At 47.7% G+C, this 71,582-nt stretch overlaps 1 protein-coding gene across 1 annotated transcript; it reads left to right on the top strand.

Moving 5' to 3' along the window:
* The first annotated feature begins 22,779 nt into the window (after window positions 1-22,779).
* On the top strand, window positions 22,780-65,940 carry VSTM2B (V-set and transmembrane domain containing 2B). Its single transcript, XM_044427962.1, has 5 exons — window positions 22,780-22,852; window positions 23,965-24,149; window positions 29,890-29,919; window positions 38,130-38,628; window positions 65,852-65,940. Exons 1-5 carry the CDS (start codon window positions 22,780-22,782, stop codon window positions 65,938-65,940), a joined length of 876 nt encoding a protein of 291 aa, XP_044283897.1.
* Window positions 65,941-71,582: the final 5,642 nt, after the last annotated feature.

Raw genomic sequence — 71,582 nt, 5'->3', positions numbered from 1 at the left:
TGATATCGTAATGTGTGAACGGACAGTCCACTCCAGGAAGGGGAGAGTGCGGGCAGTTTACTTAAGCTCACAAACTAATATTAGACTACTAAAACACTGCAAGGCTAATAAAACATGGCAGGAACCCAGTAAAATTGCATTTGCTCTCTTCTCTCCAAACATGCACATTTAGGGATAATTCCTCGGATTCCTTTCAGTTTCCCACAAGGCAAAGCTAGCCCATTAGTTTCCCAACCGAAGAACATAATGGGTATAATTAATTTGCATGTTTGGACATGCGTGCATGTACATACCAAGCAGGTCAACCTAAATCTGTAGCTCCCCATCAAGGACAGCTAGTTTGCAGTGACTGCGAACAGATGTCGGAAACACGTCCACACAGCTGAGGGTCTGGGGAGTTCGATCATACGTCCTTTCACCCTCCTTCTCCAGCCACCTCCATCACACCAGCCTGCCCTTAGGCCTACAGGGAAAGCTTCCATTAGCACAAATCGGCGTTTTGCTTTTCTAAGCCGAATTAATACACAGGGAGGACTTGGGGGGCAGTTGCAGGATGTGGGTGAGGGAACATTAATCCTTCTCCAGCCACAATTCCTCTGCAGAACTGCCCTTGCAGAAAGGGAAAACCTCCCACTGGAAAAGACCCAGAGCCTACAACTGGCAACGCCCCTCTGGGTAGGCTCCAAAATATAGAACTGGAGGAGCACATGCAATGTGAGCAAACTGCCCCGCAGATGTAGAAAATGGTTGTCCTTCCAACTTGCAGTAAAAGAAATAAGACAGTGAGGAATCTATTTGGACATCCTGCAGTCATTCTTCATTTAATCATTATAGTATAGCAGAGCCTTCTCTTTACTTCCCTCCTCTAGTGTAAAAGCACGGCACAGATGCAAAGCAGGGAGGCACAGTGCTACCAGAGCGATGGCTTGCGGACAGATGGTATCCTAGATTTGCAGGAAGGCCTTTGTATAATTAACAGTGGACTCATTACATGGAAAAACATTCACTCGCGCAATGTGCTTTTGTATATTATCAGTAATATACTAAAACCCCTCAATTACAGTCCTAAATTCACAAGGAGAAGGGTGGGGGTAAACTGACTTCATGGGAGGAAGACGTACAAGCCATTTGCTCCAGTTCTTAATTTTGATGAGTCCAATTTTATAAATAAGGATACATTTACAAGGCTATCATTGCTAATTATACATTTCCATAAATGCATCATGTTAGGCGACTGATGGAATGTTCTACTAGAGACGACTTGCTGTCTCTTTGTGGGACATTGGAGGAAAAAAACTCAGAACAAAACTTGGCACTCAGCATGTCTCGAAGCGTTGGGTATTTTAACCCAGCTACATGTTCGTGTTTTGTTTTGCTGTGGGTTTTTTTCCCTAAGCTATTCTCATTGAAGGAATCTGGCTGCTTTATATGTAAGGACTGACGTCCTCCAGCTCCAGTGAAATTAGATGAACGTCTTGGCCCATGCTTAACCTAGACCATTAGAGAAGGAGCCTGGAAAATCATCAACTCTTGTTTAAGAAAAGGTCAAGCATGAGCTGCCAAAAGTACTGAACTTCTCTCATTGCTGGGTATCAAGGCCAATGCAAGAAAATACACTCAGAAACCAGAGGGACTTTGGGCAAGAAGCGCAGCATCTAAAAGAAACAAGAAATGAAAATAGAAAATTAATTTCAAGCAAGATGTTGACTGGATCATTTAAAGGAGGGCAGTCCGGTGCAAGTTCCATAGACTTGAACAACTTGACGCTGTTTGTACTGTGCATTCAGAAATAGTGGATCGGACTCTTCAGAGGAGGTTTAGAAGGGAGCTATGGAAAGGACTGGGTTAATTCGTACGCTGCTGCAGAATTGAAGGCCAGATCGGCCGAGGCCAATTGTACTGTGGCACCCCACTGCTTCTTCAGCAGCTCTGCTTTATGGCAAGAGTGACCTTTTTCAGCGCCATTGAATTTTGCTGCACTTCGTTTGCATGATCCAACAAGCTGGCTTGCTTTAATCCCCAGCACGTGATGGGTGCAATTTCCCAAATCGCCTCTCCAAGTGTGGTTTGTTGCATTACCGGAATCCAAGCAGCATGGAAAAAGGTTTGTTTCAGGGCAAGGCAACTTGCAACGGCCCTGTGGCGGAGGTGATTGGCGGGTTGCTTCTCTTCCGAAGCGTCCATGCTGCCTGAGCTGCTAGGACAGTGTGACTAGCTATGCCTGGATAAGTAATTAGAGGACTAGCACCTGGCACAGCTTAAACAAGCCAACAAGCTTGTTTTGGTCATGTGTTCTGGGTCAATATTGTTCTTCCTGCTGCAGATTATAAGCTGGCTGCCACTTGACCTCTTCCATGTTGGAGTTCATCCTTCTGTGGAGAAGGAGGCTATAGAAATACATCAGACAAATTCACTTCTCATGCTTGCTGTTCCATCGATTGAACCAGCTTCACACATCTAGCCCCGTATCCTTCTGGAGTCTGTCAAAGTCCTTTAACAGCGCTTTCTCACTTGGCAGAGTTTCAGGAGTGTCTCAGATAAGTACCCAATTCTGACAATACGACAGAGGGCCTTTAATAGCATCTGTGCCAGGAATGTTGAGTCTCTTTTAGCTGTTGGATTCCATTTGGAGAAGATCTTGGGACCACCTTTCTAGCAGTTAGTGTGGCCAAAAGCGAAGAGCGCAGGCTTCTGCCTTTCCTGAGGTTCTCCATGCAATGGGGTTTTGTGTGTTAGCAGTAATGTGGGATACCAAAGCTCTTAAAATGGGAAGAAGCCAGGAAAGGATCAGCATCCAGGGGAAAGGAGCAGGGCCAAGGGGAGGGGTCCCAGCCCTTCTCTTGGCCCTGCTTGGCCAGATTCTGCACCCCTGCCCTGCATAAAGAAAGATTTTGCTCGGGGATATTTTGAATCCAACCAAAGATTGTCCATTGCAGTGGAAGATCTGGAAAAAGTCAGCAAGTTGCTTCCAGGAAAGTCTGCCCTCTATTACAGATTCAGCCAGTTCACATTTAACAGCAGCCCAGAGCCCAGGTTGAGTATGGGTTGAGTAGGAGTTGTCACTGCATCATGGGTTGTTGTTGCCCCATGAACAACCTAAAATTCACAACCCAGCAACAAACCGTCTGTTATTATGTATGCTCCAATAATATTTATATACCATTTAAAATAACAAAATTCCTAAGCAGAATTCTTTTTGGTTCTCTTCCTGCATTTTTTGTGATTAATGGTCTGCAGTTAAACCATAGCACAAGCTTCTCATATAACAACTCATGATTCAGTGTCAACCTTTTTTCAACACATATTCTGGATTGTCCTTACAAGTGGATCAGGTGGTAGGCTCACTGGGGAACCCATGGGAACCAGAATTATTTATCTATTAGTTTATTTTATATTTTTTAAAAGAGCATAAAATAAAATCCTCCCATTCAAGGTGCCTACTTGCATAGCAACCTTAAGCAGTATAACAGGTAACTGTATGGTAATGTTCCAATGTATTACAATAGCAATAAAATGAGATTTAGTAACAGTTAGAACCGTTAAAAGAGCATTAACAATCATGTAAATATTTGCTAATACACAGAACTGTGTAATTACACCTTTTTGACCAGTACTTGTTTTCTAAAATCTTTAAGGCCAGTGGAGGGCTGGTGTTTCCAATGTCAGCATGGTGTGTCCATTCTAGAGTCTACTCCAGACTTTATCCATGGTGCTGGAAACATAGAAAACAGAGCGAGTCAGAAGAGGCCTCCCACACCATCTAGTCTGACCAAAATCTGGAATGGGCACACAGCCCTGCTGACATTGGAGCCTCCAGCCTCTACTGTTTAAGGCACTCCTAAACACCAACAAAGGAGCCAGGTATATTTTGGGGGGAAGGACATTCCAGGGCCACCACTGAGAAGGTCCTGTCTCTGGTACTTGCAGCCTGACAGCTCTCACTGGCAGACCAGAGAACGAGACACCAGAAAATGGTATTAACACTCAGGCTGAAACAGGTTTGGCTAGTCCTTCAAGGAGCCTGGTCCCAAGCTATGCAGGGCTTTAATGTAAGTTGTCTGAAGTCCATGATCTGAAGCTGCATTTGGTTTCACTACTGCTGCTCTCTGGTTTTGCCATCTGCTCATGTAGCAGATGCTCCTGCAGGAATATTCAATACATGCTTTCAATGTTGGGCTTCTGTGTAAAGTGAAAGAAGCAAAGCATTGCTGGCAAAGAAGCAGAGATCTCCATGGCCGCAACACAAACACTCATTTTGCACAGTCAGAAACCTCTGATAACTCTCCTCTTTCGATTTCTGCATGTTGCGTTCACCTGCTGAATAATATCACAACCACTGGGTTAATTCTGGTTATCGCAGCCGCTGGTGTCTTCACCAATGACTTCCTGGTTTCCTCCTCTTGTCTTGACCCCTAAAGCCCAAACCACCATCGCTGCAGGATCTCCTGCTGAGAATCGTCAGGATAATGTCTATGCACCAAAGGCTGAGAAGAAGGAAAACTCGCCATCGGGAAATTATACAGGATTAAGATGCTGATCTCCAGAAGCAGACGAAAGAAGGCTGATTCTTTGGGGTGAGAAAAAGGTCTTCGTCACTTGACAACTGGATCATAGAGAACATAGAGAGAGTCACTCTCGGCCTTGTTGCTGCTCCAACTTGGTTAGAGATTTTTGGGTGGGGAAAAATGTCCATCTTAAATATGCTGAGGTTGATGATGCCCAGCCCAGAGGTATGAATTGGCTTTACCTGTATGTCTGGGAATGGAGGGATGGATGCATGGATGCGTGGATGGTGCTGAAGAAGAGTGCCTGTGCAGGCACTATTGTCTAAACACATGGATGGAAGAGCAGAGACACGCACCTAAGCCCTGACCCACAGTGTCCACACTCCCACATTGACCCTACCCTGGAGTTTCCCACAATCAGTGAGGACGGTTGAAGAGGAATTTTGGAAGGGTAGCTTGAGCACCCAAAGAATCCTCTGCATGAGCAGGACTTCTATCCCCTGCCAAGCAGCTGGTATAAAAAGACATACAGATTGTTGTAGTTATTGTAATATAACTATGTTATTGGTCATTATACTAAAACAAAAGTCCAGATTTCCGGAAATCTTGATAGGGCCTTCTCAGTGGTAGCATCCTGAACCTGAAATATTCAGCCCCCGGAGGTTAGACACCACCACTGGTCAGCTTTCAGCACTGGGTGACAAGAATCCTTTTTCAGGGGAGCTTTACTTAGTCTCTGTGTTACAACAAGATCCATGTGAAATTGTTCCTATCGACTGGTTGCTGTGCTTGTATTGACTTCATCGTGAAATGTCAGGTATGGTGACCCTTCCCGGGATCTGATGATGATGTGAAGAAGGCAGGGTCTCTATCCCATAAATAAGTGGGGTGAAGCTAAACGAGGGACAAAATGCTCTGAATCTGTATGAGAGTTCAGAACAAGTCTCCTTGGAACAGCAGGGTACAAAGGCAGTTAGTCATGCCTCGTTCCTGTTCTTATCCATCAGCAATTAAGAGCCATACTACAGTACATAGCTGGCATATGCTCTCCGATTGCCGCATTTCCAAAGCCGCACCTCACCTGGGCAGCATCTATGCTGGAAGGCTCCTCTTTAAAGTTTTTTTTTCCTCTCCTGCCACGACCCCCAGAGACAAGCGACGGCCGTTAATTGCAACATGCAAAGCTAATGCTCAGACACGGGCTTTTGCTGTACACTCGAATCCCAAAATAGACAGCAGTTGTTGCAGTAATCCCTGTGCATGTCATTACGTCTCTGGTCCCCATCAACACCATCCTCATTCAAGTGCACTGCTTCTGTTTAAGGGATGGCTCACCAACGCGCTCGCCCGCTCGCTCGCTCGTTCGCTTGCTTGCTTGCTTTAGTCATTTGAAAACCTGCATGCTTTTCTCCCCTCTCCACAAAAAAGAAACTCAAAGCAGCTTCAGCAATAAAATGCACATGCAATAAAGGAGTCCACCAAATAAACACCGCCTTTTCTCCAACCACTGAACATCTGGTAGTTTCCTGGCTGCTGTACAATTTTCCCTTATTCTAAAGGGTTGAAATATTGTTCCTGAAGCTTATTTCCTGGCAGTAAAGGTGTTAGGCTGCAATAGACCCTTGGCCCTTCGCACACCGGCATATTCCCAGAAGGCCCCTGAGATCTCTGAAATGAAGCCTGGCCTTCAAGAGGAAAGAGAGTCAATGGCCCTGATCAAAGGACTTTTTCGAGGCCCTTCTGTATGTCCCTCCTCCAAAGGAAGGTGAGGATGGGACTGTGCCTTCTCTGGGGCAATATCTTGCTTGTAGGACATTAACTTTACAACAGTTAGATGCACCCTTTTCTAGTTCAGTTTTAAGCAGGTTCTTAAAACATTTTGTTCACATGGTTTTTTAAAAAAAAAAAACTAAATGTATTCACTGCATGCTCTGTTTTCATGAGTCCTTCCTGCCCTCATTTCCACTTTTTGTGCTCATTTTTGTGAATTGTTTTGTCATTCACCTTGGACAGCCCTATTTGGTACCAAAAGGGTCTGATAAATACCCCCTTCTTCTAGGTTCAAATGCCTCTCTAAGGCTTAGTTACCTGCATTAAGTTATTGCCGATATGTTGCTGTCATTGGCAATGTTTTGGGCTCATCATTTGGTTTTACTCCTCCAGCCTAAAACTAGAATGTTCTCTCCAAAACTTTCTACAAAACTGAATTCAGCCCTTGGATGGAAAGGGGTTCCCCACCCCTCACATTAATCAAGACAAAAATCAACCTTCTCCCATGGTTTGCCCCCAACGTAGGTTATTGAGAAGTATGCTGCGTCTGAACAGGAATAGAGGTATCATAGATTGGATCCAAATGGATCAATTGCACTGATGGAAATTGACTTTCTCGTCCCCCTGTTTCCCAGGGCAGCCCCTTCCAGCACCTAGAAAATATCAGAGAAAGTTGGGGAGTCCCTGCTAAATGGGGGGAGGGGCCCCTCTGGTGCATTGGAAAAACACAACTCCCCAATATCAAGCAAAGGGTCCTGCACTGCACTTCCTCTCACATGAAGTTGATTCTAGATCCATTGTTCAGCCTAACCATGTTGTATCTAAATCAAGGGATGTCGCCCTCTTTTGACAATAAATTCCCTAAGTTAATTATGCATTGTTTTAGCATTTAGTTGAGTCCAAAGTGCTCAAAGGCAAGGTGGCAGAACTTGCCTCTGCCAAGTTCACTGGACCAGGGCTAGCACCATGCCAAGTATGCTGTGAGCAGGAGAATTCAGTGTCTACGAAATATCATGTGATAGAAGGTGCTTCCGTTGCCGCTGTTACACTACATGTGCCTTCCTTCCTCTGGCAAAGAACTCCAGGCAGCTTACACATTTCTCCTCCTCTCCGTTTTATTCTCACAACCACCTCCCTGTGGAAAAGGTTAAGCTGAGAGCCTGTGACTAACCCAAAGCCACCCAGTGACCTTAATGGATGAGAAGAAACTAGAAACTGGATCGCCAAGGCACCGTTCAGCCCTGTCACCACTGTGCCCCACTAACTCTCCAGTGCTATTGGCATTATGTCCACTTCATAATTTCATTTATGTCCTGCCTTTCCTCCGAGGAGTTCAAAGGAACATTCCTGTTTCTCTCTCCCTCTTGTCCCCATTTTATTGTCACCAGAAACCTATGGGCTGGGTTCGGGTGACAGGGATGAGTGGCTGAAGCAAGCTTTGGATCCGGATTTCCCAGTTGTAGGTCAGCCTATTAGAACTGTGTCCAGCTCACCAGATTCTCTCCCACACCCTGTCCAGTCTCTTAAACCCTGCCCAATGCTCAGCTCTAGAAAAAGACTCCCTTTCTCTGGCAGAGTGAAGCACTGAAAAAAGAGTCTGAGGAGGCTGTAGGGTCCTGATGCCACAACGCGTTAGGCCATGTCCTTGAAGCGGGACAGTTGTCTACCCCTCCTGATGGGGATGGTGTTGATGATACAGGAACAGCCCTGCTAGGAGAGCCAAAAAGCTTATCAGGGAAGGAAGGGAACACCAAGGCCCATTCCTTTCAGCCTCTCTCTGGCTCCTCTGGGAGACGACTGGGAAGCCGGCCATTCTACCAACCCTGCCAAAGGCCAACTTACCTTTTTCCTCTCCCCTCCCCATCATTTGTTCCATGCGTGCTGTGTCTGTCTGTAAGACTTTCCTTTAACCCATTAACTGTAAGTTCTTTTGGGAGAGATTTTTTGGGCTGAGAGGCAGGCTCTTGTAAGTTGATCAAAGAATATCTTGCATGTAAAGTACCTTGTATATGAAAGAGAGGTGAAAACCCATCTGCATAAAATTGTAACCACATCATGTTGACAATGCAACCAATTCATTCACAAGGCTTCTCTTGCCTGTCTCCTCAGTGCACTGAGACTGCGATTCCCTATTGCTTGCAAATGGGAAAGCAGGGAGCAGAGGAAACAATAACAACCGTTGATATTGAAAACCATGCTGACCCATTGAACTTCCTGCGTTTGTGACCTTTAGCAAACTTCTTATGGGGATACAAATATCCCGTCACGTTGGTTTGGGTTTGATTGGCATTGAAATCCCCTGGGTGGGGGGAAAGGGAAGAAAAGGCAATAAAACCTCCCAATTTCATGTTAAACCACTGACATTTGAAGAAGAAGTAAACTGGCAGATGCCAGTCTATTGTCGCGAGCTACGCTGGAGCAGGAACTCCTCCGTGAAGGTCACAGCACTGGAAGCATGGATGAGAACAGCACAGAAGCACCTGACGCATTGGCCACAGTCTGGTGGGAGGGGTGGGGGTGGCCATCTTCCTTTTTCGGAAGACATGCTTCTGTTTTCTTAAAGGCTCCACCAGATAATAAGCCGCCCCGAGGCTTCGGCGAATGGGGCGGCATAAAAATGTTTTAATAAATAAATGTTTTAATAAATAAATGTTTTAATAAATAAATAAATAAATAATCTTGGGGGTTTTTTGCGGGGAGAGTACTTCTGTGCCCTATTTGAATGCGTCCTCTATTTCAGGGGAGCTCTTTCAGCCAGGGGGCCAAATCCCATTTAAGAGAAGTTTGGAAGGGGGTACATGCTGGGGGCTGGCAAAGACAAAGAAAAGAGAGCTGGACCAAACTCAACTGGGGTGGGGATTAAAAGAAAGAAAACCTGGCAACAGCAGCATGTTTAGCTGAAAGCTCTTACTGCTGTTTGCAAAGTCTTAACAGGGGCATGTCGATCTTTTAGAATGTGGAACACTATACAAAAGGCCAGAAAGCCAGTAGTAATGTTGGGGCAAAGAGAACATGACTCCAGGTAGCCTGATTGGGGCCCCAGGTGGCCTGGGTTTGGTTCCCACCAGGCCTGTGGTTCTACCCCACTGCACAATCAAATTATGATGCACTTTCTTGACCCCTGTGTTGTTGAGTGACGGTGCTTAATCTGGACCTGAGTGTATGAGTCAATGCCGAGGCCCTCATGGCAAAATCACTTGCCAAATTGTCTTGTAATGTCACTGCACCTCTCCCTTCTCAGCTGAGCTTCTTGGTCTGCCAAGCACCAGGTTTGGCTGTCTGGGCACACTGGCCAACATTCGTTAATTCATCCTGCAACTTGGGGTAATTGGCCTCCCCAGCTCACATTTTGTTTGGCAATTTACACATAAGTAGGCCTGCAAACTAGCCCTTCTAGGGCATTGCCAAATTCTCCTGGTCAAAAATGTCCCCAAACTTGAGCATTTTACAATTTTCTTCCTATAACTGAAGCATGAACAGGGTAAGAAGAAGAAACCCAAATCTGAATATGAATAGTTCTATGGGGTAGTTCTGTGACCTCAAAGAATACATTTTGCGGTAAAGGTAAAGGTTTCCCCTTGACATTAAGTCCAGTCATGCCTGACTCTAGAGGGTGGTGCTCATCTCTGTTTCCTGGCCGAGGGAGCCAGCGTTTGTCCGCAGACAGTCTCCGTGGTCATGTGGCCGGCATGACTAAACACCGAAGTGCACGGAACGCTGCCACCTGCCCACTGAAGTGGCACCTTTTTATCTACTTGCATTTGCAGGCTTTCGAACTGCAAGGTTGGCAGGAGCTGGGGCAGAGCAACGGGAACACACCCTGTTGTGCAGATTCGAACCGGCGACCTTTCGATCAACCAGCCCAGCAGCACAGCGGTTTAAACCACTGCGCCACCTGCAGTCTCCCCCCCCCCTTTTTTTTTGCGGTACAAAAGGAGATTAATTATAGATTGTTTTAGTCTCTACTGAAAGCCAAGAGTCTGAGCTAAAACCCCCAACTAACAGAATTAAAATTCATTGAGGGACAGCTTTCTTATGCTAGTTTAACATTTGTAGGCCAAACTATTTCTATGTAGATTGAAGGTCAATAGGCCAAGCATTGTTTTGTAGATCATATTGCTATGCAAAGCTTTGGAAAAAATTAAAACTTAAATTACCCATACTAGCAGAAACTTGAAATTCATTCTTATACTGATTCAAATCTCCCGTGGAAACATTCAGCCAAAGTCATTTTCTATGCTGCACTTTCCTTCTTGAGACACTGTTGCTTGGGGTCAAAAATGACCCCCAGATGTGAATAATGCTAGGTTGCATTTTAATACAGGGCATAATATTTTATAAGAGGGAAGAAACCACTTTTGGGTCACAACTTTATTTGCTTGTATGCCTAACGAACAGCTTGAGAAGAAGGAGGAGGGCTTCAGACCACTGTGGGGACCTCATCTTGAACTGGTCCCGCTATTAATTCTGCACTGTGGCTTTCAGATATCCAGCTCATACCTGAACTTCCTACCCTCGCAAAGGCTTCAGTGGGGTCACAAGGGGCCACTCAGCACAAAGGATTTTTGTTGCCATTGTAATGCCTGGCTCACTAGTGTGTCGCATGACACTAGCCCCAACCCATTCTCCTTGCGCTTGTTCTGCCGTATTTGCTGGATTTCTTTGGATCTGTTTTAATGCGGCATTTTTGTTTGTTGCAGTTTCCTCCTGCTGCACTTGTGTATACATATTTAGATAACTATCTATCACCTTGTGCTAAACTGGTGGTACTATTCTAGGACCAGGAGAAAAGTTACTGTGGGTTGTTGGACTTTGAGGCAAGAGGAAGAGGCTGGCTGGGGCTTTGGTGAAACAGCAAGAGCTTGGCGATCATTCACTAGCTTTCCACCCTTCCTCACCCTCTATGGCCTCTCTCTCCCTCTGACTTGCAAATGTACCTTTCCCCCCCTCATCCTCTCCTCATCCTCTTGCCGTGTCTCTTCAAGCCTTCCCAATTGTCTTCTCTGTCTTCTTGTGCAACAAACAACCAGCTGAGGCACATGTCAACTCAGAAACAAATTAGATGATCATGAATGGCTTTGCTCACAAGTAAAGCATATCAATGTCAATGAAGCTAACTCATGAGAAAGGCCCATATGGGAGAAGGTTGCATTGCTCACTTTTGCGGGGAGAGGAATGCAGACAGTGGTTCCACTGGCTTTGCTGCATCCGTGTGGAAGAAAAGGAGCAAAGGCAGCTTCCTTTTCACTCTTTCATGCTTGGCTTGGCTTGGCTTGGCTTTTGTGAAGGACAGGAGGCACTGTCCATTTTTAAAACTATCTCCACTCTTTCGCAGCTTCAAACACACACACAAGCAAAGAAACCTAAAGGGAGCGTTTTCCTGCACACGCTCCCTTTCCAACTCCTCCTTTGTGTGTGTGATTATTGCTGTTGTCATGTGCCATCAGGTCATTTCCAACATATGGAGACCCATGAAGAAATACCGTCCAAAATGTCCGATCCAAGGCAGATCAGTCCGGTTCTTCCACAGCCATGGCTTCTTTTGTGGAGCCCATCCATCTCGTGCTTGATAAGGTGTGACACAAGTTCACATTGCATCATGACCCCAAATTCATTAGCAGCAGCCCCAGCGGTAATTTTGCGTAAATTCCGCAGCTGCGATTCCTCATAACAGAAGGAACCGTGGCGCAGATCTCCCCTGTGTTCGCCAAAGCTCTCCCCTGGTCTTCCTCCGAATCCTGCTTCCCCCAAAGCTGGGGGGGAAGCTTTTCACACTTCTTTGCTTACAGGTCTCAGTTCCTCTCCTCTCTTGCAGACCCGCCAACATTTTTACAAGTATATGCAATGACATTGTTGCTCATATGTATTTCCCTAAGGCCGTATGTGTTGAGAGTGAGAAGGATAGCGGTCTTGGGCAATCGTTCTCACGGACTGCTGGCTGCATCCCAGATGATTTGGAATTGGAATGTGAAACAAATTACAGGCGGATTGTGAAGGATGGGCTAGGTCAGGATTCTGAGATGCAGGAGGAGAAGGTGATTATCTCACGGCCGGATGCTTTGCCGAGCCAGGCGGTTTCTGGGACTGATGTGCAGCCAGGGGGAGGGTCTCTGAGGACGAGGAACTCACGGATGCAGGCCAGCCTCCCCTGGCACTCTTGACCCATGGTGAGGCATCAGCAGAAGTGGGAGGCCCTACTGAATGAGCAGCTCGCTTTTCTAGAGCCCTACTGAACAGGTCGGACCCAGGCATGTTCACTGGGAGAGATTCTGGAGGAAAACACCAGACTGGGTTCAACAAATAACTCTGCATGTTCTGGGCAATTAGAACTTGGGAGCAATAAATAACTTTTTGCAAGGAAAGTGGTCTGTGGATGGGATTACTTGGAGGAACCTCAGCTAGCGACAACATCCCAGGGAAGAAAAATAGATGCCAACTTATTAGCCAGTCTGACTACTATGAAAAAAGTGGCTCCTACATCCTGTTACAACAACCAGCTAGTGCCTGAAATATCCTTTTCTACTCAGGAAGGGTTGCTGGGCTGTGCTACTTGCCCGACTAGGCTGACACATTTTTTTCAGGCCTTGCATGGGTTTTGGATCGAAATCTCACATGGGATTTGAGCATTCCTTGTGTGCTGCGTGCTGGGCCGTGGCTGCAGTCACATAGGGGGCAGCTTCCCCCACTCAGTAATACAACCCATTGGGAGGGGGCTTTTCTATTTACATTCTCAATGTGATTTGCAGTGATAATAAGCAAAATACAAGACCCGGGAAAGGCAGCATTAGCAATTCTTACACAAGGCAAAGCACGGGTTGTTAGCTTGCACAGGATTTCTTGCAGTTCTGGGTGGGGAGTTATTCTTTAAATTATTCAAGACTTCAAAAACTGAATATAAATCAAGTTCACATGGCTTAAAATCAGTAAAATGTAAGTATCATGAAACAGGAGGCAGTGGTGAAACCAGTTTGTTTCCGATGCAGTTATACCTTCAGCACCCGATGGAAGAGAAACATTCCAGAGATTCAAGTGCTTCAGCGCATTGGCTTTAGTGAGGAAGGCCATTTCTCCTAGGCAACTATCCACCCTTATTTTGGAAGGTGGCAATGCTTAAGCAGCGGTTGTAACTCTTTGCAGAAGGTGTAGAAGCTGCTTTGCGTACAAACATTGCCAGATGTGATCCCTGGTATCTCCAGATAGGTCAAGGAGAGAACCCTGCATCTGAAACCCTGGAGTGCCTAGACACAAGATGACCATGTACCAAAGTGGCCAAGGTATACGGGTACAATATGAACCAGCCCGCTCAGTAAGAAGGCCCTTTGAAGTGTTCTTCCTCCTCCTCCAAGGGAGGGTCAGGTGATGGAAACATGGGAGATGGTCTTTGTAGTGGTGGCTCCCTGATTGTGGAACATGCTCCTAGTTGAGGTCCACCTGGGCTTCATTGTCAACCTTTTGGCATCAGATGAACACTTTCCCTACTATACATTTGATAGCACAGGTTTTAGCCAGTCCTGGAATCGCTATTGTTGAAAATTTTTAATTGATTTGGTTAGTAAAACAGTTTTGATGCTATATTTTATATTGTATTTTAAAGTTTTGATCTGCTGTAAAGCTCACAGAGATCATTGGCTATTGTATGTTATAGGAAACTAAATCATCCTCACCATCATTCCTCAGCCAGCTTGGACTTTGGCCATGTAGACCTCTAAAGATTAGCGCTGAAATCCTGAATTTGGCCAGCTGGTGGCCTGTGAAGAGCCTTATGTGTTGGTGTAAGATACTGTGTGTGGCCCCTCTCTCATGCCTTGAACAAAAGCTGAGCAGCCATGTTCTGCAACACTTAAGCCCAAACTATGAAGCTGCCTGGGCCAAGCCGCATGTCCACCAACCTCGGTTTTGTCTGCACTGACTGGCAGCAGCTCCAGGAGCAGCTCAATCACGGGCTGACACGCGCCTTCCTGCTGTGGGCGCCCAGCAACTGCGGTACTCGGCAATGAGGTAGCTGATGTGCTCGCCAAGGGAAGCAGCTCAAGCCCCCTCTTCCCTGCCCACCCCCATCCCCTTCCCATGGCCAAAGCAGCTATCTGGCAGCTCATCCACAACTCGGTCCCAGCTCGCGCTCAAACATCCGCTGCCCTATTGGCCCAACCGCACCTGGCCATTCAAAGGTGCTGAGGGAGTGCCAGCATCGTCGCAACTCTCTGTTGACCCCACCTGCTCCAGATGCCAGGAGACGGAGCACTCGTCACAGCACAGGTCCCTCTGGTGTCCAGGTGTTACTGCAGTCCAGCTCCACCTCTTCAGTGACGCTGCAGGCCTTGACTCCCTGGACAGGGAACCAGTCGACACGCTGGTACTAGCCAAGTGGACTCTCTTCTGAGAGGCTGTCTGGGCACCCTGGCTGAGGAACCAAAACAGCTACAGCAGCTTTCCAAGGCTTCCAGAGGAGGTCTTCCCTAGCCCGGAGCCTGGCCCTGGGATTTCCTGCACAGATGACCAAGTGGCCTGAGGAATTCCATAACCCATTTTTGCATCCGTGCGTCAGCTGCCATTTTCTCCCCAGCATGTCTTCCAGTGATCTTACAACAGTTGGAGGCAGATGGCCTTCAGCTGAGAAAGGAGCTCAGAGATTGGAGGAAGGGGCTGTAAACAGAAAAGAGCCAGTGTGGCATAGTGGTTAGAGCAGGGGACTGGGACTGGGACGATCTGGGTTCGAGTCCCCTCTCAGCCATGGAGCCAACTGGGTGACTTTGGGCCAGTCACAGACTCTCAGCCCAACCTACCTCACAGGGTTGTTGTTGTTGAGGGGATAAGATGGAGGAGGAGAGTGATGTAAGCTGCCTTGAGCCCTTTGTAAGAAAAAGGTAGGATATAAATCAAAAAATAGATAGATAGATAGATAGATAGATAGATAGATAGATAGATAGATAGATAGATTCTCCACTCCCACCAGCATGGGCCTCTCTTTCCCCTCCAAAACAACTCTGCAAAGTTTTGCTTGCTCCCGCTCAAAATCACCCCCTCAGTTTTGCCCCCCCCCCCGAATGCTGCCCCACTCTGCTTTCCAGGAGGAAGCCTCGAAAGCTTGCAGTACAGAAAGCCCCACTACCCAAGGCCTGTTCTCACCAGCTCATGCCATTTGCCGCTTGACCTGTGTCTGGACACAGGAACTCCTCACATTTTAAAACTGATGAAGCCAAATCATTGACCGCCAGCTTGTACTGTACTTCAGTGCATTCCTGCTTGACAGCCAGGCTCTGATATTTATGAAGATGCTTTTAAGTAGCTGTGTTGCAGTACGCTTGAAGGGTTATTTTTTGCATAGCTGCTAGTCAATATGTTTCCCTTCGGTGATACAGTAAGTATTAAGAAGCAAATAACTGCAGGCAAGTTCCTATAATAACTTGGGTAATAATGACAATATCTTTGGCCCAATAACAGCAGCAACAAAAAATGCAAACGCACAACTCCGGGCTGGAGCTGATTGCTTTGCAGGGGCTTTTAACACCCACAACAGGGGGTGGCAGATTACCAGATGCTGGGATCCAATGCACACTCCTAATTACATTTTTTTAAAAAGCAGGATGGAATGACCTCAAGGGGACATGGAACGGCAGGGTGGCATTGTGTCCTGCTTTACAGGGAACAGTCCTCTGTCTGAGGGCTGTCTCATCCCAGTCAGGTTTAAAGATGAAGAACTGCAAGAGAGGAGAGCCAGGAGCTCCGAGTTACTCATCAAAGGTTTGTACCTGGAGGGATGCCAACCGGACAGATACACCTGGCCACAGTCTTCCCACACTACGCTGAGATGTATTGTATTTCTGTGTGAAATAATAGGAATTGTTTCCAGATTTGCATGCATGCATGTATATACATTGATTAATATATTTACAATCTTCTGCAAATTTATTTATTTTGCTTCTTTGGTGATGGATTCCCTCCGTTCTTTTTTGGTGGGTGGAGGACGTTAACCATCTTGCTTGTTGAAACATTCCAGATAAATTGACAGCTGGAACAGTATCCTGCAACTTATAAAAGTACGGCAGTGATAAAGGATTTTGGAAATCTTTTTCTGGGAATTTTCCCTTCGTGCCTAATACGGATGCAAAAATCAGCAATACTCCAGCATGCTGAATTTCTCCAAGTTGCATCTCTAAGCTCATTGCAGCCCAAGTCCATATCAGATTGCAAGCTCTGTTTCTTCCTTTTTGAAGAAAAATCTGCACCCATTTTCCAGCACATTCCTCCAAATGAGCAGTTCAGTTTTGTGCATCTTTGAAATGTATGGAATTTTCCTCCATAGATGAAAGTATTCTATGGGCCAAACACATTTTTTCATGCTCATTTTTCAAAGGTCTTTTGCCTACAACCACATTGCAATGTTGGAAATGTATGGACTTAGACCATAGAGTGCATCCAGATTCAGCCAGAAGGCATGAGGTGAGTACATTCTGATGAAAACCAAATTGAAACAAAATTTCCTATACATCCCTAATGGCCACTTCCACTTTTTGTGAGACTTAAGCAAAGAGTATGTTGAAGCAATTGCAGCTACATGGTGCACAAATTCCTGCCTAACAGAAGAGAGAGATTCCCAGCTGGGACTATCTGAAGTGTTAAAATGTTCTTTGTCTATCCTTTACCAGCCCTCTTTTCAAAGACATCCCAATTCCATTTCAGCAGCTGGCAAAATCACAGTGACGAACAGATAACTAACTCCCAATAAAACACAGAGGAGTCCCCTGCACTTTATTAAAAGCTCTGGGAATCACATCCTCAACAGCAGCAGCAGCCACAAACTCGCCCGTGTTTTAATTTACCTGCCCCCAGTGCCAGTGAAATATAGGTTGTTTGCCACGACGTGCTTTGGGTAGCAACAGCTGAGATACTGACTTGACATGATGGGACATAGGGGAACCACTGTACAAAAAGCTACCGAGCGTGTGTCTCCTCCACATGAAGCAGCCATCCATTTCTGGAGTTAATGAAAACTCCCACACAGATCTGGCCGTTGCGCCAATGGGGCTACTTCTGTTGAGATTCCCTGGGCCCTTGAAGGCACTTCCACCTTCAGGTGCAGCTCTGTCTCCATGGACAGTAGGGTACTCCTGTGAACACCGCCACGTCAGAACCGTGCATCCACTTCGGATCACTGCACCTTCTGTGCATCAAGAATTGTAACCTACGTTTCTTCTTGGTGGTGAGAGGAGTGGATGTGGGATTGCAACAGCTCGTTGCACCTGCTGGAGTGACCAAATGGAGGCCTCTGTTGGAAGGGCTGCTCTAATAGTTTGTGCAGGTCCCCCTTTTTGAGCGGCTGTTTAGTCCTAGCCCAGTTTATGAAAGAACACATGGAAAGAACACTTGAAGTTGCCCACAATCGCAAACGGACAGCAGACTGAGCAAGGCACCTGGTCCCCCGTGCCGTGTCTTCTGCCCTATAGCAAATAATCAGCATGATTTCTACACTTGCGTCTACACACATAAATGAGTGCATTCACATTTTATGTAAGTTAGGATCTTCTTTTTACCTCTTTTCTTGGTGCTGTAAGGCCTTTGCTATGGTGATTCTTAACTGGAGACCCAAATGTGTGGAGACCCACACACCACAATTTTATATGGGCTTACACACTGATATGGGATAGTGAACATGGGGGACCAGATCTTTGGGACAGTTCAGGCACAGGAAATCTTCACAGCCTGATGCAATCAGGAGCAGAGGAACCATGGCTGAACTAAGAAAGCTTATTCTTGGGTGAGGGTAGCAGTTTTGGTCTTGAACCGCAGTGGTACCACCATGGCAGAACTTGGAGGCAATTGTGCAGAATCCTGCTCAACTGATTGAGCAGGGAGCTCCCAGACAAGGCCAGGCTGACCATTGGAAATAACCCATTAGCATCTCATGGCCCTTACATCTATCCAACAGTGTGTTGACACTCCGATACCAGTGTCATTGGTGTATCAAGACTGGGCTCCAGTCTGAACCTCAAAGGAGCTATTTATGGTGCCAAGCCTATTTGTGGGACAGCTGTTACACCAGGGTTACTTCCTTAAAAGTTTAGACTGAAACTCAGAATGGATGTACCACCTAACTAGTATGGACAGGAGACGCTTTTGCTCTGCTGGAGAAGGTGCAAGGACTCATCTGTCATTTCCCTCAGAATGGGGATGCTTGTTCACCCTGAAAGTGGTCTTCATTTGGGACAGTGATCTTATTTCCCCCAGTCGCTGTGTGTGGGCAAGGAATCATGGAGTGCCCAGCATTCTCCTTCTCTCTTCTCTGAGGAGGGGGTCAATCCCTCTCCTCCAGTTCCATCCGCCTGGCTGAAGAACTTACTCTGAAACGGCTGTGCTGTGGCAAGCCCGCTCAGTGCCTGAGCACCTGCTTTGAGCATGATCCATGTGAACTTCATTCCCAGGCTTCTCCATGCAGGGCTAGGAAATCTCCTACCTGAAAGCTAGTGGCAGTGTGAGCCTGCAGGGCAGAATGTACCAATGGTTTCAGCAAATGGCAGTTTTCAGCATACCAGCATCCCTGAGACATTGCCATTATGTCTAGTGTCTAAGATGGTTTACTTGCACCTTTGGTCTGGCCATCTCCACTGAAAAGGATCAGGGAGCAGGGGATGGGAAAGAACCTCTCCTGGGAGACTGGAGCCAGACTCCATTTCCCGCCCCTATATCTTCCCCCACAAAGAAAAATAAAACCACCGATGACTTAGAAAGAGCCACTTGTGGCCCCAGGAGCTGAAAGTGGTCCCCTGCCTGGTTAATAGTCCTGCTGGAGGAATGAAAATTGGCCAGTGACCTTCCTGGCTGGTTAGGCAGAGCTGTAGTTCCAGGGAGAGGTCCCTCTGGGGATGGATATTCAGTTGTTTCATACAGAACTCTCTAGCCATCATACTTCCAGAAATGTAAGGAAACGTGTGCAGGCAACAATCTCTCCTATTATATGATCTATTTCTAGACTTCCCCTTAGCCGAAGCTTTCTGGGTGGCATATAACAATCGCTCAGTGTACATATTTGTTTGCTTAAAGCATTTTATCCTGTTCCTCCGCCAAAAGGTTTCCCAGAACAGCTTCATGCAATCAGTTAAAAAAGAAAAAGGCAAGCCCCTGTTCACAGGCCCGGGTCTGCAGAGACATGATCCAAACGAGGAAAGGGGGCACAGGTGGGAAGAGGGGGAAAGCAGGAGGGGAGGTTGGGCACACGGCTCTGCGTCCCATCTCGTCTCCCTCTGCCGGCGAGGCCATGCAAGAGCATCACGAGCACATTTGCTCGCCCGTCTTCGTCTCCTGCAACACATCACTGTCTCCTTGGCCCCACTCCTCCTCCTCCTCGCAAGAAAGCTGTAGGCCGAGGCAGCTTCTCCAATCTGGGGCCTTCCCAATCTGTCGGAGAATTCCCCAACTAGCGAAGGATGGATGTGGGGGTGGCTGGCAGGTTGCGGGGGGCTGGGAGCAAGATCTACCGGGCGAGACTCTTTTTCAGATCATGGCTGTTTTTTCCCCATGTGCTCCACCCCACTGCCAGGGAAACTTTGGGACGTCGCTCAGCCTTTGCCATGGTATTTTGGGCAGGAGTGGCTTTTGCTTGTACACACGAAGAGGCAGTGTTTGGGTTTCCATTTTCTTTTTGCATTTTAAGTATTTTGCCAAGATCTTGTTACTTCATAAGCATAAATTGCAATAAACTGTATTGTGTGAATTTGGTGTTTGGGAGTCCTTTTGCTCAAAAGTTGGCACTGAAACATGTAAATATCAATAATGAAAATAATAATGTAAACTGAGCATAATAATACAAAAAGAAACAAGAACTAACCACCAGCCCAGACCTGGGATTGGCAATAATGTCCTTTGAAGATCCCATAAATACCATATCAGTGCAGAGAATGCTTCAGGATGCTTCTAGTCCTCATCCATTCCAATACAATTCTGTGGTTATCCTTCCTCAGAGGAGAAGAGGGCATGCTTTTCTGGAAAAGTGGAAGCACCACGCACAATTTGGAGAGACAGGGTGGGGACAGGCTGCCTTTCTCGGGGGCGGGAAGACGAGAAGCTGCGCTTTGGCCAACATGTTCGAGCTCTCCATCTCTTTCGCATCGAGCTCCCATCCTGAACATCTTTCCCCCTGAGTAAGTGAGCCCTGTTGATTGCGATGGAGATCACGTCGGACGAGGAAGCAGCTCCGGCGCCCTGCAGCTTTCGTTCAGATTTCCAGTTGCTGCTTCAGTTTTAATGGATACGACAACGGTGCCTTTGGGTTCCAGGCATCGCAGTGGGTACGTGCGTGGAGGGGCCGGGGCCGGGGCCGGGGCCGGGGCGGGGCGGGGGGGCGAGCGGCTGGGGGGTCATGGCCTCCCCCGACGCCACCTATGCCCTTGCTCCATCCCTGGTCCTCCCTCCCCCCACCACGCCCCCGCCCTCCATTTAGGGGGGTGGGAAAGCACACAGAGAGCAGCAGCAGCACCTCATCCCAAACCGGAAATCGACCTTGCTCTGAATCAACTAGTCTTTCCCAACCTCCTCCCCCGGCCCGCCTCCTCCCCGCCATCCCTCGCCCCCGCGCCTGCCCGGCCATCCAGTCCGCGCACCTGCTTCTCGCCCGCCCGCTCCATCACTTCTCGCTGCTTCCCACTGCGGACTTTTCGCCGGAGGAAATCTCTGGCGCTTTCTCTCCATCACGGTCTAGTTGCTCCAGAAGAGCGAAGCCCCCGCGCCCGCTCTGCTCGCTCGCTCGCTCGCTCGCTCCCTCCCTCCCTCCCGCGCTCGATCCCGAAGGATCCTCGCCGGCATTCCGGGGGGAGGGGGAAGGGGGCTCGCAATTCCTAAATTAAAAAAGAAACAAGCACGCATCCCCCTTGAGCCGCCGCCGCCCGCCCGCCCGCCCCCGCCGCCTCTGACACATCTCTTGGACCGGGGTCCGTTTTCCTTTCCTTTTTCAAAAGGGGTCCCTTCTTGCTTGCTCGCCTAGTAAGAGATGGCTTGAAAAATCAGGTAAGAGCTCGGGGAGCGAGGCTTGAGGCGGCGTGTGCGCCCCGGGCGCGGGGGAGGGGGCAGACACGCAGGGCGGCGGGGGTCTCACGCCATGCATCGCGGCTGCGAGGCAAGGGGTGTGCTCGAGCCCCGTTCCACGCGTGGGATCCAACTCCCTGGCCGGAAACTTGGCGGGGACGCGGGGAGCCGGCGGGTGCTGCGCCAGGTCTGCGGACGTGAGCCGGTTTCCCTTGACCAGAGGAAGGGGCTTTCGTTCCGAAAAAGAACTGGGGAGATGGCTTTTTCCCCGCCCCCACTCCCAGTTTGGGCAAGATCTGGCGAGATGAGAGAGGGAGACGGCACTTTCGGACTCCCAGAAGGCGCTCTCCCCGCTCCCCCCACCCGGTCTGAGCCCCCTGCCGCGCCTGTCCTGCGCCCACCCACCCCTCGCCCCAGGCAATTACAAGCAGACAAACAAACGCCTTCAAAATCTTGGCAACGCGTCTCCCCGTGTTCGGATGACTTTGCTCGGGAGGCTGGCGTGTTTCTGTGTGTGAAAGCGAGAGCGTGTCTGTCTGTCTGTCTGTCTGTCCGCCCTCCAGCCCGCCCGCCTCTGCGTGAATGTAGTTTTGAAACCCAACCATTTGATCGCAGGAGAATACAACTTCATTTCTTCTCTCCTTTTCTCCATCCCTCGCTCTGTCTTTGGACGGCCTCGCCAGTGCCTTACCCCGGAACGTCATATGGTGAAATTTCTTCAGTGTGCTGATCTGAGAGTCGGAAGAGCGAGAGGAGCAGAGAGAGAGGTCCAGTCCTTCAGTTTCTCGGGCTGATTTGGGCTTGAACATCCACCCAGGGGGAGGAAGAGGAAGCGGAGAAGGGAAGGTTCGGGTCCTGGTTGTGGCTGGGAGAAGGGAGGAAAGAAAAAGAAGAAGACAATTCCAGTGGAAATAACCAGAGAAAAGAGGGGAAACGAATCACTGTTTCTCGGCTTCCCTAGCTCTGCCTTGAAGATCCAAATCCAGATGGGTCTCGGAAGGAAACCTTGGCTTTCTTCCTTGTTTTTGGACTCCAAAGAATCCCATTCCACCCAGGGAAGTTGAACTGTGGTTGCCGCAGAGTTGTTAGAAGGGGGGATAACAAGAATAAGCATCATCACAGTAACAGTAATCAGACCGGCAGATTTACGATTCCGTTCTCAGGATCAATTCTTCCCACGTCACAACAGCAATTCTTCTGGACCAACTGGCTGTGGATTTTAGATATATATATTTATGTATATTGGTGTGTGTGTGCTTCCAGCCCAAGGAGAGAAGGGGGAAACACATTTGGCTTGGTGGCTTTAGGTGGCATGGATCAAAAGTATTCCTCTTTTTATTTATCCTAAACCTGGACCAGTATATCCAGTTCTTCCATCTGTGTCTTTTCATTGCCATGGGATTGAAGATTTCTTAGCTCGGTGGTTGTGACCGCCCCTCCAATTTTTTTCTCTCTCCTTGCCCTGCTCTCCAAAACCTACATATATGAGATGGAAAATCGAGGGCTGTTCGGTGCCCTTTGTTACCTGATGCTAAATGCCCCTTTGCTGTTCATGGTACATGGTAAGTCGCAAACTTCTACCATTCTTGAGATGTGTTGTTGCTTTTTTCCTGTAGCAAAATAAGACAGGTAGTTGACAAGTTGGAAGCAAGTGTCATCGTTTCAGTGGCTGAGAGGGTGTAGCCTGAACCTATTACAATGTGGGGGTTTTCCTTCTTCCTTGCTTTCCAAAATGTGTGTGCGTGGGTGTGTTTTACTGTGTGTGTGTGTGTGTGTGTGTGTGTGTGTGTGAGAGAGAGAGAGAGAGAGAGAGAGAGAGAGAGAGAGAGAGAGAGAGAGATCTGATTTTGGAATGCCTAACTGCTATGCGCCATTATATGGATAGAGATAAATGCACATCTATAGAATTGGCTTGAAATGTTGCACTGTTGAGATCTTCTGAGGGTTGCTTGTTTTGGAAAAGGCAAGTGAGCTCACTCTCTTCCCAGTGCAGGGATCTGAGAGGGATGCTGAAGCAGAAGGGCTCATGCAGTCTGTGCCTTGCTGGGGCTGCAGGACTGAGGAATGCCGACCCTCTGCAGCAGAGAGGGAAAACCCAAAGCAACAGGGCAGCTGGAAGCCATGGGGTGATGTGGCACCACGTCCAGCAAAGCCCCGCTGTCGAACCAAGTGTGGGACCTGGCTGTCCCTAGAGCAGGGGCATTTGTGTCTCCAGGCAGGCTTTGGTCTGAGGAGGGGAAATACCCTGCAAACTTTTCCTGCTCTCCAGGGCCACTTGTCTGATCTGGATGGGTGCCCAGACTGCAGTGATCACGGGGGCGTCTTGGACGAGGGGGCGAGGCAATCCCAAACCTCCCTTCACCCTAATTTGATTTTGCTTTTTAATGGAGGACTCTGCTAGGGGCTTGTGTGTGCAGAGGGGCTCAGCTGGATGGCCTTCAGAGTCTTTTTCCCCAGCCCCGGTGCTTCTTCGGTTCTCTGAACTGCGTGTAGCTGCCGTGTTGTGCCTGATTGTTCAGGGATGCTGAGAAACTCCTCGCAGCCCGAGATGCTTTTGTGTTGTCTTTGGATTGTAGCAAAACAGCCCAGTCATATCTTTTTAAATCTCTCCCTTTTGTTACCCATTCCTTTCCTTGTCATTTTTAAAGATTTTATTTTCCATTTTTGTCTTCAGCTACATTTACAGAAGTTCCTAAAGATGTGACTGTTAGGGAGGGAGATGATATTGAAATGCCTTGTGCTTTCCGGGCCAGCGGATCCACATCTTACTCCTTGGAAATCCAGTGGTGGTATCTCAAAGAACCAGCACGAGAACTTGCCCATGAGTTACCCATCAGCAGCCCTGCCAGCAGAAACAAGGTAATACTGCAAGGGTACATTAATTAACTCATTAATGAACAGGATGCCATGCAGACTGCCAGTCAGTTAGGACTAGGAGAGCCACGTTTGGCAAAAGGCAACTGAGCAACACGTATGGAGAGGGCTGCCTTCGCGAGGTTGCTTTTCCCTGCCCTCTCGTCCACACGTACAGGGTGTATTCAGACGAACAGGTGAGGTGCTAAGTCCACCAGGGGGAGCAGTCTTTGGCATGGAGGGGCATTTGCACAGATGTTCAGAAACACGATGGGTCTGCACTCAGTTCACCAGTACTTATTTGGTGCTCAAATGCTCTGGCGTTGGGTGATGGCATGGATGTGCCTATGATGGATCAGAGATCAGGGCCAGCATGTACATAGACTAAGCACATACTGGCCACTGGTCTTCTTGGTGGGCAGGGCTTCTCGGTTGATTCACACATTCAGCTGTGAGTGCACAAGCAACAAGGGTTCCAGGGATGGATGTGCATGGGTGAACTTTCCTCCAAGGGTAGTTTTGCAGCTTTCCTCCTCTGGGCTCACAATTCTTTGCTTCAGGGGCGTTTCGGGAAGGGAGGGGCGTTTTGACCCTGATGGGTCCACATGGAAAGGCACCACCCAAGCAAAAGCCCCATGGTGGCTTCCTGCTAGGCTGAAGCCACCCAGAACTGGAGCGAAAGGGCAGCAAGATGAGTTGGCAGTGAAACTACCGCAGGGCTCCTCTGGACCAGCCTGTTGATATGGAACATGCGGGCTGCTGGGGCTGGTTTAGTGAATGGTAAAAAATGGATCCTGGCAACAGGAGGCAGGCCATGCTATGGCCTTGGTGTGGGGAAAGGTCCTCCCTACAGGTTCACACATGCACGCACGCGCGCGCGCGCGCGCACACACACACACACACACACGGTGAAATGCAAGCGAGCTCCACTGGGGAGTATCTTTAAGGCCCTCGGTCAGTATGATCCGGGGCCCACCCTCTGTTGAGTTGCCAACTGGCCTTTTGTGGAAGGAGGGAAAGGGTAGCAGGAATACGGGTTGCGTGCACTTGTGAATGGCTCTTATGGGTGAATGTCCTCTTCATTCTCAACTTCAGGATGGATGCATGGAATGTCAGCCAGTGCACGATGCAGTGTGACCTGGCTGCAGTGCCCATGTTCTCCATACTCGCCCCTCTGTACAAATGTTGGCTTTCTCTGTTCACATGAACACCCAGAATCTCGGGTAGGAGGCCAAACCAAGTCAGAAAACCCAGCATGGATGGTGGGGTTATGGTGCATTGGACCAGTGGGACGTAGTCAGCTGGGACTGGGGAGAGATGCTCAGCATGGAACCCAGTATCACTATGCTTTGTCCTACCTTACAAGGTTGTTTGGAGGATTAAATATGAGATCTTCATAAGCTGATCAGTATCTTTGGAGGGAAGCTTGGATAAAGAGCGGTGAATGAGGCATTCTTCTGATTATATTCGCCTTACTTCATTATGGAAATTTACCAAATCAGTTTGCTTAAGGGGAAGGGGACAAATCAATGGCTGTAGAAGAGGAGCACACTGTTTGTTTCCGGATGATGCATGCTTCACTTGCTATTCATTCATTCATGAAAAATATTAGCCAGCTTTCCAAATATGATCCCCCTACCACCGCTCACAATGCCCAATAAAATATGTAGCAGTATTAAAATTAGCAACATCAGAACAAGATGGGAAGGAGAACAATAAAAGCAAACTATTTCTTCTGTCTCTGCCATCCGAGATCTGAAAACAGGGTCATGAAGAACAAATACAAAAGCAAGCTGTGCTATCAGTTACAGCGGACTGATTTTTAAAAAAATGACAGGCTGCTCTTCTTTAAAGAAAGGAGGGGTGAGTTTCACAAATATGGGACCATCACCAACAAGACACCGTCACTCATGTTCTCCAGCCTACCTTCCCTACCTGACAGTCATACAAGTAGGTGCTTCTAACTCATCTTAAGAGCAGGTTTGGATAGACACAGATGGTTCTTTCAGGGACTTGGCCTTAAACATTTAAGGTCTTGCAGCCAGTGCAGCTAATGCAGATGCTGTGAATATAGCTTGAAAGTCTTGCAGGAGGCCTCCTCTTAAGAGAGGAATTTTCCTTCTTTCACAAATGGGAGGGTCTTTTCTAAGATGGCCCTTTGCATTTTTTAGCAGTACTTTTAGTGGAATAATGTTTAAACGAAAAAATTTGCTAATTGAGGATCATTTTAGTAACAATTTTATCCAGTTGTATTAGCTGCATATTATAGCCCTCATTTGTGCTATTAATAATAATAATAATAATAATAATAATAATAATAATAATAAATCAGCATCCACTCTAGTAAGAATGGCACTTATAACAGTAATACCCTGTAATGTACTATTTTCTTTATGACTGGACCCATAAAAGATTCACCAGGAATAGCTCAGTCTTCATTCCACAGTACCTAATGGTGGGAGAAACAGAGTAACCCAAACAATTATTTCTGTATTGATGGTATTTCTGAATCAGCCATTCGCTCAATGAGTGCCCAGGGTGATTTACAATAACATGATAAGAACAATCAAATGCAACCACTCACCATTAAAACATAGAAGGCCTTCTCTTGTGCCCACACCAGCTTTACCTCCTGAGGAGGTGGGGCACAGAACAGACTCCTGTCTGATGAGGATAGGCTCCAGGTAAACCAACATATGGGATTCTTCTGAAACGCTTGTAAAGAGTGAACATTGTGTGGGAGCATTTTGCACACACTGTTGAATCCAGATTTATACCGAGTGGTCTGAGCTACCAGAAGTGGACTTTTCCCCCTTCTCTTTCCTACTGCAGTCCCTTCAGCCCCTGCAAATGCCACACAGGGCCTTGGTTCATATGATCAAAACAAGCAATGACGTATGTTAATGCCCAGTGAATGCCAAAAAACTGTTTTCCTAACTACCCACCCAGCACAGCCTCTGGTGTTGTCTGAACCTATGTGGTAGGTATAAGGGAGACGAATGTCCCACAGCCCCTTACAGAAGCCATGCTGGCTTCTTGGCTTGTGCAACCTGGCCCAGATGTTCAGGAGGCCATGCTGAATGAGCAGTTGTTGTGGGTTGGGAGGAGTGGAATCCTTCCCAAAATCAGGTGAAGGAACTTGTATGAGGGAAGGCCCCTTCCTCTAATGGAAGGTGGGTCCTGGATCCTGAACTCACCGTGTGTGTGCCACCTAAAAAGGTCATGTGTAGATCCAATGCCCATCCATAAACAGGTCCATCGTGTGGGCATATTTGTGGGGCAGCCAAGGTTGGTTGCGTGGCTTTCTTTCCAATATCCCCAAGTTTGCCCCCATGGCATGTATGAAATAGCCCTCATCCTCTTGCAACCTCAACAAGCAAGGGCTGTTAATCCCGCAATAACGCATCGCCTTCAGGCCAGCATTCTGTTCTCTTTCTGACGGGCAAATAAACAAATCTGGGGATGGACTGACAGAGTGAACTTGACTGTGCCAATGATTCATGGTGGCAGTTAGCTTTTCCCTTTCCTTTCTTTTTCTTTTCTTTTTTCTTTACTTTTCCTTTCTTTCCTTCCAAGTCTTCTCTTGTGGGATGGGACGTGTGCATCTGCCCAGCCTCTGGAGACACCGTAGGAAAACTGCAGTGGAATGATTTATCTGTGCTCTGGCATGTGATAATTAAAATGTAGGAATGGGAGAGCAGGTTAAGTCTTCAGGGTCGTCTTTCTAAGCCTTTTCTAAACCAGACAAAGCCTTGGGGCTGGAAAACCAGGCTCGATCTAAAATGTTCATTCTCTGATTCTCTGCAGCCTGTGGATTAGCAAATGAAGCTGCAGAGTGAAAACGAGTAAATGGCCATTGGATGGGGAAAGGATCTGCATACAGGAGGGGAACACCAGTGAAGGGGGGTGGAGACACCAATTGCAGCCCACATATGCTGGCTTCCCTGTTAAAAGGCAGGCCATCCAGTGTAAAGATGATGGGCAGGTTTTACATCAAGTAGTGCTGCTTTATTTGACCTGTAGGCCACAGAGGTGGTTTAGAGGCATCCACTCTGGTTTAGTCTGAACTTGAAAGAGTGGTTTGTGGTGCTGAATCCTAGCCTTTGCCTGGCTTCAGCACCATGGACAGCTCAGCTGCCATTTCAGCCAAGCCCCAGTGATGTTGGAGCCACCCATCACAGCTGCCTGTAGGAATGAATGCCTTCTTTTCACTGAGGATCCGTGGAAGGGGTGCCCTGAGGAACATGACTGGGGCAAGGGCTAATCCTGCTCTCCAGAGCAGGGCAACTGGAGGAAGGATAAGCTAAGCCTGCTCTCCATGGTGTCTCAGACCGTTGCAATCTCTTTCTGTTCTCCAAGAAACATATTGGAAGCCATGGAGAAGCTGGCCTTCTTCTGTCTGCAGTGTCCCACCCTGCATTCTCCTTCCTGGCCCTAGCAGAGTGAAATGGATTGCTGGAAATGGGCTTCTGTATAGTGGAACCTGCACTCTGGAGGGCTGCTGTTCAAGAGTCCAGAGACTCCATTCCATTCTGTGGTTTTCCTTCCTGGTTTTCCATTCATCTGCCCTCACCTGTTGCTTAGGCATTCCTCACTGGGCCTTTTGGAAGGTGGGGATCTACCCCTTCAGAGTTCCTTTCCCTTCCCTTTCCTCTTCCCCCTCTCCCTCTCCTCCTCCTTCCTGAAAGCCCTTCCTGCTTCCAGAAAGCTTGTGGTCCATCCAGGCTCATTGAAAGTTCCTTCTTGTGCATTGGTGGTGCCATTTTGGGTTAGGGTTTGGGTGCCATGTTGGTTCAGGGACTGTAAAAGAGAATTCCCAAATTTTATTTGTTCCTATATCACATTTGGATCCCAGGTTTTTTCCTCTTGCCAGGAATTCAAGGTGGCATGCATGGTCAGCTTTGGTCTGAGCTCCATTCTCTCCTTAGAACAGCCCTGTGAGATAAGTTAGGCTGAGATACTGTGACTGGCTCTGAGTCTCCCAGTAAGCTTCATGCAGACTCCCAATTTTCTGAGTCCCAGTCAAACACTCATGACTCTACCACACTAGCTTAGAACCTTTTCTCAAGTGTGAGGTATCATGTGAAAGGTGCTTTGTTGTCATCTCTAAGATCCCTAGATCCAAGTTGTGTTCAAAAGATTTGCAAAGCATGTGCTGGGCTGGGCCACTCAGAGGTTGAAGTCCAAGAGAAAAATAGCTTGGGTTGAATTGTCATCTTCAACACAGAAAGTCAAATTTGACATTGCACAGATGTTGAGTGAGTGGATATCCCTGTGTAATTTCTTTCTCCTAAATGTAGCTACAGGAATGAGACTATTTGGATTGCAATACAGATGGGCCCACCACTCCTAATGTTCTCTTAACCATGGCAATGGAAAGCATACAAATGCAACTGAGGGGTGTCTTCATGCCCTAGCAATGAAGGGCCTGTAGATCTGGGCCATGGTACCAAGGGAATTCAACTCCCCTTCTCCCATACCATGATCTTGATCCCAATATCTCCCACCCCAAGGCTGCTTTTAGGAGAAGGCATTTACAGGAGAAGATCCCAACCCAGCTCTATTGAAATGCCTGTGACAGAGGCTCCTGACATTATGGAGCAAGTTCAGAAACACCTGGAGCTCCATCCAATTAATGGGTGTGTTTGTATGCGAGGGAAGGAGGGAGGGAAGGAGGGAGGATGAGAGAAATGTTGTCCCCACCCTTCAAAAGTAACTTTAATTTTCCCCCTCTTTTCCTTCTCAGGTAACAAATAAGGATGCCACCAAGATCAGTGTAAGTAAACGTTGAAATGCGTTCTGTCTTTTTCTGGGCTTTGGGTTGAGGATAGGGCTCTAAATTTGCATACTAGCACATCTGTTGCATGTAGAACATGGGTGCTGGAATTCTTCCAGGCCAAGAGTCAAATCCCATGTCAGAGAAACTCTCAGTGTTGGGCAGAGCCTGAAATGCCAGAATATTGTAAGCTTAAAACTCTTTGTGCCAGAAACTGAGGCCTGAGGGTGGGATTTCAAGTTTTCTGGATTTGGGGAAAACTGTGCAAAAGCTCGGAGGCTTCCAAATGAATGGAGGTTGAGGGAACACCATGGAAAGGCTTGTGGCCATCTGGCAAACCTTGGGGGCCCAGACTGGGATCCTAGGAGAGCCAGAACCGGCTGGAGGTTCTGCATCCAAGATGTAGAAGGTCCAAGGCCCAATCTGTGTCACTTGCAGTTAAAGGATCTCAGGTAGTGAATTTGGAAGGATCTTATTCTACCATGAATGCTTGGAAAGTAGCTGCCCATCAGGCCACAGAATGCTGGGCTAGATGAGACATTAACTGGGTTAAGACAGTACCATAACCAACACTCAAGGTCTGAGTATCAGATGAGTGCATTTTATTGCTGAAACATGGGTTGTCAGGCCCCAACCAAGATAACAAACTATGAACAACCCACAGTTCATAATACATTAACAAACTATGGGTATTGGTTACCCATGGATAACAAGCCATGGCTTGTTATCTTGGTTGTATTCAGACAACATGATAAGCTATGTTTCAACAGCAACCCACAATTTACATCTGACTAATTGCTCTTGAGCATGCATTTCGTGAGCGGAGCCGGCTGGTGCCAGAGGTCAGACTAGATGGCCCGGGAGACCCCTTCTGACTCGCTCTGTTTCTATGTTTCTATTTTTGAATTGTCTAAAATCAGTTACTGAGTTGTCTCAATATTATAGTCTTTGCCACTTTAAGCAACTTGAGTGAAGCTGGGAGACCCTTTTTTCAGTTGGGGTCTGCAAGATGGTGAGCAGATCCAAATCCAACCATGTGCACTTGTGCAGACACTCTTCTCTCTCCCTCTCTCTCTCACTGTGTTCAGTGGGTTGCCAAAAAAGAAGTGATCCCTCTTGATGGAGGTGCAATCTGATTGCTTACAGAGCATCCTTGAAATCAGGCCAAAAGGCACATGGAATTGGGCAATGGCTACATGAAGCCCTGGGGCCAACAGGTGTCCAACCTTATTCTAGAACAACCTTTGGACCAGTTCATGTATACTTTCAGAAGAATGGTGGAGTGAAGCTTTTCCTAGGCTACACCACTTCAGGACACAGATGGAGAGTCTCAGGTTGCAATTAAAAATGCTCCTTCGTTAAGGGAAAAATGCCTCCTTCTTGGGAGGTGGGAGACTTTGTGGACCACACAAGAGAGAAAGGTTAACTTAGCTTTTCTGTTTTCCTATGGTGCATTTTGAATGGCAAAGCCTACCACCATGCCACCCCCTACCTACAGCTTAAAGCGGCACTGTCTAGGAGAAGCTGTATCCCTATCTTTAGATGTACAGTTTATCAGTGATTCTGAAGCTCCAGGGAATCCATACCGTCAAATTAAAGATCTCAGCATTCTTGGTGGGCAGCTGTCCTGACAGCTAAATCAGTGTAAAATCTATATTAAGTTTGTTGTGTACAATATATTCATACAGCACAGAAAAAGGAACACTCCCTCCCTGAAGCAATATATTCTCTGTTCTTCCTGCTTTGTGTGTGTGTGTGTGTTTGTGCACATGCATGTGCCAGGAATGTCAGAGGAATCTTCAACACCTTCCAGTGAATTTGGCCTTCTATGAATCCAACCTATGGATTCCTCAGTGGGTTGGCTTATTCCCGTTTGCATGGATTCCACAGACTTGCAGGCTATTTTTTAAACTATGGGGGAAGGGGTAGAGATTTGCTGAAATGCACAATTGCACACTTGCAGCTATGCTCGTTAAACTAAGTGTGCATTTACACAAAGGTGCATTTGGAGCAAGAGCAAAACTCCTTTGCATCCCTAAAATAAATCGGATTTGGTCAATGAGTGGAAGGTGGATGATGGGCCAAAGGATGCCTGACAATCCATGAAACACAGACAGAATAGATTTAACAAAATCCATACATCCCTAGTGTGTGCTTTGTCTTTTGTTTGATTGTATCTTAGATCATCCTTTACCCTCCTCCATCAAGTTTCCTTAAATTAGATCACAAAGGAACAGTTGCTGTTGATGTGAAGCAACCTACATGTTATTGGTTTCTCCATTAGCCATTTGCCAGGAAGCTTATGTGAAACATTTGATCTTGCTAAAGATTTCCAGAAAGCAAAAGTGTGTTTGAAAAAAAGAGAGAGGTAGCCCCTTAAATATCAATTATCTTACAATCCTATCAATTGCTCTTATTTCTGCGAAAGAAAAGGAACGCGAAGACAAAGCCTCAGACAGCATTCAAGACCCCACATGGCTCTGTGTGTGTGCACGTGTGTTCATGTTTAAGAACATGGGCATGTCTGAGATTAAGGTGACAGATCTGATCAGTGGGGTGATTATCTGGAGCTGCGTTTCAGAAGCAGGCACCATAGGCTGCATTTCAGAAAGGAAACAGAAAGGGCAAAACATCTCTTTCTCGGTGTTGCATCTATTTTTGGAACGGGTTTGAATTGCTCATGGCCACAAGGTGGTTGTGGGGAAGACCTTTAGGAGACCTGATGGATCTCTTCCCCATCTTTCTTGCTGTACCCAGGAGGTGTGATGCAGGGGGGTTATTTGCAGAGGGTGGAAGAGAAACGCTGTGGGCATTGTTGTTGTTTTGGTCTGGGAATGATGGTGGAAGTCTTCATTTATTGGGGAAAGCAGAGATGAAAAAGGAGCTCCTGGATGCTGCTGGATGCATAGATTTCTGCAAAGGGATGAGGGCAGGATTAGAGAGGCCCAGTTCATTGGGGTGTTTTGGACAGACACTATATTTTAAATGCATTATTGCTGAAAGGAGCAATGGTCAGGATTAGTGGCAGGCTGTTGACTGCAGCAGAAAGATGCATTTAATTAAGGGAAGGGGGAAATGGAATTAGTGTCCAGCATTTGATTTCAGATGAGTAACCCAGTGCTTAGAAGTATTTGCAAGGGCCAGGGGAAAGAGAAAGGCAGAAATAGCCAAATGGCATTGGAATATTTAACTTTGGAGAGGAAGACAGATTGAATTCCAAAGACAGAGGGAAAGAGCACCACCATAAGGAATTTATATATTTAGTATGTCTAATTATTTATTTCTATGCTGCCCAATAGCATACAAATTGCATGCATTTTAGCACAGAAATCGTTGAGATTTACAACAATTCTTAAAAACAATAAAATAGCATAAAATTGTTTCAAACTACAAATATTTTAAAGCCAAAAAAGGCTAAAACAGTGTACAAGGAGGAGTAGGCATCACAGGGCAATATTGCAGAGTGACTTGGTTTCTCAGGGACTAGGGACTAACAGCAACATACAAATGAGCATTGCTTTGTGGATTGCAAGTGGACTCCAATGAGAACAAGCTGTTGCTGCTCCCACCCTGATTTTGGTCCCTTGCAGCCTCATCCCACCAAATGAATTGGCCCTTCCAACAGCTTGGTGTTGCTGAGCTGCAGGAAGGCTCTCCTGATGCTGCACAGGCCTCTTCCTTCCTTTCTGCCAGCCAGATCCACAGGTCCTCACCGGGCGAAGCAGGGACTTGATTTCTACAGTGAGAGGAACAAGGCTTGAAACTCCTCCAGGAGCCTCAAGGGTTGTCCCTTGGAAGTCCAGGTCCTGTAAAGCAAAGAGGCTCTGGCTTGTCCTTTGATCACTGCCTGCCTCTTCCCTAAACATCCCATTGGGCATATGCTTTTGCTCTCCGTTCCAGGGAATTTCAGCTCCAGGGAATTGGTGGGAGGTCTTTTCCTTTTGAGGGCAAACACCATTGAAGCTGCATTTCCAGGTTTAAGCTGTTCATCTGGTCTAAAACTGAAGAGCAGATATTTATTCTGGAGTGGAGATGGGAGGCTTCAGTTCAGGGATATTGTCTAACAGGGGTGGCAAACATCTGAAGAGATTCATTTTTTGAGTGAATCATATAATACACATCTATACAACCAACCTGGCTTGTTTGTGCAAAAGACCAGTTCATGATGTAGCATGATGAATTAGCAGTTTCTGGAACAGCAGTGGCTGTTCTCCAGATGTTTCCAGTGGATCTCCAGATGTTTCAGACTCCCTAGCCGGCATAGTCCAGAGTCAGGAAAACTGGAAATTCAAGTCCAAAACATCTGTAAATTTCCTTTCTGGTCTAAAATGGTCTGCTACCCTCTTCAATCGTACCTGTCGGATGTTTGTGCCATAGTGTCAGTTGCACCAATCATGCAATTGCAAAGATTGAACCGGAATTTCAGTTTTGCACAGAAGACTTGACCACTCTGCAGAACAGAGGGGATGGAAAGAATAGCCCCAAGGATGCTTTTATCATGAATGCATTGTGCTACTTCTCGGTAGAATTGATTGTGTGAGGCAGCTACTTGCCCTGTTACTTTACCCTTGCGGCCAAAATAATGTGAGATCAGTAAGTTTTAACCTTTGGTTCACTTGTTGAGCCTGCTTAATCATATCGCTCCATAAAATCTACCATGCACTGGATTGCAGGCAGTAATTTGTAAATCAGAGGGAGCGTTGGAAAGCATGCCAGGTAACTGTGCCATCACCACTATCTCGGAAGCAGCAGAGACGACACAGATTACCACAAATACAGACTCATTGTGGGAACGTGTCCAGAAACACAGCTTATGGCTGTGATGGCCTCTTCCTACCGATGTCAGCAATAGATGGTTCTGCAGGCTTATTTCTATAGTTAGTTTGGGAGAGGCATAAGAAAGAACTGGAGATTCAGTCACTGCTCATCAAATGGACTAGTTGGGCCCATTGGAAGTGGTAGCACACCTTCTTTGCATAGTGAAGAAGCTACCCCCCTGCAATAAATAAATAAATGGGCAGATGATGTGAAAGACATCTGCCTAAAATGCTGTAAAACTCTCAGTCTGGATGGTTGGCTAGACCAGAACTTCTGTTCACTGAAGAGCCAAATTCCACCTCAGAGAAGTTCTTGGGAGCTGCATTCCAGTAGTGGCCAAGGGCCAAAGGTGCAAGCCAGAAAAAGTCCCATATCTGTTTACCTACTGCCGGTAATTAAGCCTTAGGAAAGGCAGTTCATCATTTTGGAATGGGGGAGGAAATGCATGCAGGCTGGGAAACCACCAAACTATGCGTGGTTGGGGAAGTGGGGAGGGCCCAGGGAAGGAGACAAGGTTATCTAGAGAAATAAAAATATAAGTTAAATGCATCTTACCATAGTGGGGAATACTGCGACCTTGACATTCAAAATTTGCTCATTTGCATTGTGTTTTTCCTCTGACTGCATTAACAATTTAACATCAAGCAGCTTAGCTGCCAATAACCCTGAAACAAATCATTCCCTTTTGGATAGGAAGGAAGCAAGTAATCCATCCTAGCATTTCAAGTGAACTGGGGGGCAGCTTAGACTGATGATCTGCATTTAGGGGTGTCACTTCAGAGGCTGCTGCCTTCACACATGAGCATTTCTGGAAAACACCTCCATTTCTGAGTTCTCTGCGAGATCCAGGTTCTACACACCACGCTGTTATTGCAACAACCTGCACGAGTAGCAAAGCAGCAGGAGCAGAGTCTGGGCGCTGCCTTGCATGTTGCAATGCTCTTGCAATTACCTGGAAGCAAACCCCACCGAAGGCAGTGGAACTGACTTACTTGGGAGTAAATATGCAGAGGATTGTGTTGCCCAATACGGCCGGCAGTTATTGAGAGGTAGAGACAAACGGAGAGTGCAGATTGCGAGTCTGACAAATGCAGTTTCGATTGTAGTGCAGTCTAAGCCACGCCAGCGCTGAGCTGAACGGGCAGTGGTCTGAAGAACATGAAGACAAATGCTGATAGCTTGGTGGACGCATTAGTGTAACAGCCACGTGCATGAGGCAGGCGCGTTTGCCGTGCGAAGCGCTGAGCTGTCTATAGGGTAAGAGTGCCCATAAGGGAATACAGCTAGTGGTTTATTGGATAGCAAGAAGCCAGGGGCCTGAATCAGCAATTCAGCGGTCTGGGGTACAGCGTGTGTGTGTATTGTCTGCAGAGAGGGAGTGACCTGTGATTAGGCAGGGGACTTTCAGTCACAGGCTTGTGCAAGCACAGAGGCTCACAGTCCAGATTCAAAGTCTGAAATCGCTACAGAGAAGGCTTTGCTGCTAGGAATTACCACCAAGCCTTTCAGCAGACCAGGAATGTTGAAACAGCTCGTGTGTTGTCGTTTTATTTATTTTATTTTTTGGTGAAGAAGGGGCTAGGAAATCCAGACACCTGTGGGAATTCCCATGATGTGCACATGCAGCGCCACTGCCCAAAGCCCCACATGCGTGCATGTTTGTCGCATGTCACCCTGTAGACGGCCCTGCTGGGATGTTACTTCTAATGCGCAAAGCAGCTTGTGCATGTGTGTCCATGTTGTGCATGGCCACCCAGACAGTGCAAGAAGAACCGTGTGCATCAGACCGAGATTCCATCTAACCCAGCATTCTGTTCACATGGTGTTCAATCAACTGCCCATGGGAAACCCACAAGCAGCACAGCCCCCCCCCCCCCCCCGTGTTCCCCAGCAACTGGGGTACATAAGCATACCATCGCTATTGTATGGACAGCCAGTGTGGTGTAGTGGGTAGAGTGATGGACTGGAGAGCTGGGAGGTGCAAACCTAACCTACCTCACAGGGCTGTTGTTTTCAGCATAAACCAGAGAGGAGATCATTTCCAGTTGGTTTGGGTTCCTTGCTTGGGGGAGAAAGGCAGAGTGTGCATCGGTAACAGCGATAAAAATATCTCTGAAACTCAGTGTGGCATATAACCACAGTCTCATGGGCACTGAGAGCCTTCTCCTCCAGGAATGCATCAGGTCTCCTTTTAAAGCCATCCAAACTGGTGGCCCCAGTAACCTCTTGGGGCAGTAAATTCCGTAATTTAGCTGTGGGCTGCCTGATCTTGGAAGCTAAGCAAGGACAGGCCTGCTGAGTGTTGCATTAAGGAGGGGGTTGGGCCCAATGGCCTTCTAGCCCCTTCCAACTACGTGACATTACAATCCCGAGAAGGCTTTCCTTTCCTCTCTTCTGACTTCATGGAATGACTGGGGTTCTAGTGTTTTGTGCAGAAGAGAGAAATGTCACTGACGTATGACTGGCAATTGGAATTTCTCTTCTGGGGACACTTTGCTCGAATGTCGTACAGTTTTTGGCATACCTCACTGTCAGGTGCTGAATAAATATTGAACGGCAGGTAGGATGTAGCACTAATTGGGATGGAGCGCACCTGGCTCAGAGCCAGAAATGTTGAGAGATGGGGATCCCATAAGGCAAGGAATCCAAGCTGCTCTATACATTGAGTAGACATCCCATCCACAACTACCTAAGAGTAAGTCCCATTGAACTGAATGAGCCTGAGGATTGCAGGGTTAACTGAATATGTTCTGAGCAATCATTTAGGTAAAACAGAGCTAATCAAATAGCACAGATTAACTTTTTCAATTAAATCCAGACAGAGAGGGCACTTGGAGTGTCAAGGTGGAAGGAGAGGCACCTTCAATGCCCCCCCATACTTACAGATTTGGGAGTGTTTCTACTTTTTCAAATGGATTAATTATGGGATGGGCTAAGGATGAACTGTATGACCCCAGCATGTTTGGAAATGTGTTATGTGGGCACATTAAGTGAAATGGGCGGGGGGGGGGAGGAATCGGTCAAATCCTTGCAGTTGTGTATATTTAGGAGTCCTGGGGTCTAAATGGAGTGTGTGGCAGGGGGACGGGGGGGGGATTGGGGGGGCTGCCCGCCTCCACTGGGAAAGAGTGCAGGTTTTCCAGGCTTCCCGAGGCCCCGCATCAGCGGGCTGTGACGCATGTCTACTCGGGCGTAAAGCCCGCCAAGTGCTGCGCCCAGGAGAGAGGGCCCGGGGCCGGCAGCGCCCCTTGGGGACCGGGACGCCCGCGCGGCTCTCCCCGAGCCGCCCGGCCGGACCGCCCGCCCGCCCGCCCGCCTGCCCTCCCGGGGCGCGCCGCGATTGCCACTGCGGGCGGCTCAGGCGCTCTTTCTCTCCTTCCCTCCCTCCGCAGACGGTCCGCGTCCAGGGCAACGACATCTCGCACCGGCTGCGGCTGTCGGGCGTGCGGCGCCAGGACGAGGGCGTCTACGAGTGCCGCGTGTCGGACTACAGCGACGAGGACACGCAGGAGCACAAGGCCCAGGCGCTGCTGCGCGTCCTGGCGCGCTTCTCGCCGGCCGACGTGCAGGCGGCCGAGGCGGTCTCGCACATCCAGAGCAGCGGCCCGCGCAGGAGCGGCCCGCCCGGACGAGCCACGGCCGAGCCCGGCCTGGGAGGCAAGCGCCTCCTGCCGGCGCAGGGCGAGGCCGCCGCCGCCTCCTCCTCCGCCTCCGCCTCCTCCTCCTCCTCCTCCTCGGCAGCCTCCGTCCCCGCCGCCTCGCCGGCCTCGTCCTCCTCCTCGCCGGCCTCGTCCTCCAGCACCACGACGGCGGCGGCCGCGGCGGCCGCGGCGTCGTCTGCCTCGCCGCCGCCCGGCAGAGCCGCCATCCTGCGCCAGCAGCACGGATCAGGTAGGTGGAGGCGCAGCGCCACCGACGGGGCGCGGCGGGAAGCGCAGGGAGCTGGCCGTGGTGCTGCGGTCGGGCCTGGCTGGCAGCTCGTTTGGACCGCCGTCTCGGGGCTTTGCTGGGCAGCCGACCTCTGGAGGCTGGGCGTGCTGCTCCCTGGTGGCCCGGGATCCTCTGCAGCTCGCTCAGGATGGGGGGCAGCGCGCACGTGCGTGCCGGAGTGGCCCTTTGGCTTAGCAGGCGACCCTGGGCATGACCGAGCCCTGCGACCCTGGGCACCACAGGGACAGGATGGGAGTGGTGGGCATCGTTCCCTGCAAGATGCACAGGATTCCATCTTGCCTTTGTTCGTTCTCACCTCCGCCCTTCATTTGGCCCTGCTTAGCAAAATGGCTTTGGGGTGGTTCACCGAACTCTCATCACGACCCCTCCCAACAGGGAAGAAAACTGCATACTTGCTAAGTGTGCTTGTTCTCTCTACAACTGCCACTTTTGGCTTGTGTTAAATTTGTATTCAGCCTCTTATAGCTGGAAAATACTGTAACAAGAGATGGAAAATAGCAGTTTGGCATTTTCTCCTTATGCAGCCCTTTTCAGTTGCCTCAATTTTCTCTTCTGCAAAAGCAACAAACCAATAGGGCTTTTCTCCACGGCTTAATGTTGTCTGGAGATTTCCCAATCTATTTCAGAGCGTTTCTCCTTCATTTATGTACTTGCATTGTGAGTCATGGAGTTCAAAAGCCCTCATTTTGTCCTAGAAACTGCACTTCTTCAAGCTAAAGAAGAGCGACTGAGCTCATGAGCCATTCAGTTTTCACCTCACTCAGTGCCCTCCAATACCTGTCATAGGCATGATAATATATACCTATCTCACAAGGCTGCTCTAAATTATGAGAGAGGTGATTTATGTGAAGTGTTTTCAGAACTCCAAAGCACAATACGGTACCATGTTGTAACACTCTCCTGCAGTCTCCTGCAAAGCAGAATGTTTTCTTGCAGCGGCTGTCGTGGCATTTCTACAGGGTTGCTCTGAAGGAATTTGGTGGCTAGGGTCGCCATCTCACTGCGGACATTAGCCATGGGAAAACATTACCCATGCAAATGTCTTTGGCAAATGTCTTTTGGTTTGGTTTGGTTTGGTTTGGTTTTTTTTCCATTGAAGTCCACCCAACCTCATGAGCAAAGGATTACCCCTCACAAAAGATAGGACACCCCTTCTTTCTTTATGCCAACCCATTTTCTACCTTTCCCTCATCCTCCCTGCGGTTCCACCCCAAGCTGCTGGGGCAAATAGGTCTTTGCTTCAGTCTCATGCTGAAGTCTTTGGAGGGCTGCATGAAAGTAGACCAAGGGACACACATTCACCCTCTTCCGACTTACAGGGACCCTTTTGCCTCAGACTGACAGTCTTGCAGTGGTGCCAAAGTTTGCTGGGAAATTCACAACACAGGGAAAGGGGATGTTTGTAGAGGAGAGAGTGAGCCATCATTGTAAACAGCAGTTGTACAACACAACTAAAAGTAGGAATGATGTCGCTGATCTATGAGCTTTGAAGATCAGCCCAGAGCACTGTAAATATCAAATATCGCTTGTCTATTGATCATCTGCTTGAAAGCAGAGTGTGAGCTTTGAGCTCTGAATATGAAACCTAATAAGCCTTGGATGAATTATTCCTTTCTTAATTTCAGCCTCATCTGTAGAATTGGAATGATTACATCAACTTTTCCTGGAGTTTAGGGTTGGTTAGATAATGTAAATGAAGCTATATGCTTTGTCCTTCTTGCTGTTTCAGGTCCAGCATAAGAAGAGAGAATATTGCTAGTACTGAGACATTTCAATATATAGCCTAAGGCCATGTGGTGTAGTGGTTAAAGAGTTGGCCTGGGACTTGGGAGTTCTGGGCACTAATCCTCAATCCACTAAGAAGCTCACAGGATGAGCTTTGGGCCAGTCACTGATTCTCAGCCTAAGCTACCTCACAGGGTTGTTTTACTGATAACATGAAGAGAGGGAAGAGGATTAGGAAAGATATCAATTTAAAAATAAATAAAATGCAACTAAATGAAAACCCGCCTCCTGAGGGATACCATCTGTTCCCCTACCTGCCAGTCAGGATGCAGGCGTGTGCAAATGGAAAGCCAGTGTGACGTGGTGGTTCAAGAGTTAGACTGGGACTCAGAAAATCCAGGTTCTAGTCCCCAGTTGGCTATGAAGTCCACCGGGAGACTTTGGGCCAGTTGTGGGCTCTCATAAGGTTGTTGTGAAGACAAAATAGAGAGGAAGATTGTGTGAGCTTCAGGGAGGAAAATAGGTGCAATATAAATTCAATAAATAAATAAATACAGGAATTTCAGCAATACTCAGAGTTCACGCCTGGCCTACTTGTAGTCCCCAGGAAATGCTCAATGGAACAGGATCTGGTACACAGTGCTTAGCGGGTCACAGCCATATATTTTATATGCCATTACAGCATCATTAATTCATATCTTGGTCACCTTTTTTTCCATAAATGGAGAGCAAGAACCTGCATCTGACTGCATGAAGGCTCTTGTGTGCTGTTGTTTCTAACAGCTGAGCAGAGGAAGGCATGAGGTCACAGAGGATGCAAAACTGCCCAAGCCTTCATGGGAAAACATCATTGCTGTATCTTTGGGTGATGCAGCAGCCTTCAGGGTTCAGCTTTTCTGAGGTTGTGTTTGCTGCTGTAGCCTAGAAGGATGGAACTTCAAACATGGTCTGCACTCCATCAGACCAATGCTCTATCTAGCCCAGCCTTCCATTGATGCACTGGCCAACCAGCTGTTTGCGACCCCACAAGCAAGGCGTGAGGCAGTCTCATTCCCAGGCTCCCCAGCAACTGGTCAACACAGGCCTTCTGATCCAGAGAGAAGACAGAAAGAAGATTCAAGGTGCTCTTGATAGGTTGGATTGCTAGACTGAAAACAACAGAATGAAATTCAATAGGGACAATGCCAAGTGCTGCACCTAGGAAAAAGAAACCAAATGCATTGTTACAGGAAGGGGGATGTTTGGCCCAACAATACTGCAAGTGAGAAGGATCTTGGAATTGTTGTGGCTCACAAGCTGAATATGAGTCAACAGTGTGATGCGGTTGCAAAAAGGCAAATGCTATTTTAGGCTGCATGAGTAGAAATATCACTTCCAAATCCCATGTAGGACTAGTTCCTCTTTACTCACCTCTGGTTAGGCCTCATCTGGAGTCATGTGTCCAGTTCTGGGCATCACAGATTAAGAAAAATGCAGGCAAGGTTGAAAGGGTTCAGAGGAGGGCAACAAGGATGATCCAAGGACTAGAAACAATGCCCTATGAGGAAAGATTGAAAGAACAGGGCTTGTTTTAGTCTTGAGAAGAGGAGACCAAGGGGAGATATGATAGCACTCTTCAAGTACTGAATAGCTTATCACAAAGAGGAAGGCCAGAATCTCTTCTTGATCATCTCAGAGTGCAGGACACAGAATAACAGACTCAAGTTACAGGAGGCCAGTTTCTGGCTGGACATCACGAAGAAATTCCTGGATGTTACAGCAGTATGACAGTGGGACCATTGGCCTAGGGAGGTTGTGGGCTCTCCGCACTGGAGGCATTCAAGGTGCAACTGGGCAGCCATCAACGAGGGATGATTTAACTTGGGGTCCTGCACTGGGCAGCAGGGTGGAACCCGTGGCCCTCTGACCCCTTCCCTCTGTACTCTTCTGTAATTCCATGATTCTATGATATTGGAGGTATCATGTGGCCACATATATAGAATATATATATTCTAATAATAATAATAATAATAATAATAATAATAATAATGAAGACTAGACTTCTTCTCCATGGATTTTTCTGATTGTCTTTTAAAGGCAATTTGTGGCGTGCACTGCATCTTTTTGAACAAGTGTGTACAACTCAAGGAGACTTCTGTGTCTCATCACCTCAGGAAGAAAGGAAATTGCTCATGCAGTGAGGGAGACTGGCAGGAGAGGGTGGCACTGTGGGCTACCCCAAAGCCTTTCACTGGCGACTGTTGGGATAGGTCATGTTTGGTCTGCAAAGAGCTCTTGGAATCAAGCCATCTGCAAGTGCCCGTGCTGCCATTTCTGCCCCCAAACTTCCTCCCACTGCCATATGCACTGGAGAAATGGGCGTGAGTGTGAAGGCGTGAGTGTGTGCAGGCACACATGCCCTCAGACCCACCTCTGCCTGTGGCCCTTGGGGACAAAATGGTCACCTGCCTCTGGACTATTCCCTTGGTCTGACCCACAGAACTGCTCCTGCAACAGTTAGCAACCGTTTGCACTTCTGTGGAATAATGGGAGAGTGTGGGGCTACGATATGCACCCAGTCCTATGCTCCCTGCCCTGATCCTGCTAAGTTCATTTGGACAGCGTCACTTTCCAGGCATCGGACATGGAGATTCATGCTTCATCACCCTTGAAAAACATCTAATCTAGAAGTATTCAGCCTTGATGAAAATCCGAGCTTTGTGCTAAGCATTGGAGGGCAGGCAGTGGTTGAAAAGAGAAAGGCAGAATCTATTTTCCTCTCCCACACCAAGCTGTTACGCCCATTCCCTCAGAGATAAATCCATGTCAAAACCTAAGCTATTGGGCAGGGTTTAAATAAGTACTTTAGGAAGTCCTACAGCATCACTTTCTTATTCTTAGATACGTTTACTGGAACACTTTATATTTCTTAATGGCAACTAGAAAGCACAACCTAACATAAGTCGTCAATGGGCTAATAATAATAATAATAATACTAATACTAATAATAATAATAATATCATCTTGCCTAGCTGATTTGTTTAGCTTTCTGTGGATTGCCTATGGGCTACACAATGCATAAGCTCTAATGAAACAACCAAATCAAATTGCAATAGGCACTGTGCCATGTTGACAGATGGGCATAAACATTTGCAGCTAAAAGAGCATGCCAGATATATCTTTTAGGGCACGATCCCCTGCCCAGATAATCTAGTCTTATCTAATCTATCTATTGCACTGTTCTCTATCTCTTGTGATTTTACATATCTGTGAATAGAGGACACCTTGTTAACAAGACATTCCAAGTTTGGATTAATCATTAGATGGAAAATGTCACAGCTGTTGATGGAGAGGCTATTTTGGATCATGAGTGAATAAACTTGGAAGGCACAATGGATAGAATATGAAGATACATTGTGAGATAATGGGGCCCAGGATGTATTTTGAAAGCTGTGAAACAATAACCCTATGAATACTGCCTTAAGTTCTCTCTTGGGAAAATGGTGAGATATAAAGGCAATAAAATGAGCAAGCAAAATTTAGAAATGTTTTGGACTGGAGCTGGAGAAAACCTAGTGTTAAATTCCTGCTTGGACGTGAAACTCACTGGGCAGCTTGGATTAATATGTTATTTCTCATTGCATCTGTAATCAGATATGTGATCATTCGCCCTTAAGGCTGAGTGTGGCTTGTCATTGAACCATGTCTTTGTGCCGAAATGCTGGTTGAGCCTAACTGAGGTAGCAAGCAGTGGCAAAAAAACCTACAGTTCACTTCTCAACAACAAACCATGGCTTCTTTTCATGGGTTGTTCATGATTATCAAGGAATGGCTTGCCAGCCCAGGGGACTTCAGGCACATTCACCCCAATTTGCTCTTTTACCTGCCTGACAACCCTTCAGACATTTGAGCCCAACTCCAAATGGGGAGTTAAGTATAGACTTTGACTTCTTGTTGTGAAGATAAAATGTTTGCCCTACCTATTTTGCTGCTAAGGGAAGCTTTTAGGCTTCTGGATTAAAGAAAGACTTTAGGAAGTACCTCTCCCAACTGTTTGTCCTGTCAGCCATTCTGGACACCAATATCATTTTTTGATCAATTGTTATAGGGCAAAGTCACATCTTTAGGGGGCCGTTTTATTATCTGTGGGCAAATATCCCAAGCAGATAGCCAGACAGAATCACATCGGGTTAGAAAATAAACCCCAGAGACAGGAAAGGGGAATCTTCCAGTAGCTTGGGATGAGAGAAGACTGGAGAGTCCAGGAGACATCCTTCTGTCTTCTTTCAAAGTGCCTGCATCTAGCAAAACTAAAGGAGATTAGAGGACAGGAAGACAAAAGTCAGCTCCACTGCCCCTCCCATCCTGCTGCTTCAAAGTTGGGACACACAGGGACTTCCAAGGAGAGACAGTATATTCCAGAGGAATGCACCATAATGGCTACAGAATTAATTTCTGTTAACATCTCTCAGCTTGGCTCCATTTTATTCTGAAGCATTTCCCTTGTCTTGTTCTGAGATGATCATCCATGGTGATTCACTGCTTGGTGGAATATGAGGGTAACTTCTAATGCTATGCCTGAGGTGTGAACCAGGTGTGAATGCCTTTCACTTCCTGTTCATAGCTCTATGCAAGAAATCTCTGCTTGAAGCTTTGTTCATTAAATATTTTAATGGACTTGGCTAAGATAGTTTTCATTATCTATACCCTGCCAAGTTTTTATTATGTTATGCGGATTTCAATGAAAGAATATTTGGAATACTCAGGGGAGGTCCCATTGTTCAGTGACAGAGGACGTGCATGGCATACAGAAGGTCCATGATATCGCCAGTTAAAAATGAAAATAAGTCTAGGAGATATTTAGGGCTTTACAGAAGAGGCCAAAGCTCAGTAGCGGAGCTGCAGTTCTGCCTGCAGAAGGCTCTGGCTTTCATCCCTGGCATCTCCAGGTATGGCTGGGAAAGGATCCTGTCTGGAACCTTGGAAGAGGTGCTGCCAAGCCTTGTCCATATCAACAGTACTGGGCCAGATGGACCATTGCTTTGACTCAACAGGAAGCAGCTCTGAAACCCTGATTCTCCATGTTAAAAATGACCAACATTTATTATGGCATAAACCTCTGTGGGCCCTGGCCATTACATTTGATAACATGATTAAATTCATTCACACAACCACATAGCGAGAAATATACTGCCTTTCAGAAGTTGCCACGCTGGGATTCATGCAACTTTCTCCATTAAGCACAAGCTGTCGATTTGGAAGGGCTTTTTTATATGCAAGAATTCAAAGAGGTGATAATTCCCCTCTTCCACAGTAATATGACTTGCCTTTCCCATATGGGTACAAGATTTGCAGAAAGTTTGCACTGTTTTGGTTGCATCTGTGATCCACAGTGATGCAGTTTCATCAAGACTTAAACAAGTGCTCAAACAGCAGATTAGATTTCTCTTAGCAATTGAGGCAGGGACTTGGCTTGGTTTCCCAGAAGCTGCTTCCTGGAAAGCGTGTTCTTTGGCTCAATATATTTCCTCTGAGTTTTGAAGTAACTCTGCTGGACTCCAGCTTCCATCAGTCCCAGCTGTCTTGGTCAACAGTCAAGAAGTTATGGCCCAGAAACCTCTGAAGGCTCATAGATCCCTCACCACTGAGGGTCATAGAGTTTTAGTGCTGCAAGGGGGCTTTGAGGCCATCCAATCCAACCCACTGCATGGTGGATGAACCCACTTGATCATCCATGTCCTGTTTAAACATGCCTGTCAAAGGAGGACTCACCCCCTCAACAGAATTTCACTTTCCTAACTTTGCCAATTAAAACACAGAGGGATGCTGTCAGGTTTCAAGATATAAAACACACCTGGGCCTCAACACCTATGTTACCACTTAGAGTACACAAAGGTCTAAATTACCAGACAGGATATTCAGCCTAAATGAAAATCAGAATAGGGTTATTAAATGTCACTAGGTAATAAACATACAAAAGGAACTTCTTATTACAAATGCATCACTAGCATTTTAAAAGCCAGGCCTATTAAAGACTCCCTTGTCTCTCTGTAAGGTCAAGTGAGGGAACAAGCTTTTTTTTGTAATGGGATGTTGATTAATTCCTCGACCAAAGAGTATAAAAATGTCATCAGAGTCTACAGGAGAAAACAGATAGCTAGCAGGGCTTCTTGACTGGGAACATTCGCGGCAGGCAGGAGCTGCATTTGGGCAGTGCTTAATTCCTAAAACATGTGTTATGATTTCCAGTGTGCTTGGAATGAGCAGATTCGGATATGAATCCGAACACACAGAAAAGCAGTGGCTCCAATCTAGGGTGGTGTAGCACAGCCTGACTTCTAAAGGAGCTGTCCCTGGTGCTGAATTTAATTTCACCCTCCAAATTAGGCTCAGTACCCTGGACAGCTCCTTAAGGTTCAGCCCCAAGGGGGTACACTGTCCCACTGTTATTGGGGACATCAGTTTCCACTGCAAAAAGATTAATATTAAACTCCAGGGAGTCCTAAAGGGTGGGTAGATAACTCCTTTCAGCCCAAGAGCCAAATTCAATTTCAGAGAAGCTCTTGCAGACATGGACTGGGCTGGTGGCAAATGATGCTGGGCCAAAACACCCTTGAAGTCCTCCCTGCCTGCAGCCAGGCCCTAGGAAAGGCATTTCAAGCTTTTGGCGGAGTGGGAAAGTGCACAGGAGCTGCAAACCAAGAAATGACTGGTGGTTCAGGTTAGAGGAGCGGAGCTGCAGGAAGGAGACTTGGCCATGTGGGAAGCCCTGGATGGCTTCACTGGGATCCTGGCAGCTCAGATTCAGCCCTTGGGCCTGTGGTTCAGTGCCCTTGCCTTGATTAATCCTAACATGTAACCTTGTAAACTGCCTTGGGTTCATTGCAAGAAGAAGAAAGGTGTGGAGTCATAGTTGTTGTTCTTGTTGCTGTTAGGGTGCAATCTTATGCAACCTTACACAGGAAAAAAAGCCCTATGAGTCCCCATGCTTGTAGTCGTAGGTTTTTTGTCTCTCTGAATTTACACAGGTTTGTGCCTTAGTGTGGCATACAGAGAGCTTGTTTAATCATATGCATGCTGTTGTTCCCAGGTGGCAAATTGCATACATATATTACAGGAATGCAAGAGGAAAAGACCTCAAAAGGTACACTGAAGATAATTTATCATTTAATACATTTTTAGCAATCTAACTTGTCCCTGGGGATAACCCTTTTTCAGTTATTTCAGTGAGGAATCAAAACATCTTATTGTGAGAAAATATGAAAGAGACATGTGGGTTCCTCTCCAAAAGCCCCTGAAGACTTAAGATACTCAGAATCTAACAAGCTATTAAATATCCACTGTGTATTTGCAGTTTGCTTTTGTATTTGTGCTATCAGGGTCCCTGAAGAGACTCACATCTCCACTACTAGGGAAATTGTGGCTCATGTCTGCCTGTGTCTGTGGTGAGCCCACAAGATCACCTGCATATGGAACTTCTTTCATGGCATAGGCTTTGGAACCCACAGGTGCTAATTTGTATACCTGCTTATACATAAAGGTTAGGGCACTGGAGTTATGAAATGCTTTCCGATACAGAACTCAGCTGGTGATGGCCAGTAGGACCGTAGCCAACACAAGAGAGAAGTGTTGGGTTTGCAGAAGTACAAAAATACGTTTTTTAATGGAGCTAACCCAAGGGTACAAAACTCTTCAAAGAAATGACCCCAAGACTCATGGGCTTGCTCAGTAGTCACGGAATGGTATGTGTCATTTCAAAAAAGAAAGCAGAAAGCATGCCGAGGTGGGATAAAACGGGATATACTGGAGGAGGGCGCAGCTGACTGAGACCCTGACTGAGACGGAGCATTCTGTTCCGTAACTTTTTGTTGCAGGTGCCAGTTGTAATCTGTGTGTGTGTGTGCGCGCGCACGCGCGTACCATCTGAGCTTTATCTCTTTGCCATTTTGGCAAAAAATACATTCAGGGAGAAAAGGTATTTAGCTACATTAAGATACATTAAGATATGCCTTGTTTGAGAGAATCTACATTTAAAAATACACAGCGAAATGTGAATTTTCACATAGGATTTACGAAAAGAGAACCATGCCAATTAATGTAGAAACAGAATGGAATTAGCAATGCACTGAAGTTTGCAATTAGTTGGCTCATTGGTTGAAACTTATCCATGCACACATTCACCTTTGCAGCAGAACACAATCGATTCCAAATTACTATTAAATTTGGAATTGATTGTGAGCTTTGGAGCGTGTAAGATAAAGTAGTGCATAGATTGCATTACTCCACTTTTTCAGTCATCCTTCCACCCAGCACACCCTCCCCTGACAAAAAATGAACTTGAAACATACTCATGGGTGCTTCCCTCATTGTGGACGGTCTTCCCTCTAATCCAAACAAGTGAGGGATGGCTTGGAAACTTCTAATTATGTGGCAGTGAGGCTTGGAACAGCATCATGCAAAGCTCCCTCTCTTTAAAAAGCATTTCAAAGAGCCCAGATCCCACGCAAGCCAATGCAACTTGTTAAACCCCACATAAAATCACTACTCTTTGCCATCAGACAGTGCAGCGGGCCATGAGCAGTGGCACCTCACGGGGAGAAGAAGTATATCCCCACATGTATGCACATGGAGGAGTCACTGCCCAGGCCTGGCTTGCAAATGCTGTTAGTCCGCAAAGGGACATGGGTTTTAGTAGCCCTCCTGCTAGCCCATCTGCCTCGAATAGAAATTAGTGGCACCTTCTTTTGATGAACCGAAGCCACAAACTGGATGACCACAGGAGACCCCATTTCTAACAGAAGGTGTAGCCCCTCTTGCCAGTCTCAGCATACAACTTATCTCCCTGGGATGTGGGACGTTGCCACAGTGGTGCATGAGCAATCAGAAGCATCCTCAAGCATATGGGTCTCCAGAGTTGGGCATCCCATGCCGACCACCACTGCTCTATGGCTTGAATGCCCAGTGAACTGTCCAACAGATTCGGGAGCCCATTCTCCAACATCGCAGAGGAGCTGCCCAGCCGAGGTCTTCACAGCCGCTAAATAACAGCTGGGTAGATTTGTAGCCATACCTGCTGCCCCAGCCTTTCCTAGAGCATCAGAAGAGATCCAGAGGATACTTTGGTCCTGAATTTGTTGTTGTTTAGTCACAAAGTCATGCCCAATCCATCATGACCCCACGGAAAATATCCCTCCAGGCTCTCCTGTCCTCCACCATCCCTTGAAGTCCACCCAAGCCCACACCCACCTCCCCAGTGACTCCATCCAGCCACTTCAACCTCTGCCGCCCCCTTTTCTTGCTGTCAACTTTTCCCAGTGTCAGGGTCTTCTCCAGTGAATTGTTCCTTCTTATTAGGTGGCCAAAGTATTTGAGTTTCGTCTTCAGTATCTGACCCTCTAAAGAGCAGCCAGGGTTGATTTCCTTGGTCCTGAATTTACCCTCCCAAATAGGACCCAGGAATAGGTGATCTTGTCTTGTCAGATGTGCCCACACTTCTGGCCTGTGCCTCAGCTTGGACACACTGCCATTTCTGCTCCTGAAGTACCAGGGATTATTTGGGAGTATCTGGAAGAAAGGTGAGGCCTGTCGAAATGTATCAGGTCACTCAAATAGGCTGTTTTATTGATGGTAACACTTCTGTGGATGGTTGTCTTGGAGAGGGGGAGTCATTGACTGTTGGCTTTATTTGAACCCACTTATCTCAAAGTTGAAGACCTTCAAGTGTGGAAGCTGAGTCCAGCCTCCCAGTCTTCTCCAGTCAGCCATGCCCCCTTTCCTTCAACCACCAGTTGTTTTGGTGGCTTCCCAGCATTTGCACCTTTTTTCTCCATTGGCAAACCTTGGCATGCCTCTCCTGAATGGTGTAAGAGGTTTCAATTAAGATACGCTGATAGTTTGTCCCCTCTTTGCTTTGGCATTCCCAGCCCCTGGACCCTGAGGGCTTCTACCAAAGGGAACTGGGGCCTCAGGCAGAAAGAGGTTCTTCACCAAGTCCTGCCGGCCACCTGTTGACCATCTACCTTGCTAAATCTAATAGGAAGGGTCCATCCAGCTGTGTCCAGGGGACTGCGAACTCCTCTTTAAGAGATGGGGTGGCATTGGCCACTCCTGAAAAAGCCAAACTTGGATTCAGAAGTTGTTAACAGCCATAGGCCAGCTATTAATATCTTCTCCATAGGCAAAGTTCATGAGCAGATAACTGCTGAACAATACCGGGGGCCCTGAATGAAATGGATTATCTAGATGCATTTCCATCAGGCTTCAAGCCTGATTTAGGAATTAACACTGTCCTGCTCACCCATAGGGTGGCCTTTGCCAGGAGAAGGACAAGAGCATGTGACTTTGCTCATTCTTTTGAACCACTCAGAAGATCCTGACGACAACAGTGGTGACATTCCTCTGTGTAGGTCACCTGCACTAGGAGTTGGAGGGATGTCATCCTGTTTGGATGACTAGTTCCCGAAGGTGGGCCCTGCGGTGCCACAGAACTGTTGGGTGAACTTTCTTCTTTGTCTGGATGGAGATAGCCTAGCAAAAGCCGTCTGTGATATGGTAACCTCTCATCTGGATTATTGTTATTGCATTACATTTATATTCTGACTTTCTTCCTCTTGAAAGGACCCAGGGCAGCTCAAATAATTCCTGCAAGGCATTATATGTGGGGTTGCCTTTGGAAATAGTCTGGACTTGTTGGCTCATCCAGAATAGGGCAATGAGATTGTTAACGGGGACTGGCCAATGTAATCACATAATGCCAGTACTTTTTCAGCTACTTAGGCTGCAAGTGCATTTTGGGGCCTAATTCAACATGCTGCTCTTAACAGTTGAAGTCCTAAATAGCTCCAGGTTCCCTGAAGAATTGTCTTCTCCCATATATACATTCCCTGACCCTAAGATCAATTCCAGTGGCCCTTCTCAGGAGTTTGAACCGAAAGAAGTGAGCTGGGTGGCAACAAAGAAGAAGGCCTTTTCTATTGTGGCACCCTAGTTACGCAATAAGCTTCCCAAAGAGGCTTCCTGATTTCTACATTGTGCTTTTTTGGCTACCAGGTGAAAGCTTTATTTCCCCGGGCATTTTAGCTTGCCCATTTCTTTTGCAAATCTTTGCCCTGCAGCTGGATTCCGCCTGGCTATGACTTTTAGTTCCATTTTGTAATTTTAAATTTTATATTATATCTTATTGTCTTGCATCTTATGGTTTTAATTGTCATGATTTGTCCAAAGAGCTTTGGCTGTTCAGAATTGGTGGTTCAGAATTGTAACAAATAAATAAAATAGCCAGTGGTTAGGAATTCTGGAGGTTGTATTATAGCTCAAAACATCTGGTGGGTACCAAGATGAGGGGCAGTGGTGTATATATTTAACAACACAGTCCCATAGATGGCTACACAGAGGTACACCCCACTGAATTCAATGGGAATTACTCCCAGTCCAGTGTGGATAGGACTGAAGCTCTTAGCTCTGTGTTGGAGGGAGAGGAGGTTCTGTGCAGCAGAGCTAACCTATTAGTAAGGGCAAAGAAGGCTCTTGGAGCAGATAAGAAAAACACAGCAGTGACATCTGCTCAAATGTGGCTATTCTGAGAGTCTCTGAAAGGACAAGGCTCGCTTGTTGTTTCCATGTCCAAGTCTCTGACAAGGTTCTATTAGCAGCAAGATGAACTGATTATGGGTTTTTAATTTAAGGAGTGAATCTTGTGGGACGTTTGCAGTGATGCTCTCCTGGCGCACTCCTGCAAGCCCGGCAGTTGACAAAGCCATTGCGTACATCAGTAATAAACCACTCTGGTAGGATCTGCTTTGGTAAAAGGCAACTATGTCAGGGAAATGGGACTATCTGTCACACCAACCCTTAGCAGCAGTTATTTCTTGTGTTGTTGGGCTGTTCCGAACTGGGAGGCAATTGCCTGTCATTTTAGGAGTGGAGCACTTTAGTGGATCGATGTGCCATTCGGCCTGGTGTTGCCTGAAGGCATGTGATGTCACACCCCTGTTGAGGCTAGACAGATCTTCACAGGGGCTATTTGCAAACGTAATGCAAGATAGACGGAGTCCCCTGTTGGAAAACAAGTGGGATGCTTTTGTATGTGATGCCCATCTTGTAAGATTAACTCCTGAGCCTTGGTTCACCACTTCCCTGTCAACCTCCCAGTATTGTGCAAATTTGATCAAGTTCATCTGAAGCCAGTGGAATATCTTCTCTGCAGGATCCTCAGCCAATGTTGTGGCAGTTCAGATCTCCAGAAGCTGGGCTTGCTCGGATTAAAGCAAGAAAGATGCAAGGTGGATCTTATGCTAAAAGCCAGAATAATATGTGTAAGTTCTGAGCTTCTAGATCAGAGCCGAGCATCTTACAAGCTCCCAACTCCTTTGCAAGTTATTTCAGGTGACTATTATTAACCAAATTGGATAGATTAAAAGAACTTACAGAACTCTGGCAACGGAGCTCAAATCTGTTGGTGAAGCCAAGAATGATATGTCTAAATTTGGATTTCAGTGCTATGCAGAGATACGAGGAATGAAATCTGCAGCTTCTGAGCACAAGGAAATATGAAACCTCTAATGATTTTGCTTTTATCCTATGTTTGGTAGTGGGATCTAAATTGCGGCAATTAAAGGAGAGAACTCTTTTGAACTACAGTAATGTTGCAGCTAGCAGAGACAGAGACAGAAAATGTGGAGTTAGACAGACCATTTCCAAACATCTTTCCTCCAGATTTTTAAAAGCTGGTGGCTTGGTTCTTGACAAAGGTGAAACCACAGAAAATGAATTCCATGAAGAGGTGGAACAGTGGAACAGTGGCCACTCTTGCACACATCCCTAAAACATGGTTGAGCTTTAAAAGGACAAGCCTCTACAGGTGCGAATGCAGTTCATCTACTCTCACCATCCCTCTCCTTCAATCCAACAAGGGGGAGGAATTTGGAAGCCTCTGCTTCCATTTTTTAATTAACAAACAGGATGTCCAAACCCTAAACTGTAGTTAACCATATCTATGGTTTATTGCAACAAGCCAGCTTGATAAGCATTGCGTTAAAGTTGGCTTAATTTTGTGTTCTTGTTGTTGTTAGTCGTGAAGTCATGTCCGACCCATTGCGACCGCATGGACAACACTCCTCCAGGCCTTTCTGTCCTCCACCATCCCCCAGAGTCCACCTAAACTCACACCAAGTGCCTCAGTGACTCCATCTAGCCACCTCATCCTCTGCCATCCCTTCCTTCTTTTGCCCTCAGTTGTTCCCAGCATTAGGTTCTTCTCAGGGAGTCCTTCCTTCTCATTAGGTGGCCAAAGTATTTGAGTTTCATCTTCAGTATCTGGCCTTCTAAAGAGCAGTCAGGGTTGATCTCCTCTAAACCATCATTAAGACTTACTACAGGTGCCTGGGGGTTCGGGTGTAATTTTTTAAAAAAGGATAGCAAAAGTTTCCTTTTGCTAGAAAGGGAGAAGAAGGGTAAGGAGAGGCATGGAAGCTGAAGACTTTTGCGGGCTCATCGCCATAACACTAAACCATGGTTTAACATTCAGTGCATGGCCAGCGTCAGAAGGAGAGACGGCTGGGCACCCATGGAGGGTTCACACTGCCCATGAGAAGAACCCCACTGGACTTGTTCATCCTCATCCCCACTGCAACCTGCTTCTTTGCTGCCCTCGCTGTGGTCCAGGCCATGGTGGTGAGAAGAAGGAGCAGCAGATGGCACGGCCTGCTTGCTCCCTGGCTCTCTGCCTGTCCAAGCCTGCAAGTGGCAGCCATGATGAGGAAGCGGAAGAGCAAAAGCAGCAGGGGACATGGGATGTGAGAAGGTGAAGGAAAGGGTCAACCAGAGTGGCAGGCCCACAAAAGACAGGAGCTGGCACTGGTTCCATGCAAAGGCAGCCAATGTCTCAATTCAGACATTATATCTAACCATGGTCTGTACTGACCATTGTTAAGAATGCATACCATGGTTTGAGTTTTGAAACCATGGCTCAGAGTGGCTTGTCTGCAGTGTAACAGCCCTCTGAGGTACAGCAACGTCCACCAACATGGCACAACAGCCTCAACAACTATCACAATCCATCTATTTTATTCTCCCCTCAGTTTCGCATGCGTTGGTGAGATGGAGCTGAACAGCAGCAATGCTCTGAGTCTTCTACTATGGCAAGGAAGCCTCGGGCACTCATTGATGAAGCTGCTCTGATGTCTCACACACACACACACACACACACACACACAGAGAGAGAGAGAGAGAGAGAGAGAGAGAGAGAGAGAGAGAGAGAGAGAGAGGTCTGAGTACGTTAATGGCTCTAATGTGGCAGAGGGATGGAAGAAACAGGAGGGACAGAGGAAGGGGTGGGGGGGTCAAAGAAGGCATCAGGCAAAGCAAGCAACCGAGCCCAGGAAAAAGTGGTGCAGGAGAAAACCAGGAAGATGGCTTTTAGCAAATAAGAGCCTATAAGTGTTAATAATAAATACAGGAGGGTAGATTGGAGAGTTACACTTGGTCGAAAGCTGCTGAAGGAAGACGGTGTTCAGAAAATGACTCAGGATAACCAAATTATAGCTGCAGCGCTTTCTCCCTTTTATGTGTCTCGCTGACAAATGTAGCATCAAGCTGATGTGGCATAACTCTTAGGCAGGTACCTGGCCACACTGTTCCCCCACTGGTGAGGGCTGATGTTAACAGTCTCACAAAGTTTGCTAATGAATATTTGTTGTTTGTAGGAAGGCTTGCTTGAGAAACTCTTCCTTTGGCCTTAGTGAATTTACCTCTCTCCTTGAGGCACAATCCCATGTATGTTCAGAAAGAGAGAAACGAGTTCTAAGATTTTGTTTTCTGCCTAAATGTGCATAGGATTGTGTCCTTCCTGGAAGTGGCAGGAAAAGGTACAGGGGAACCACTAAGGTGGAATGAAACCTACTGGACTTCAGGAGAGGGACTGCTGGTTCTGAAGAGGCAGGTTGTCTTAGTACCACTGTTTGTTAAACTCTTTAAATTCTGCTGTTTTCTCATTGTGTGCCCCCCTAGTTTTGATTGTATGTGATTTTGTTGTGCAGTCCCATGAGCACAGGTCTTGCATGCAACAGGCCCAAAAGCAACTCACTGGAGCAAAGAACAAAATACTGCAACAAAAATAATTTAAATGCAACAGCCAAAATGATAAAGTACTACTTCAAACCAAAAAATCAGGAGCTCAGGATGTAAACGATGAAAAGTCGGGATTTTTTTTTAAGGAGGGTGTTGTCTTCATCGTTTAAAAAGCTGGCATGGTTTTAGAAAAGATGCGGTCTTGACTCGGCATCAAAAGTCCCAAAGAGATGGTGCCAAGTGAGCCTCTTGCAGGAGACTATTGTACGGCCTGGTGCCTTCACTGAGGAGGCCGTCTCATGGTGGGCGTCCAGAGCAATACATTTGGTGGGAGAACATGGAAAAGAGGAGCATAAGGTCGATGGCCATAGTCAGAGAAAAGTAGACGGTGATGTTTGGGTTGAAAGCATCCCGAGGCAGTTCATGGGGAAGGACAGGCCTGGTGTGTCACTGCAGGTCACAGCGGACAATGCGAGGCTGGATCAGCGCACGGTTGGATCTAATACAACTTGCTATGTGCAAGTTGTTTGGGCAAATATCTGCATTCAGGCCCAGGATCTTGGGGCCGGCAACTCCTCTCTGACCACGTCTCCCATGTGTGAAGTGGGAACGGCGGAGACTCATGGTAGGATCCTGTGGGTCAGGCCCTTGATGTTCGCAAGCTCCAGACTTGGAGGCTTCCAAGTATCCTCTGCAGGGCTGGATGAGTGCGAAAGGTGATCCTTGCTTGCCTCCTGCTCTTCTTGCCCTGCATTGTTGCTTGACGGGTTCTTTTTCTCATCTAGCAAACGTGCATTGGAGGGGGAGGAAGGAGAGTAGAGATACCTCTGGGGGGTTCATTTCCTGGTCTCCCCATTCTCCTTCCCTCCCCACACACCAACCTTTTCCCTCTTACCCAGCTCCAAAGCCGTTTTCCCAGACTCAGAGAACTGACCGTCGTGGTTCTTTCTGCAATGTCTGTGAGGTGGAAGAGGGATCAGAACTGAAAGTGGGACCATGTCTCAGGACCGTGCCTCTGATTCCCAAGCTGGGAGTCCAAAATCTTCAAACGTCCCTCGAACAAGATCTAAGGACTGTTGGATTGCTCCCTTACCCAAATGTGTGTTGCTTTGATGAAGAAGCCCACACAGGGCTCTGGGAAGGACACAGGTTCACTTGGGGTGGTCTTGTGTACTGTTTTACAGGGACAGCCTTCTATTTGAAGGCAAACTATTATTATTATTATTATTATTATTATTATTATTATTATTATTATTAATTTCATTTCCGTATCACCTATACCCAAAGCTGTCTGGGTGGTGTACAACAAAATATAAAAACAATAAAATACAATAGATAAAAACAGTAACAATTAAAAATTAATTTAGCATAACATAAGATAGCTTTAAAAGGCTATTAAAAAGACCCAGCCAAGAGTAAAAGGCAATTGGCTGATTGTGTCAGGCCCCTGAATGACCGGGGAGGACTTTAAAGCCCCCCCCCCCCCCATAGAGGGCTGCCCTGACCTGGCTCCAAAAAGGTGGCAAATTGGAAAGGTGGTCCAGTGCAACCCGGACTTGAAGGGCTGCTCAGTGCTAGCCTGGTTTATAAATAAAAACCCGCCAGAACAAAGAGCAGAAGCACCATGAAGTTGCCCCTCAGCAGCACCTGAGGAGCAGGCTGCACTTGCAGGCTCGCTGGTCATTTGCTCACCATCTTGCACACTACGCTGGGATGAAGCGTAAATTACAATCATGCAGTCTAAACTTGCAGCTGTATGTGTGAGTGAGCGACAGCAGTTTCATAGCCGCCGCTGTCCTCTTTTGACCTGTTCTTCGCAATTCAGCGATTAATTTTAAATATTTCTTGACTGCCCGATAAAGCACATAAAAGCAATATGATATTACAAGCAATAAGAACACAAAAGAAGTAAAAATAGCAAGAAAAATCTGCAAGAAAACCAGCAAGCAAACAACAAACCAGAAATGGAAACAATCATCTCCACAGATGGTCAAAATAAAATGCTGTGTTTCCAAGCTGACTTTCCCAGCAACTGCCTTTTCCTTGGATGGCTGACCAAAGTTTGCTGGAGCATGGCAGACCTCTGGCAGCAACTAACTCCAGAGCTGTGGGGCCACTGCAGGGAAGGCCCCGTTACACATGTTCACCCCCTAACAGTGCTCATTTATGAATAAATGAGAAGGCCTTCCAACACGCAGCCACCAACCCAAGTGCTCTCCTATGTGAGCAAATGGAGGACTCACTACTGGGAGTCCAACTTATTCCAGGTGTGTGGGGCTGCTACAGAGAAGGCCCTGCCACGTGTGGCGATGCACCTGACTGCTATCACATGTACAAGCAAAGGTGCAAGCAAAGGTGGTCCTTTGTGTAATTTGGTTCCAAACTGAGCAAGGATTTAAAGGTCAAAAGCAGCACCTTACAATGGGCTTAAAAACCCACCAGTAACCAGTGCAATTGGTGCAATATGGGTGTTATATGATCAGAGCACCTTTCCTCCATTTTATATATATATAGTGGCCGCACTAATTTTATTTATTTATTTATTAAGACATTTTTATGCCGCCCCATTCGCCGAAGCCTCGGGGCGGCTTACAACACATAAATAAAAATTAAATATATATATTAGAATAATAATAATAATTTAAAATATATATACCCCAGTAAGCCATGAAAGTCATGGGTTGCCTTGAGCACACCAAGGGAGGCCCTGAGCAAGAGGTCCTTTGGGAGGCTCACTCGGCTGCAGGGCAGCCGGGTCTTGCCACCCACAGCACTAAATGCATCAGCCTGCTAAAATAAGAATGAAGGACCCCGGCATCAACCTTGGCTGAGAAGTCTGCACAGCGAAGCGTGCGCATTGCAGAGTGCCAGCTAAGTGATAAATACCTTGGAATGTCCATGCGCTGCTCTTTTGCAGTCCGTTTCATGCAAGTGGATTCTAGTTCTCCTTTCCCTGCAATTGCCTTTTCCTTCAAGGGCTGACCAAAGTTTTGCCAGCGGTACGCAGAGAAGTGAATTGACGGTGCTGGAGGGCGCTTTTCCTTTACTTCTGATGCAAAGGCACCAGCACTGGGAAGGGTGGATGACTGAGACTTTGGCAAGCGGGCTCCAGTCTGAAAGGAAGTACAGAACTGCTGTGTGTTCTTAGTCAATGCCCAGACATGGAGAAAACTCTGTCTCCTTGCTTGATTCTTTATGTTCTGGGTGAAGGGACACAGGGCAGTGGCACAGTCTGTCTTCAGAAGGTTTGTGATCTTTCCTTAGATGGCTAACCGAGGGCAGGGAGAAAAGGCGAGAAAACAAAGTAGATGAAGGAACAGGCTGGTGGCACAGAAAGGCAGTTGCTCCAGATGCCAGAGAGACAAACTTGACAAGGAGAAAGGGCCACCTTACCAAATTAAACCATTTCCAAACCTCTTCGCTGCTTCCAAACATTGGGGACCAAAGCTCTCTAGCAGGGGTGCTGGATCTTTTTCCAGCTGGCAAACTGAATTCTGCTTTGGAGCCCATGCTCGGTGGTGGATGGGGCCTAAATCTCCTGGGTGGTGAACCTGTTTGGGGATGTGTTCAGGACCATGCACAGCTCCTGTAAGGCTGAGCGGGCAGGCTGCAATGGAAGAGGAGGAGAAAGAGGAGTCAGCACCCCACCCTGAAACTGCCAGCAGATTTTACCTGAAAGCTCCTTCTGCCAGTGCCTCAACCCAGGAGGAGTGTCCCAAGCAATCAGAAGGGGTGGGGGCATGATGCAGAAGCTGGGAAGCCACCAAAGGCTTGATGGTCAAAAGAACAGGGATGCAGCTGGGGAAAGGGAACCTCAGAGGGTGAAATTGGAACCCCAGAGAGTCGGACTGGGGTCCCAGGAGGGGCAGATTTGAGCATCTGCACCTCTGTCCTGTAAAGTAGCCAATATCAAGCCATTTACAGCATGCATACAATGGAATGGCTATTGGGTGGCCAAGAAACGATGACATTTAAAATGCTGCAGATTTCCTTCCAGCCTGCGTAAGCAAATATATAATGTAGATATAACAGACCATCGCTTGTACAACAAAGAAATGGGCATCCTAGAGTTATACTCAACTCTTTACCTGGACATCTTTACCTGAACATTGGTTTTAAGAACGATTTGCATGCATGTGTGATTCATATCACAGATATACCAAGACAGTCAGAACTCAGCTTTCATGTCACATCATCCAAAATGTAACTTATCTCCGTGAGAGGAGGGTTCGCATGTACAGATGTCAATCATTAAGAGTTACAGTCACCAAGGGACGTGCGTGTTGGCACGAGCCAAAGCGTCCCTTGCCCTGAACAGTGCTCAGGTTGATCAGCCTCTCCGCGGTGACTTATGTTTAATGAATAGCTCCGATGACCTCATGGAAATCAGCTGTTTGTGAAGTCCTGTTGCTGAACCATGTCTCCAGCATAATAGCCTTGACATTTCCAGCATCTTTGAAATAACCTTAACATGCTTTGAGATTGTAGCCAGTCAGCCATCTCTTTTTATTCCACTGCATTTTCCCCCCGTGCCCAGCCTTTCCACTTGAGGTAAATGGGGGGTGCTGGTCATATATCAATGGTGAGTTACCCAATTTGCAAGGCGGGGGGAGTTTGGGCAAAAAAGCCTTGAATAGATTTTTCTTCCACTCATTTCAGTCCCTGCTGCCTATTCATTTAATGCACAATCCTAGAATCATAGCATTCCAGAGTGGCGAGTTACACAGTCGTACTCCAAGTTACACAGTCCCTCTCAGGCTGTCCAGCTACATCTTGAAGGCACTCAGTGTGAGAGAGCCCATGACTTCCCTAGCTCATCAGTGCCATAGTTGTACTGCTGTAAAAGTCAGGTGGGTTTTTCTGATGTTCAGCCAGAATTTGGGTTCCTGCCCTTGAGCCCATTTTCCATGTCTGGCCCGAGTGAGAAGAGATCCTGGCCCTCTTTGGTATGACAGCCATTCAAGTACTTGAAGAAGGCCACCACATCTCCTCTCAGTCTCCTCTTCTCAAGGCTAGACATGCCCAGTTCTTCCACACGCCCCTCAGGGGCTTTGCTTCCAGTCCCTGGATCATCTCTGCTGCCCTCCACTGAACCGTTTCCAGTTTGTCTGTGTCTTTCTTAAACTGTGATGCCCAGAACTGGATGCAATACTCACAATGAGGGCTAACCAGTGCTGAGTGGAGGGAAACTAGTACTTTGTGTTATTCAGAAAGCCCTATAACCCCTTAATATATTGACCCTTTTTCAGCCTACACGTGTAAAGGGCTGTACTCTGAATCTCTCAGCCAGGGCTCCGTCCACTCAACTACCAAGCAAATAAAAGCTGCTATTCCACCCATTTACTCTTGACACTGCATGTTCAGAGAGGGAAGGTGAAGGGACAGAGGAGGGACAGAGAGGAAGGAGAGGAGGAGGAGGGCAATGCCCAGATGTCTCCAGGCATAGGTAGTGCTTCCCCTGCAGGGATACAGCCCTCAATGGATACTCAACTGGGGATGCTGAGCCTGACCCAAGACGTGTCCAGAGGGGCTTTCTTTTATGGTTCACATAAAAGCACACACCCAGAAAGTCCTCAGCTCAAAATGCACCACTCTGTGCAAGGAATCCATTATATGCTTATTACCACACTGGATCTCAGAAAGTAATTTTCCTCCAAGTTATATCGACTGGAGAGGCTTCTCCAGTTATTGCAGTCTCTCTTCCATGGGGGATTGTGTTATTTCATCCCTGCCACCAGTAATCTATAGAGCTGTGTGTGTTTTACATGTAATTAGTCGTGATGGGTAAACCTGCTCAAGTGAATGCACTATTTTCTCTGAAAGCAATGCATTCATCCATGTAAATTCAGAGGAGAGCGCTCCTTTCATCCAAGCTCTTGTTCTGCTTCTGCGAGCTGCGCACAGTGACAGGATCTCTCTGCATCTTGGGAGGTGCAGTCTGGAATGGCACAATCTGCCATAACGTCGTGCATTCCACTTTGTGGAGCGGTCATTTCCACCGGCCTGCCTAGCTGACACTCAGGTCGTGGAATGACAACGGCACTGCCGACCCTCCTGGAGCAGCGGGAGCAAGAGAAGCACCCTGCCATCATGGCGCTCTCTTTACAGACAGTGATCCAGCCCAGCACACACCAGGACGCCAGACCTTACTGTGGTCGGTCCTTGTGCAAATTGCTGCAGACTGCACAGAGCACTTGTTATCTGATCACACAGAAATGAAAATAAAATAATGGATGATGATGATGATGATGCCAAGCATGTCATTGGCCTCTGCCATGGAACGGCATGTTCTAAACATGTTTTGCAGCCTCAGTGCAGGGAGACATCCCTCCAGCAGCTAAATCAGGCAGCTGGAAGTGAGAGAAACTGCCATGCTATCCCTTCACAGTATGCTGCTCTACAGGAAGAGTTAGAGTAGCCACATGTCCTATTTTATACAGGGCAGTCCTCTATGTTGGAGGGGTATCAGAGGATGGTTGAAGGGCAGTCTGGTCCAAAGCCAATGGTGAGACAAAAGAGACCTGAGGAGAACGAGAAGGAGACTCGGTGTGGCTGAAGAGAGTAAACACAGGGCAGGCATTGTATTCCTGTTACAGTGATGGGGGTGTTAATCTAATCCCTTGTGCATTTAATGCAAATCGCTGCTCTCTTTTCTGGCAATGTGTAGGTGGGCATCCTAGGAAGAGAAGCTGCTGGTTCCTTGAATTCTGCCATCTCTGGTAGCAGCACCTCTTGGCTCCCACGGAGCAGCACATGTGAATCCACCTGTGCACTGGCTAGCATTGCTCTTTTCATGAGAAACATGGCTCAGGCATGATTCTCTTTATACAGCCACAGCCAATCCATAGTGGTGCAGCCCCGGGCAAACGTTTATGCAAAGCTTTTAATTTAAGGGGGAAATATCTATGGAGAAAGGAGGCCCAGAAATATTCCTGCCAGGTAGCTTCTTTGAATCCTCTCCAGGCATCCACAAATTGGATTGCACTGAAATCTAATAGCAGGCCTACAGTCTGAGGCTGAGTGTTATCGATTGACAAAATGTTTTCATAATTTTTTTGAGGGAAACAGAGAGAAAAATTGGGGGTGTGGAAAGAAAGCGCACTTTTTGCTGGATGTTTCACTAGAATTAAGCTGATCTCTGAATGGGGGAAGAACCAGGATTGTGTTATTTGTGGATGAGTACTTCTAAAACTGGGCTGTACAGGAGAAGACATGAAGCCGCCGCCTCCCGGGCCGGATCGCTGGGCCTCCGTCAGAACCATTCTAACCCACTCTGGCAAACCACCTGCATTCTTGAATGAGTTATTTCCTGGCACCCTGCTTGGAACATGAGACTTGTCCTAATGGCCCAGCACCCGGTTTCACACTCTGGCCAATGAGGTGCCTCTTGAGAACCCCCAAAGGAAGCCAAAGCCACCTCCCGGTGTTCTTCCTCAGCAACTGTTCTTTGGAGGCAAGCGCAGTTCCTGGACCCAGCATGAACAGTAATCGTTGCCAGGCCTGTGTTCCTTCTTCAGGGCCACCAACACAGGAGCTGGTGGCTGCCCATCTCTGCATCGCATGGCAGCAAATCCCACCCATTAACCCATGGAGAACTAGAGCCAGGGGTGCAGGGCTGGCCCTTCTCTTGCAACCTGCCCGCCTTCCCTTAACCAGGCGAAGCAACCTCCCCTCCACCGCTGCCCCTGCTGGTCCAAAACAGCAGGCGGGGATGCAGCCGGCCAGTGCTGAGGCCAACAGAGTGGGCTTGGGCATGCGCAAGCCTGCTCAGTCTGCTGCCCCGAGAGGCCCAGCAGAGCACCGCAGCACCGGACTACCACCAGGGGCAGCGGCAGCAACAGCTCAGAGTGCGGCAGCTGCTGAAGATGGCAAAGAGGACTCGGACGCGAACACACCTTCTCTGCCCACACTGGTGCCCCCTCCACCCAGGCATGTCTGCTGCCTCTGAACGTTGCCCTCAAGTGCACCTTGGGCGTTTTGCGGGCAGCTGCCAGCAGTGCCCACTCGGCAGCCACTTGCTAGTAGTAGCAGGGATGTCTTGCCACTCTTGCCAGGTGCTCTGTATCCTTTTGGGTTACCCCTGGGATTGTCACATCATCCAGATTCAAATGACACAACTTCAGGGGTGGCTGTCAACCCCTGCAACAAGCCATGGGCTGCTAGAAGCTGAGCTTATGAAGCACCCTGAGCCAGGCAGGTTTGCATGGCAGAACAAGCCCCTTTGGCTCAATTTCATGCACTTCAGGTGAGGCAGTGGATGTCTTGTAGTGCTGTCTGGACAGGGTCACGGACTGGACAAGGGCTCATAACCAGAACTCAGTGCAGACAAGATGGAAGTACTGTTAGGAGTGGTATTTGGTGTTTGACCTGTTCTGGAAGGGGATGCGCTATCCTTGAAAGACGAGGTGCCCAACTTGAGGTGCCCCTGGCACCACCATTGACACCTTGGGCACAGGTGACCTCAGGGGTCAGGAGTACCTTTGGTCAGCCAAGGCTGAGGTGTCCAACTGGACAGAGATAACGTGGCAACAGCTGTCCAGGCTCCCGGCTGGATTCCTGCAGTGCTTCTTTGTGGAACTGCCTCTCCAAATGGCTTGGAAGCTTCAGTTAGTTCAACACAGCTGCTCGGTTGATAACTGGGACTGGTCGGTGGAGTGACAGCAACTGTGCTGGCTGCTAAGTCTATTCCAAGCCCCAGTGCAAATGGTTGGAATGGACCTTTGAAGGCCTGAATGGCTTGGGGGCGATGATCTAATGGAACACCCTCTCCAGAGGCACCTGCTGAAACCATCAGGCCATCTTCACCAGCCATCACCTGGATGCCCCCACCTGAGGGAGTCACACGGGTGGCTCCAAAAGAGAGGGACTTCTCCGCTGTAGCACAGCTTGCGGGGAATTCCCTCCCTCTGGAAGTTCTCCTGGTGCCCACCGTGCTGTTTTTTCAGTGCCTCCTCTTCTCCCTGGCATCTCAGAGCTTTGTTTTCAGGTTGTTTAGCTGCTTTTACATATTTTATATTTATTACGTGCTGTTGGTAATGATGTGCGATACACTATTCTTTTAGATTTTTCTTATCCTCCCAGAGAGTGTTTCCTCTTAGGCGGACAATTTATAAACAAAGGACCAAACTGATCAGGAGGAGGCTGAGAAATGCCTCCAGAGATGCTGCTCCACAGCTCGGTCCACACAAAAGAGCAAGCGCTGCCTCCTCTGCTCACCTGTTGAGTGGGCCTCTGGAACCAGCCTGAACGCTGGCTCAGCCAGACAAGCACAGGAAGCCCTGAAGGCATTTTTGTAGCTACAGAAACCTGTGCTATCCAGATGAAAGGGCCGCATGAGTCACCACTGTGATGAGGTGGGAGATTTTGTGATGCTAAAGATGGCAAAGAAGACTTTGCACGGATGGACTGAGCTGCCCTGATGGGTGGACAGACAGAAGAGGCTAAGGAAGGGGAAGAACGAATGGAATGCTGAAAAGGAAATGGCAGGAGTGCCTCCAGGGTGTTTGTTCTTTCCCCGAACGTAGTAAAGTTGTCTCAGGGCTCCACTTGTGTATTCCTTTTCCCAGATGATCTCATTTGCCTTTTACATTTCCATGTGCATATTTCATGCAGCAAATGTATTCTCTTTCTGGGTCCATAGCTGGTAATGAAAAGTGTCAAGGTGAATCTTGCTGCTTCTGGCCAAAAGCAAAATTGGTTTGCATCCTATTGATCAAGGAATGCTGGAATCACGCCACAGCATCTTTCATTTTCCTTAAGAGTAATGGGTGGATGAAATCCATCATCTGTCCAAAGGAAACCATATGCAAGATTAAAGTGTGTAATAATTACGGGTCTGCCAAAATGCAGTCCAGCCAGCCTCATGTCCTGGCCCAGGCAGGAGTCATATAGGCACCAAATCGGCTTTCAGTGGGGATGCGTCCGCAGCTGGATGGTGACACGCATCTCAGTGCCAGATACCCAGTTCTCCAGCTCTGTCATACACAATCCTCTTTTTAAGAAGCCAGCATCCAACCAAGCAACAGTGAGGTGCAGAGCAGAGTTTTGAGGTCCGCAGTACCCTCTTCCCACAAGTCAGGCTCCAAATTTTTTTCTTAAAGTGGGAAAAAAGCTGTGCATTTATTATCTAATGGATGAGACTGCAGAGCTGCATTTTCAATTCTCTCCATCTCTTGGGCTGGCTCACACATGTAAATATAGGACGGTTTCTAAGCACATTATACAGTTTTGCTATTTTGAAAAGCATACCTCTTCCTCCAAAGAATTCTCTGTGCCTGCTAATTCTGCACTGAATGCTATGCAACTTCTAGCATTAGCACGGAATGCTAATTAAGCTTCTCTTTTCTCTGTCTCTCATTTTCCCTCCCTTTCCCCCCCCCACCCTTTTTTCTAGGTACAGAACCTATTTATGCTACAGATCCTTTCCTCTGTATACTCCTTTTAATGTTACATAAGCTTGTACAGTTATTATTAAACCACTGATGGACTTCTTTATCCAATAATCCTCAGCCAAACAAGAAGGAGCCTATTTAAAACAAAAACGGGAGTGAGAAGAAGAAAAGAAGCCTCAGTGAGAACTAGGATATTAAAGATGGACAGAGAGAGACTGGACAAGAAGCATGACACATCCTACGGGGGAGGGGTAAAGCGTATTTTTGGGGACATCACACAAAGGTCGGTCACCTGAAATGATGCACCTAGTTTCAAAAATGCCCTAATCCACACAAGGTAGCTATGATTTCTGTCTTTTACTTTTCCGGTTTTGTTCTTTTTTAAAGACTTTCTTCCAACAATTAATTTTGCACGAACTGTGGAACAGTTGCTTTTATGATGCTACATAAAGATGGGGTGGGGGAAGCTCTTCTAAAGAAGGGCTGAAATTTTAGTAGATGATTGTGGTAAGGCTTTTTTTAATTATGATGATGATTATTATTATTTTCCTCCCCTACCCCATGCTTCTCCTCTCTTTTTTAATTAAATTATTTCTTTGGAAAACATTGATTTTAAACAGAGGCACATCTTACCATAATGAATATTCACTGTCGATAATATTTATTTTTAAATAAAAAAGATTGGAAACAAGGTAAGACATTTGTTTATAAACTGTATTGTATATTGCTGAATAACAGTTGAATAATAAAAGAAAGAGATTTTGAAATAATGCTTTGTACCAAGACATGGCATTCCATGTCTCCACACTGCAATGCGGGGCTTGCTATAGCAGAACATTTCTTAGTATGGCCAGGATCAGCAAAATTTCTGCCCCCGAAACTCCCCACCCCCACCATGAGCTGTGCTTCCACTCCCTTCGATGCTGAAATTTAAGAAACAGAGAATTGGCATCTGGAGTGACGAAGGCACTAAAAGGCCCCAAAAGGACTATTATTATATTTCTAGACCACCCACAGTCAAAGCTCTCTGGGTGGTTTGCAACGCCTTAAGTCACACATCCACATTTCAACCTGGCCTGACCCTGCTGACCTTCCGAGATTGGGCAGGATCAGGCAATTAAGGCTACATGGAAGCTATGTGAAGACTGGCACCTCCAGATGCCACCCCCTCCCTCCCAATGCAGATGTGCATACAAGAGATGAACTAACCTGTTGATTCCACTTGCTACCCACTTCTCATTATTCCACTCTTGACTTGGGCTTCCCCAACCACTCAGAACACTTTCAGTCTTAAGTTCAGTTCATCTGAATGCTGCAGAGGTTTACTTTACTATAAAAACTACATGTTTTCTACATGATTTTGCCTCATATACACGTTTTGGCAAGTAATTTCCCTAACACACTGCATCTTAACATTATTCTCACTAACGTATGCTTTCCTGCTTGCACTTTTTCCTAAAATGCACATTTGTGGAGGCATTTTTAATTGGAAAACTCTGTTGCGAAACTCAGAAAATTTTAAATAAGAATAATGGAGCTTTGATGCATGTACTGGCTTGGATGTGCAAAATTAGATAAATTCCCATTAAACTGCAAACTGGATTAATTTCTCCCTAACACACCCTCTTTTTTTGCCTCATGAAAGTCCCCACCATTTTCCCCCTCTGGAGACATGGAGGCCTTTGGTCCTTATTCTAACCATAACTAACTGGCTCATTGGACTAGTTTACTGGAAGCTGCCAGCATCTGACCCTGAGCAAACGGGGGAGGCATTTTGCCTGGATGCTGTCCTGCTAGCAGAGCTCAGGGCGACCCTGCTTGCTTTGCCATCAGGAAGAACAGGCCTCCCTTGCTCATGAGCAATGCTTGGGGCACAGGGTCCTCTCCGAGGCGGTGCATTGCAAGCCAGCCTGAATAGGACCCCGTGGTCTGGACAGGAAATCCCACCCAGGCACCCCGGTGGAGATGCCAGCCCCATCCCTGCTTCAGGGCCTGCCCCTAGAGCGGCCCTTCTATCGCTCTCCCCAGGAATGGAGAGGCCCTCCTGGGTATTTGTTTGCTGTGAACGTCAGGCAGAAGCCACAGACTTTCATGCTACGAGGCTGAAGGAGACTAGACATCGGCCATCGATCTGCTTGCTCTGTGAACCCCCTGGCAGGGCAAGGCATCCAGGAACGGGGTACATTTGGAGGTGGCAGTGGGGGTGGTGGGCAGGCAGCCTTCAGGGCAAGACTGCCGCAAGAGGCAGAGTTGTTCCCTGCGAGAGAGACAGGGCGTGTGTTCTGTCGGCATCCAGAATGGCACACGGAGGGCCACATGGCATCCCCCGGGGGCGGCTCTGGGGCCATCGGAACGACTTGCCCCCTGATGCTGCCGTTTGTTCCCCATTTAAAGTGTGTGGGGAAGGGGGACATTCTTGGGGCCAACTCTAGCAGAAGCAAAGCCCCAAAGCCTGCAGAGCAGCCTTCTTCAACCTGATGTCCCTCAGGTACGTTGGGCAACAAGCCTCATGATCCACAGCCTGTGTGGCCTCAGGCACCAGGCAGGCGGGCTGGGTGGTCAGAGCTGCAGTCCAAGGCATCTAGTAGGCGGCTCGTTGGGGAAGGCTGCTGTTTAGCCGGCAGGATGCAAATCAGGACCATGGAGAGTTCCCTGTGGAGAAGGGTCTGGTAAGTTCTCCTAGACTCCGGAGGGGGCCAGGGGCCGCCCTGCAGCACCACTCTGGAGCGAACCGAGGCTTCCTGAAGGGCTGTAGACCCGGGGTGGGCAGACTCTGGGCTCCTGGGATCTCTGCTTTCCCCTGACCCCCACTAAGCAGAGCCAGGGGCAAGAGCACGAGGAGTGGGTGGACAGCAGAGGCAATTGCCAGCCTCATATTGTGAGCCACACACCGAATGCCTGCAGGGGACTCAATGAGGAGTTTGCAGAGTCCAAAGAGAGGACGGAGGTGCATCTTCTGCAACCGTGGATGGAGGCTCTGCTATTTCCTGGGACTCCTTCTCCATGGAAACTTCCAAAGACCCCCACCTGGGGAGCTTTAGAGACCCAGTCGTCTCCATCCATCCACAGAGTTCCTCTCAGCCAAGGAGGGTCAAGTCCCATCAGCACATCAAGGTGGGTCCCTCCTGCAGCAGATTCCAAGTCATCACACAGTGAATAACCCGCTTGTGATGTTTTTTACCACCAATGGGCAGCACCCGATGGATTTTCTGCCTCTAGCGTTGAACGGTCTTGGAAGGAATCAGGGCCTACCAGCCTCGCTGGCGATGGGCTGCCTCCTTCACCAGAGCCAGCATGCCTGCATGCCCCAGTCGCTGAGGAGCTTGGGCAGAAGGAGGGCTGCACCTGCCCTGCTGGAGGAATCCTGTGGGCAGCCGGTTTGCCACTAGGTGTACCAGGTGCTGGACCAGATGGACCTTTGGTCTGATCCAGCATAGCTTTTCTTCTGTTCTCCTCCCTCGTGACTTCTGTCAGTCACTGCTGCAGTTTGGCCTTCTGACGGGGAACCTTTTGCACCATATTTGGACCACCGCATCACAAGGAGCGAATGAATGGGTCTTTGCCTACTGGTACAGTAGCTGGAACACTGAAAGCATCGATTGTGTGCCTTTGTGAAAAGCACAGAGGTGTCTCCAGCCCACACTGAGCCCTCATTCCAAGAGCGCTGTTTCAAGAGCCTTTGAGGCATGTGGAAGTTCCTGGCAGAAAGCGGCTCTCTCTGACAGAGGGCATAATTGAGGAGCCACTGGGGAAGCTGCTGTACAATGGGCAACCAGTGTGATTGTATCCACAAACAAAGCGATCTGAAGATGGCAGCAGCCGCGGGATTTGGCGCCAACAAAAGAAGCAGGCAGCTCACAGGCATCGCTTTGAAAGAGGTGTGCTACACCCTGCACGCTCTCCTAGATGCACAGGTGAGACCAGGGAAACTGTATCAGGGTAACAGTCCATCCAGCTCAGCACCCTCTCTTCCAGGGGAGACCTGGCCATCTGGAACGCTCCCCAGCAGGACAGGAGAGCGGCATTGTTCACCTCTTCGTGGCTAGTCCTCAGGATCCAGCAGTCTGATTTTTACCATGCCTGCAAATGGAGCTTGGACTTTTGGCTTTCTTATTTGCTCCTCAGGATTTCAGCATACAATGTGAGAAGGCAGGAGGCAAGACCAGGAGGAGCCACCCAAGATTTGGGAGAGCCCAGACAGCGTTTCAGTCCTGCTCTGTTCCAGCCTATCCTCACAGCAATAATCCTGTGGGTTTGCTTAGGCTGAGCGGCTGGCCTGAAGGGGATGGAGCGCCTCCACTTCGCCCTCTGTGCTCTCTCGGTGAGCGGGAGCTGCATTCGCATGAGGAAGGGGGAAATCGGCTTGTGCCAGAAGAAGGCCTTGCGCTGCTCTTCCTTTCTTTGTCCCTGAAGTCATCCCACTGCAATGGCCTTCCTCCTCAGAACCGCGGACCTCTTGGGGCCGGGGGGAGACACCTGGGGAAGGGCTCACGTCCCCTGGCAGCATCTGCAGTGACACCAGTGGACCATCACTCTTTCACTGAGGAAATATCTGTGGAGGAGCGCCTCCCAAATCAGGATGTACTTTTCCACAAAGCAAGCACAGTGTGGTAATTAAGTGGGCATGCGCTCGCACCCCTCACGGCACACTTTCTGCGTCACCCTTGCCATCTCCAGGGGAGCTTTGGCGTCTACCAGGACCTCTGGCTCCTCCAAATCCAACGCTGTCCTTTTAAATTACAGGCTCTGGATAAACACCGATTCAGTCTGCTTCTGAATGGCTCACGTGGCTTGAGATGAATAAATTGTCCTTGACTCTGTATTTTCTCTCTGCGTTTACTGTCTACATTTTACTCACAGAATCAATTATCTGTGTAAGGGTTTGACATCAATTAAGGGCTGCGTGTGTGTGCTGGGAAACCATATGTAATAATCAAGGGGTGCTTCTTCCCCCCCCCCCCCCATGCCATAGTCTTTAATCACATTAGAGGAGTGGGGGTGGGGGCAGGAATCCAAAGCAGCAAGAGGGGAATTTTTTGATCAACAGTGAAATAAGAATTCATGGAGAAGCACACTTGAGAAATTAAAAATGGGGAAATGGATGCCTTCTAGAGACTGGTCCCTCCTACATACAACTGTCATCATCCACTGCTAGCGTAGTCACTGGGACAACAGAAGCTGCATCAAAACTCGTCTGGAGGGCACTGGCTTTGGAGAAGGCGGGGCTGAACTGGCAAGCAACGTGTGGGTATGAGGAAGGGTCCTGTGCCCGTTGTCACCCAGGACCTGCCCTGAGGAGTGGGCAGAACTGGGCCCCCTGCAGGGGCTCAAACCCATCAGGGGCCCAAGGACAGGCACCCCACTGGAGCCGCGCCTTCTGTTTGCCGTGGCTCTTCTCGTGCTTGCTCTGCCCCAGTGGGGTGGAGCAATGGCAGATGTCCCTGCCCCTTGCTCACGGCCTCTCTGCCTGTCCACAGTGCCAATGCTGGGGAAAGGGGTGGCAACAGAAGCGCGGGCAACAAGGGCAGGGGCAGGTGGGCTGGCTCACCCACTTGCCCAAGGGCCCTCAAAACCCAGGAGCTGGCAGTGCTGGCACACCTGTTTGGCTGCGTGCAACCTCAGCCCAGTTGTGCAGCCTGCCACGGCATCCAGAGGGCTGAGCTACTCCAGCTTCCAGCCCCATGGCGCTGCTCTGGAGCGGTCCACCTGCTGCGTGCCGTGACTTTCTGGGAG

Source organism: Varanus komodoensis, unplaced genomic scaffold (genome assembly GCF_004798865.1).
Source record: "Varanus komodoensis strain SLA01 unplaced genomic scaffold, ASM479886v1 scaffold19, whole genome shotgun sequence".
Classification (NCBI taxonomy): domain Eukaryota; kingdom Metazoa; phylum Chordata; class Lepidosauria; order Squamata; family Varanidae; genus Varanus; species Varanus komodoensis.
This window is presented reverse-complemented; position numbering and strand designations above follow the sequence as displayed.

Coding starts and splice junctions, on each gene's coding strand:
- VSTM2B (XM_044427962.1), top strand. CDS start 22,780: ATGGAAAATCGAGGGCTGTTCGGTGCCCTTTGTTACCTGATGCTAAAT. Junction 22,853..23,964: donor TTTGCTGTTCATGGTACATG/GTAAGTCGCAAA, acceptor TTTTGTCTTCAG/CTACATTTACAGAAGTTCCT. Junction 24,150..29,889: donor GCCCTGCCAGCAGAAACAAG/GTAATACTGCAA, acceptor TTTCCTTCTCAG/GTAACAAATAAGGATGCCAC.